We start from the raw sequence: 72089 nt of genomic DNA, 5'->3' as shown, positions 1-72089 counted from the left end.
GGAGCACGTGTGGCCTTGTTGAAGGAAGTGTGTCACTGGGGACAGGCTGTGAGGTCTCAGATGCTCAAGCCAGGCCCAATATGACGTTCTCTTCCTGCTGTCTGCTGATTCAGATGTAGAACTCTCAGCTCCTTCTCCAGCACCATGTCTGCCTGCATACTGCCATGCTTCCCACCATGATGACAACAGACTAAAACGTCTGAAACTGTAAGCCAGCCCCAATTAAATGTTTTCCTTTATAAGACTTGCCATGGTCATGATGTCTCTTCACAGAAATAGAAACCCTAACTAAGAAACCATCCAAGCTTCCAGGGACTCATCAGGCTATATAGGTACACAAATGTGTTTCCCTGCCTGGGCCTGGAAGTTAAGTGTAGTGCAAGTTGGCTAGGGTCCAGAGGACTCACCAAACTAGACAGTAATAGTATGTGGGCTAAGCCTGGAGGTTGAATATGGCATGAGCAGTCTAAGGTCTGGTGGATTCAGCAAGCTGGGCTATGTAGCCCTGTGGCCAAGTCTCGAGCTTGGGAATAGTATGAGCAGGACTCACTAGACTGGGCTGGTGCAGACAAGATATGAGAACTGGGGTAGGTCTGGGGATTGGGAGGGTGCAAGTGGACTAGGATCAGGAAGATTCATCAGGCTAGACCAGAGCTCAGGATGTATGGCTTAGGCTAGGCCTGAATATGGTGGGCAGGATAAATTTGAGTGGATTCAGTGGATTGGGCTGGCACAGAGGGTCAGGTAGATTCACCAGGCTGGACCAGAACACAGAATATACAACCAGGAATAGGGCCTGGAGATTGAATATAATCTAGATATTTCTTTTCTCTCTTCTTTACTACTACCCCAAACCTTTTTGTGGCTTTTAAATTGTCTTGCTTTGTTTTGAAGCTAAATCTGCAAAATTTTTTTGATGTAGGGTTTTTCTATGTGTTTTTCTATGTAGACTAGGATGTTCTGAACCCACTACATTGCTCAAGCTAACTTTGAACTTGCAGCAATCCTTATGTTTCGGTCTTCCTAGTGCTGGAATTACTGGCATGCACCACCACAACTATTATCTGCACTGAAAGCCATGAACGGCAGACAAGAAAACCAAGCCTCCCTGACTTGATATATTCAATAGGAGTCTTGTGTCGTCTTGTTCTGTGTGTAAAAGAAGACAAGTTCTGTCTTGTTTCAGCAACTGTTGTTTGCGAATCTCCCGTCTCTGCAGCAGTGACCAATCCTCACAGGCATGGGTAGTTATTCGCCTCATTTGTATAGGAAGAAACTGGGTTCTTGAAAGGTAGAGCATCTTGGCCAGAACCTAGGCTGTCTCATAGTAGAGCTAGTGTGCAGAACCACTGGACTACAGGTGCCTCCTAGCAAAGGCTAATGGGATGTGTTGGTATTAGGTATTGACATTAGGTATACACTAGGTGAAAGAGCCAGGCCCTGCCAATGTGGAGCCAGGAATGTGTGGGTTTGGCACCACACTTGGTATGTTGTCTGGAGCAATCACTCTGTGTTCTTCCCACATTCAAATTGTCTGGTCAGTGCTCCCAAAGCATTTGGGCAGGGGACCTAGCTTGTGGTTATTAAATTCCCAATATTATTTGTCTGCCCTCAGGGAGCCAGAAGACCAAGCAGAGGAAATGACTGAAGGTTTTGTAAGAGGGCTGTGATTACAGTCTCGTGGGAAACAGGATGCAGCCGCTAAAGTCCCCTGGAAGGAGATTAGGATCTTAAGGTGCAGAGATGTGCTTCGTTCAGCATCTCCCAACACGGACTCTGAAGCAATTCTCTCACAAATTAGTGTGAGGAGATGTTAGCAGGTGGTGTCTAGTGTGTGAGCAGCGGTCTAAGAAGCTTGAGGAAGAGCACTTAGCGCAGGACTTCTCAGAGCCTTGAAGATGCACACGGGAAGTTCCAAGAGGGAAATAAAACAAACAGCATTCTTTACCATTATTTGAATTTAGGGCCTTTTATTTGAAGAGCGTCTTACAGGGTGCCTTTGGCTTAAGAAACAAAACAAAACTAGGACATGGAAGGGGCCCTCGACCATGAGCACTTAGCTCAAATGTCTACTTTCTCCCAAGCTCCAGGCACTGACAAACAGGGAGACCCAGAGAAATTGACCTAAACTTTTGCCTTCCACCCTACTCCCAACACCAACAGGTAAGATGTTCCTAGACCCTGAGACTTCCAACACCTACTCGAGTACTCACAGTACCAACAGGTAAGCAATCACAGATGCTCAGTCTCTGGGTGGGGCTACCCTTCCACTCAACCAAATCCAGATGTGCAAGTTCCAGTGCAGAAACAAAACAACACAAAGATCCAAGACAATATGTCTCCTCCCAAAATTACTAATCCCATAATAGTGGACCCCAATGAGAATGACCTGAAAGAATGCCCAAAGAATTCAAACAAGTGACTTTAACTCTATCCAAACAGCTCAAAGAAGAAATGAATATACTCCAAGAGAGAAAAAAGAGATAAATGAAATAAGAAAGTTAATACAAGAAATAAAAACAAAATTCAACAAAGAGAATAATTGAAGAGAAGCCAAACTGAAATGATATTGGAAATGAAAATTCAATAAACCAAATTAAAAACTCAGTGGAAAGCCTCACCAACCTCACTGATAGAATGGATCATGTGGAAAACAGATGCAGAGCTGGAAGACAAGGTAGAGGAATTTGATCATACAATAAAGGTCAACAATAAATTCTTTAAAATATGGATGGAATATAGGAGAGCTCTGGGATACTATTATAAAGTGCAAGTCTTCAAATTATGGGCACAGAAGCAAGAGGATAATATTGCACCAAAGGCTTACAATATATTTTCAATAAAATCATAGAGGAAAAATTTCCACACCTAGAGAACGAGATGCCCATCCAGGTACGAGAAGCCTACAGAACATCAACTAGACAGGAGAAAAAAAAGAAAAAAAAATCCCATGACATAGTTAGAACATCATAAGCACAGAGGAAGGAAAGGATATTGAAAGTTTCAAGTTACCTATAAAGGCAGGCCCACTGGAATAAATAAAACTGATAATTTCAAGAACCTTAAGTTTTGAAAGACTGTATCTGTTAACCCACTCTATTCTACCCAGCAAAACTATCTAGTAAAATTGAAAGAGAAATAAAAACCTTCCATGATAAAAACAGAATAAAGGAACTTATGATCACTAAACCAGCTCTACAGAGAATACTGGAAGGAATGCTTCAATTTGAAGAGATATATACACCCAAGATATATACACCCAAGAGATCATAGGGAATAAATAAACAATACCAGGACAGTGGATCAAAAGAGGTCTAAAAAACATAAAGTCATAAAATCAAGAAAATAACAGGAATTAATACACACTTCAATAATAACCCCAATATTACTGATCTTAACTCCTCCAGTAAAAAGACAGCCTAGCAGATTGGATTAGAAAACACAATCCATGGCTGAAAGATGGTTCAGCAGTTAAGCACTAGCTGCTCTTCCAGAGAACCTGAGTTGGATTCCCAGCACCAACACAGTGGCTCACAATATCTGTAACTCCAGTCCCAAGGGACAGGACACACTATTCTGGCCTCTTTAGGCACCAGCCATGTACATGCTTCACAGACAGCATTAAATTAAATTAAACTTAAAAAAGAGCCATCTTTTTGATGCCTCCAAGAAAAACACCTCACCATCAATGGTAGGCAACACCTTAGGGTAAAAAGTTGGGAAAATATTCCAGGTAAACGAAACTATGAAACAAGCAGGTGTAGCCATTCTAATATCTGACAAAATAGCTTTCAAACCAAAACCAATCAAAAGAGACAAAGTGGGGCATTTCATACTCATGGAAGGAACAGGCTCTAAGAGGATATTATAGTTCTAAACATGTACACACCAAACACATGTGCACCCAATTTCATAAAATAAACCCTACAAGGTATAAAAATACAGATTAATCTCAACACAGTGATAGTCTGAGAATTTTAATATTACCAATAGCCAGGTCAGCTGGACAAAAACTAAGCAGAGAAATATTGGCAGAAAAGAAACCACAAGTCAAATGGATATCTTCAGAACATGCTACACAAACTCTAAAGAACACACGTTCTTCTCAGCAGCATATAGAAGTTTCTTCAAAATTGATCACATATTATGACACAAAAGAAGTCTGAACAAATCCATAAAAACTGAAATAACGTTCTGCATTCCCACCATGGAAAAAAGCTAGATATCAACAGCAATAAAAACTGGACGGTGGCGGGTTGGGGATTTAGCTCAGTGGTAGAGCGCTTGCTTAGCAAGCACAAGGCCCTGGGTTCGATCCTCAGCTCAAAAAAACAAAAAAACAACAACAAAAAAAAAACCCGGGCGGTGGTGGGACACGCCTTTAATCCCAGTACTGGGGAGGCAGAGGCAGGTGGATCTCTGCGAGTTCAAGGCCAGCCTGGGCTACAGAGTGAGTTCCAGGAAAGGTGCAAAGCTACACAGAGAAACCCTGTCTCGAAAAACAAAAGAAAAAAACAAAAACAAACAAACAAAAAACTACAGTGAGTAAATAAACTCTTGGAAGTTCAACAACACACTGTTGAATGGCTTTATGTATGTTGACCCTTCCCTAAATCTCTGTGAAGCTAAATCAAGGTAGATGAACTTTTTTTGTATGAGCATAAATTAGGTTTGCCGATATTTTACTGAGAGTTTTTGCTATGTTGATCGAGAAATTTGTAAATTTTCTTTTTTCTTTTTCTTTTTTCCCTTTGTCAGTTTTCCTTTGTCCGCCAGAGTAATACTGGCTTCATCAGAAAAGCCTGGAACCCTGCCTTCCTTCTTTATTTCGTGGACTAATTAGAGTAGTGGTGGTGTTAGCTCTTCTTTGAAGTTCTGGTGGAATTCTGCAGAGACTCCGTCTGGTCCTACTGTTCTGTTTGTTTGTTTTTGAGATTATTACTGCTTCACTCTCATTGCTGGCTGTGGATCTGTGTATCTCCTCTTGGTTTAATTTTGGTAAGTTGTATGCTTCTAGTAATTCACTCATTTTTTTTTTAGATTTTCCAGTTTCATAAAATAAAAGTTTGGTTTGAATGAGAAACGCCACACACAGGCTCATGTATTTGAATACTTGGCTCTGAGTTGGTGGTGCTGTCTGGGGGGCAGGGGTCATGGAGAGAGGCGCAGCCTTGCTAAAGGAGGTATGTTACTGGGGCCAGGCTTTGAGGGTTTACAGCCACGCCTCACTTCCAGTTCACGTTCTCTGCTTCATCTATGCTGTTGAGATGTGGACCTCTTAGCTTCTTCCTTCAGCTCTCTGCTACCATGTCTCCTCCACCACCCTCTGGGATCATAAGCCAAAATAAACTTTTTTCCTTAAGTTGCCTGTGGTCAAGGTGCTGGGAAACCTGTGTATGGACACACAGAAAAGTGAAACTGAATACTGCTTACCTCTCACCCTACACAAAACTCAACTCCAGACGAATGAAGGACCTCAACATAAGGTCTAATACCCTGAACCTGCTACTGATAAACGTAGGTTGCAACTTCAATTCTAGGCATAGGAAAGGACTTTCTAAATAGAACTCTGATACTTCAGGAAATAAGATCAACAATTGACAAATGAGGTTTCGTGGAATTAAAGGCCCTGTACAGCAAAGGAAATAGCCAGTCAAGTGAAGAGGCAGCCTTCGGAGAGGGAGAAAATCTTTGCCAGATATGCATGTAACACAGGATTAGCGCCTGGAATATACAAAGCATTCACAAAACTAAACACTAAGAAAACAAACTACTTAACTTAAAAACTGGGCCACAAAACTGAACAGAAAATTCTTAGAAGAAGAAATACAGTGGCTAATATACTCTTTTTTTTTTCTTTCTTTTTTTTTTTTTTCCGAATCAGGGTTTTTTTGTGTAGCTTTGCACCTTTCCTGGAACTCACTTGGTGGCCCAGGCTGGCCTCGAACTCACAGAGATCCGCCTGCCTCTGCCTCCCGAGTGCTGGGATTAAAGGCGTGCTCCACCACCGCCCGGCGGCTAGTGTACTCTTTAATGAGTGTTCAGCATCCACAGCCATCAGGGAAATGCAGATTACAACTATGCTAAGATTTTATCTCACCTCAGTCAAAATGGCCAACACCAGGGGTAGAAATGACACCAAAGGCAAGGCTGTGGGGAAAGGAATCTCAGCAAGTAAGAATCACTCAGATAAGTTTTACTAGGGTGCACAATTGGGGGACACAGTATTTCACCACAGTTGTATTGTAAGTATAATATACTTATTATAGAGAATAGTGGTTAGTTTAGAGACTCACAATGTTGAAAAAGCTAGGAATAAGTGAGTGTTCAGCCATATATGGAATATCTATACCACTTTACCCCACCCAAGACTCAGAGAACACTGCAGAAGTGGGAATGGAATGAATGTGAGGGCCAGAGGACAGGAGGACTGTGAAAGGCTGGCCTTTGGACATGACATGGATGTTATATGAACTCACAGTAGCTGTATTTATCTGAACAAGTTGTAATTAGCAAGATCAAAATAGTTAAATTACATAATGAAGGAAAGAGGGTCTCCTGATGTCCCTTCCCTATCTGGGAAGGAGGGATGGGGCAACTGATGGTGTGGAGAGAAGGTGAGTCATTTTTCTTTTCAGGAGTAGGGAGTGGCCATTGGTAGGTTGTACATATCCCAGTGGATGACCCCACATCCACATACATAGAGGCCGCACTAATTGGACTTAGTGGGTCATAACAATAAAAAGGCAAGAACTTGGGAGGGTGATGGGGGATATATTGAGAAGGCTGGGGAGAGCAGAAAGGAAGGAATGGATATGACCAAAATGAATTGTATATCTGTATTAAATATATAATATAACTATCAATAGAGGCCCTGTATGGGTAACTAATTACCACATGCCAAATCCTATAATATGAATTATATGTTCACTATCTCATTAATGCCCAGAAAAAAATCACCAAGTGGAATTGCTGCCATTTTCTAGAGGAATCATGTCAGAGAATAATATACTCAAGACATCAACACTATGAAGCAAAGAGTGGTAACCTAAACACCCACTCACTGGTTTCTGGATCTACCACACTACTAGCCCCAAAGAAGAGTGAGCCTGTCACTTCCCACACAGTTGCCAGGAGGCCTTGATGGATTTAGATTCAGGACTCTTGACTTCTCTTCCAGTTGCTTTTTCTCACTTTACTTCTAGACATGGCCATGTCAGATGGCAAGTGTCCTAGTCAGCGTGTCAACTTGATACAGCCTAGGGTCATCTGAGAAGAGCATCTCAATGGAGGGACTGCCTACATCAGATTAGCCTTTGGGTATGTCTTGATTATTATTACTGAATAATAATACTGAGTAATACTAATTATTGAATCTCCCATATGGGGGGGATTGTCTTGATAGTTAAGAGGGCCTAGGCCACTGTAGGCAGTACCATTCCCTAGGCAGATTTCTTAGGCTGTATATGAAAGCTAGCTAAGTAGGAGTCAATGAGCAAGCCAGCAAGCAGTGTTTAACTTCCTGTCCTGATTTCTCTCAACGAACCTACAAGTAAAACACGACAAACCCTTTCCTCCCTGAAGTTGTTTTCTGTCATGGCACTTGGCACTCCCACAGAAGGAAACTATACAGTGGCTGCCATCTACTTCCCTTGTCCCTACTCAGAACTGTAGCCAAGGAACCAGGTGGGCATGGAACAGATCTCAGGGCTTGGATCATCCTCCCTACTTTTTTGTTTTGTTTTGTTTTGTTTTTGTTTTTCAAGACAGGGTTTCCTCTGTGTAGCTTTGCGCCTTTCCTGGAACTCGCTTTGTAGACCAGGATGGCCTCGAACTCACAGAGATCCGCCTGGCTCTGCCTCCCGAGTGCTGGGATTAAAGGCGTGCACCACCACCACCCGGCCATCCTCCCCACTTTTAACAGGCACAGGCACCATCTTCATTCCTGTGAACCTGACATATCACTGACCTGGCCCCATCTCATGCAGATCACATCATTATGTAGATCACAGGCTCTGCTCACAAAAGTATTTATTTATTTATTTTTCATTTATTTATTTATTTCATTTATTTATTTAGACCAGTTTTCACTTATGTAGCCCTGGCTGGCCTGGAACTCACCCTGTAGACCAGGCTCTGGCCTCAAACTCACACAGATCCACCTGGCTCTGCCTCCCAAGTGTTGGGATTAAGGCAGGTGTGGTTCTAAGCAGCTGAAGTAAGAGTAACTGACACTCTGGAGAAAATACGAAATTCCAATTTCAGTGTTCATAAGTAAAAGCCACTCACTTGTGTGCACATTCTCAGTGGCAGCTGTGCATCGCAACAGTAGAGCCAAAACACTCCAACGGACCCTGTGGCCAACGAAGCCTAAACTTTTACTGTTTGGCCTCTGGTAAGTTTGCTGATCCCTGATCCAGATGAGAGAAATTAAACTGCAATATCACTATTGACCCCTGGTAATATCCTAAGACGTTTCATCCCCGTGTCTCTGGGGCTGGCTGGACTGAAGCCAGGCAGAGAATGGGCGAGGGCTCATAGGCTCTCGGTGGTTCCCGCCCCACCGCCACAATCTGCCCTGCTGGCTCCCAAGCAAGTTCTTTCCTTGAGACTGTGGAATAATAAATAGACTCTGACTACACAGGGTCTCTCTCATTCATCTGCTTAACACTTACAGGCTACTGTCTACTATGCGCCTTACCGGGCATTCTTTAAGGACATGCACATATTTTAAAATTTTTTTATTTAGAGAATATAACTACATTACATAATTACATTATTTCCCCCTCCATTTCCTCCCTTCAAACCCTCCCAGAAGCCTCTCCTTGCTTTCTTTCAAATTCATGGTCTGTTTTTTTGATACATTGTTGTTACATACATACATATGTATATATGTATGCATGTGTACATATAAATTCTTAAACTCACACACACAACTTGCTCAGTCTGTATAATGTTACTTGTATGTACATGTTTTCAGGGATGACCATTTGGTATTAGATAATCAACTGGTGTGCTCTTTCCTGAAGACGACTATTTCTATCACTCTCAGCGAAGGGACTCTAGCCAGCTCCAGCATGGCAAACATTGTGTGGCAAGCCGGGCCCTTCCCCCATCCATTAGATGACATTCCTAAAGCTAGCCACCACGGTCTATTTCCTTATTTGGCCACTTCCTCCTCCTGAGGCTGACTACCAAGGTCCCGCTTTGGAAGTATTGAAGTCCAGCAATCAAAAGCCCCCTTAGGCTGACCAAATTAACATGTCCAATTAAAATTAAACACATCAATCTGGAGAGATGGCTCAGGGGTTAAGAGCTGTTCTTCCTGAGGTCCTGAGTTCAATTCCTAGCAACCACGTGGTGGCTCATAACCATCTGTAATGAGATCTGGTGCCCTCTTCTGGCGTGCAGGTGTACACTGTATACGTAATAAATAAATCTTAAAAAAAAAATTAAACACTTCATTCTAACATAGAATTTCTCCTTTTACCTTTATAAGCCACCATTTTCTATGAGTCGCATCTGTCTCCTCTTTAGCCAGAGGCAGTCCTTTGTCTCCCGCCTCCAGGACAAATACCCCTGCCCCCTCTCCCTTCTTCCCTTCCCCTTCTCCCTGTCCTCTATCTCCTGTCTTTGTCTCTTATTCCCTCCCTCTGTCCCTCTGGGGCAAATAAATCTCCTTTGTGCTGAGACTGATCTTGGGGTGTCCTGAGTGGATACCGTTCACTCCACTCAGCATTTCTTAGTTGTCTGTTCTTGTGTAAGGAGCTTTCTTGCATCAGTGTTGTTAGCACATCTGCCGTTGTCCTTGTTCAGTTCATGTTTAGGCAGTCATGTTGGTGAGGCTTTACGGGTGTGGATTCTGACATTCCTTCAAGACACAATATTACAGCAAACTCCTTGTTCTCTGGCTCTTACAATCTTTCCGCCCCTTCTTCCACAATGATCTGAGTCTTAGGCTCAAAAAACTGTGTTGTAGGCCTATCAGCTGGGACTGTGCTCCATATATATATCTATATATATCTATATCTATATCTATATATATATTTATAGCTATATCTTGATGACATATACATATATGTATAAATTATAGATATGTACATTATATAGTACACTGTGGTAGTGATGTACTTTAAGAAAAATGAAGCATGTTAAAGAGTCAGTGATGGCGGGGACATGTTTCTTTAAATAAGTCAGGAAGGGTCTCAGGTGACATGAACAGACCTCCTATATGAAGCAGGAATACCAATGTATTGAAGGTAGAGGGAACTGTAGTGTAAAGGCTCAGGATAGAAAAGTTCTATATGCTGAGGGACAGCAGGAAAGCCAAGATGACTTACTTGGAAGCAGAGACAGAGAGGATGCTGGGTGGCAAGGCTCGAGAAGTAAGCAGGAGAACTAAGGGCTCCTGTGTGGCCTGCTCTGTTGACTTAGAAGGAAATTGTGTGGATACTGACCACGATGGGTCTCAATGACATAGGAGCTCCTTTGGAACCTCAGGCATGGATATGATGATAGGAAGACCTCATGCAAGGCTTCAAGTTGGAAGGCCAGAAGGGAGACCTGGGCCGTTGAGACTGCAGACTAAGCAGGGTCTGGAGTGGGATTCTGGCTAAGCAGTAGGGTGGACAGGGCAGTCACCCAGGCTTTGTCTCCTCCATGCCCCCCAGATGTTCCAGAGCCTCATTTCTGTCTCCCTCTGGCCCAGCCTGCCAGACCAATGTGCCTATATAGTCTCCCAATTTCTTCCTCTGGAACAGAAGCTCCTGAACAGCAGTGAGTAGGCTGGAAGCAAATATTTATCAACCACTATGCCAGAGGCTGAAGCTGAAGAGCAGATAGAATTGGGTAGGGGCAGGATTAGTGAGGTTCTGGGTAACTCCTTCCACTAACAGGAGCATGACTTAGTTGGGTGTGATAGTCAGTGGTGTCAACTTGACAGAATCTAGAATCACCTAGAAGATGAGCCTCTGGGAATACCTGTGAGGGATTATTTATGTTGGCAGATGGAGGAAGACCCATCTTAATTGTGGGTGGGGCCATTCTCTGTGCAGAAGACTGTGTGGAGAAACAGAGCTGAGTACCAGCATGTATGCATTCACTGTCTCTGCTCCTGACTGTGGGTGTGATGTGATCATGTGCCTCGATCTCTGGCCACCCTGACGTTCTCACTCCGTGAACGTCCTCCTTTTAAGTTTCTTTTCTCAGGGTATTTTATCATAGCAACAGAAAAGAAACTGAGACACAAATTGGTACCAAGTGGGGCCAATGCTGTGGCAAACCTGACCCGGTGGTTCTCAGGCCTTTGAGACTGTTTTATGGGACAAAAGTGGAAGAATTGGAGACTTTGGACTAGAAAGCTCTCAAGTACTAAAAGCAAAATGGGCTGTTCTGATGGGAGCTTAGAAGACCAAAATCCCAAGAAATGCAGATATTGGCCAATCTCATGAGTTCTGAGGGGACAAACGACTCTATCTGGAACTAGGCTAGGTGCCTTTCATGTGATATTTTGGCCAAGAGTCTGGCTTCGTTCTGTCCATATCCTAAGAAGCTGAAGGAAGCTCAATGTAAAGACTATGTGCTCATTTGTTTGGCAGAGGAAAGGTGTGTGAGCAAGCTTTAAGTTTCGGGTAAAGAATATGTAGACAGCAAAATGCTGTAATTGTCAGAGAGAAGAGCCATTAACAGAAACCTGTGCTGCACTGGAACCATAGTAAAGGTGTCCCCATCCGAGGCTCCAAACCAAGCGGCTGGCAGTATTGTCAACTGTTTTGTTTTTTTCCTTCAAGATTTATTTATTATGTATACAGTGTTCTGTTTGCATGTATCCCTGCAGGCCAGAACAGGGAGAGATCTCATTACAGATGGTTGTGAGCCACCATGTAGGTGCTGGGAATTGAACTCAGGACCTCTGGAAGAACAGCCAGTGTTCTTAACCTCTGAGCCATCTCTCCAGCCCTGTCAACTGGTTTTGAAGGCATGAAAAACAAGACTGAAGGAGTCACTGAGAGCAGCTGAGGCCAGGTAATCTCTGACAGGGTCAGAATCCCTGGAAAGAGGTCCTGAGAGGCCATTTGTGTGCAATTATGAAAGCGAAGCAATGAAGACCCCCCAGGATACTGGAGATGGACTGTGGGATGTTAGCCAAGGCAAGTTGTAAAAATGAATTGGGACCAATTGGAGAGGCCACAGAGCTGAAGGGGTGTGGCTACCCGTATCTTGGGAGATCAGCCAATTTTATCACAGCCTTGGACACTAGTAGAGAGCTTCAGAGTTCGGTATTTGCTGGACTGGGTTTAGGTCTTGCTTTGGCATGACCATTTGCTGTTATGCCCAGATTCTTCCCTTATGGGAGAAAAAATATTTATTCTAATGCCATTCTAAGTTGGTCACTTAAGACTTTAGACTTTTAAAGCACTGAAATTGTTAAAAGACTATGTGTGTGTGGGGTGTTATGAGGTGGCTTAGTATGTCTTTACCTGTTCTATGTGTGCCCTGACAGGCATATGTACATGTGTGTACCCTCACATGCGTACACAATCACAGAAGATCTTTAAAGACTATGGAGACTTTTCAAGTTGGACTGAATGCATTTTACAGTTTAGTGTTGTGTCAAGTTGACAAGGGGTAGAGTTGGGGTCAGTGTAGACTTGCATCCCTGTGAGGGATTTTCTTGGTTAACAGATGTGGAAAGACTCTGCAGACTAGTGATCCTGGACTTAAGTGGAGAAAACCAGAGTTTTTGCATGCATACATCCATTGTTCCTTTTTCCCTTTGTAGATTCCCTCAGCTGCTTGAAGTTCTTGCATCTTGACTTTCAACCTTTCAAGTTTAAACTAAGTCAGAATAGCCTTTCCCCCTTCAGTTGTGCCCGGCCCCATCCCCTAAGTAGCCCTGGCTAGCCTGGAACTTGTTATGTATATCAGGCTGGATGAAACCCAGAGATCCTGCCTGTCTCCTGCTGCGGTGAAAGGTGTGCACCCCCACACCCTGCTAAAAGGTGTGCACCCCCACACCCTGCTAAGTTGCTTCTGTTTGGGTTATTTAACAAAGTGCCAAACAAGTAGTTTAGATCTCTCCCCCAAAGGTCTAAACGACACACCTCTAGTCCTCGGAGCACAGTGCTTTCCTACTTTGTTCCAGGTGTCTAATGCTTCATGTTAGCCATGCCCACACATGTGCCACAACCTCCTCTTTCCTTTTTAAATACTGCCCGAACTCCAGTGTCAAGGATACAAGATTGGGAAAGAATGCTCATGGAAGAGAAAGGGCATCATGTTTTTCCTGTAAAAAAGGCTTTCTCAGTCCTTTTAGTCATCTTATTACATGGTTCTTTACTACTTTGTGGGTGAGAAAGTGAAGTCAGAGAGAAGTGACCTGAGGTTAAAGGGCTAGTAAACAGCAGGCTCATCTGTATCCCTTGAATCCTGCCAGGTGAGTCAGAATCTAAAGAAACCTCTGGCTATTCTCCCTCCCTTTCACTGTACAATGGAGCAGGCATCTACATTTCACACCTACTCAACTAACTACAAGGGGATATGGCAAAATGCATTTATTGGAAGTTTACAAATACTATATATCCTCTTGGAAGGTTAGACAAAAGCCAGGTCTAGTGGTGCATGCCTCTTAAAAAAAATCTTAACACTCATATACATAAAATAAAAATAAATCTTAGGACACACACACAGAAACACAAACATAACCCACTAAACTTGTGGGTTACCTTCAAGTGCCAACTACTACCAGGCTCAAGGAGAGAAGACTCCTTTGCTTTGTCCCTGTATCCAAGGTCTGGAACGGAGTTTACACCGTCCAAGTTTGTATCAGAAGTCTTTCCCTCTAACATGTATCCCGGTGTCCTGATTCTTTCCTTTTGTGTTTTCCCTTTGTTTTTGTTGTTTCTTCCAGGACTCACAGATCTCCTTGGGAAAGACCCACAATGGTAAGCTGTATGTCAAACATTAATCTTTATTAGACAGGTGAGCTTCAACAGTGCTGCACAGTGCCAGCTCAGCTTTCCAGACTCCACTAGAAGCCCAAAGCTGACTCTTAAGGGAAAGGAACTACAGTGTTGAGGACGAATGCCATGCTGGCCCAGTGTCAAGCTCTTGTTTTGTCTTTGCTTGCTGAAGGTAGCCATCAGTACTTCCACATCACGTGGAAAGACAGGTGCATCAAGACTCTTATTTGTCCCAGCTGGCAAGCTTTTCATTATTACTTTAATTGGTCTGTTGAGGGCAGGTCAGCAAGTCTAGCTCGCCCAAGGTGCCACAGGGCTCTAACCCTAACCCCAATAACAATGCTGTGGCCTTTCCACTCATCCAAACCAGTAGCAACAAAATCACAAAACACTCATTTGCAAATAGCATATGGCTTTTAGACCCCATCAAATAACTTTATTCACACAAACGTCCCTTAATTTACAAAGCTTCAGTCATTCATACACAATAGGGGGATCCACAGTGTTCAAAGAACTTAAATATAATGTATCATACCAACCCAAGTAAGCCAAGTACAAAAAATATTCATATAAAGTTGTTCACACATAGGTCCTATATTACCAGCTTCTGTGCAAAAAAAAAAAAAAAAGGAAAATTAGATTAACTAGTATTGAAACTAACCTTGTGCCTGGCTTTAAATCTCCCTCAAAACCAATTCTGACCCACATGAGCATTAAGAATAACTGAAATATCCTCCGGTTTTGATGGTAAGTAGCCTTTGGGATGCTTTTTTTTTTTTTTTTTTAAATACCCCCTAAGTAGGTTTCCTTCTTCCTATGATCTCACTTGGATTTAAAAAAAAAAAAAAAAAAGGCTCACTCCTGGTACTCCCCTCAATCCTAGGGGCCCCTAGGCAACCAATGGCAGTAGATGCGTCCCTCAGAGATGGCTGTGGATGCTGACATCAGCCAATGCTATAGAACACCTACTGGGCTCCCCTCCCAGAGCATGTTTCCAGACAAGGCTCCTTTCCCTCAAAGTCAACCCTATGCTGACCTGAAGGCTGTATGACAAACTCAGAATCAGCAAAGGCAGAGGCATCAGCTTCCAGAGTCTGCTGGCCTGGAGAGCTGAATAACCAAGCTTAGCCAATTCTGAGGTAGACTCCCAGCAGCTGTCTGGAGCTGCCAGACGGGGAGAAAGAACCCAGTCAAGGGTAGGGATAACCCAAAGACCCACCTAGAGTTGAGCCACTAGTGCCCCCAGATGTGGAGGGCGGGGCAAATGAGCAAGAGACAGGTGGGAAGAGCTCACGTGAGGTGAGCAGGGTTGGGGGGGACAACGGAATAAGGCAGGGCAGTAACGTTCCCTCCTTGGAGGATAGCAGTTAGACTCTTGCTCTTCCCAAGCTTGCAAATGATACCTAAAGGTTAAAACCCACATACAATCCATCCTTTTATGCTGTCTTCGAACACAGTAAACAGCTAATAGCATAAAGATTCCCACAATGTTCTTTTCCTGTTCTTGGAAAAAGATTCACACAAAAACAATATAACCTTATTGCTGCAAACACTGGTTTTCTAAAATAGTGATATGTTAGAGAGCTGAAAATCTTGGAGGAAGGAATGATGGGGGTGGGACTGTTGGGGCAAGAAGGCTCTGAGGAGGAAAGGGAGTGGTCTTAGCACCACGGGGTTAGGAAGCCAGGGAGTCAAGGGCCTCTGGGCTCACTCCAGGCATCGATCCGCCTTCACTACCACTGGAGTCACCACTGGCAGTGCCACAGGGAGGCCAGGCCCTATCCAGAGTCAGATCTTCACCTAGAGTGGGCGCACTTTTCCTCCAGCTGTAAACAGGGTATTTCTTTAAGTAAACATTAAAACATCCCTCAGGCAGCCAAAGGGCAAAGCATACAAGGTGGGACTAGAGTTCCTACACCCGCCCAATGCCCTAGAGCTAGGTGAGGCTGAAGCTTGACCCTTAGTCTCCTATGACCAGAAGGGGGTTAGCTGGAGCCAGTTTCCATGGTGCAGTCGGTGTCTTCCTGGCTAGAGGTATGAACAGGGAGGGACAAAGGCAGTGTGCATATGTGGGCAGCAGCATTTGGTCCTGGTCTAGAGCTGCTGGAAGGGCCACAGAGGCAAGAGGGAGGTGTGTCTGGCTACAGCCCACAGGAGGTGGGTGGGGGCTCAGAGTTTTCCGTCCCCTGTGGCTATATACAGGTGGGAGAGTATGAGTACAAGTGACGAATGGACACAGAGAAGACAGCCACCTGCTTCTGGCAGAGTCTGGACAGAGGAGGACAATGGAATAAGGCACTATGATCTGTCCTTCACTCACAGGGAGCTGAGCTCTGAGCACAGAGAACTCAGGCCAGGCCAGTCTCCCAACAGGCAATCCTCACACCCAAGAAAAGGGACAAATGTTAGAAGTTCTGCAACTTCTAGAATGTGGACAGATCTAACAAACCTGGAGGCACGTGAGATGATGCCCCACAGAGCTACTGGCAGGCCTGCAACCCATATAGGGGCAGAGGGGAAATAACAGAGGACAAGGATGCTGATCCCTAAGGGAGACAGAGAGCCAGGCTTTGGGAAGACTACAGAGCCCACCGGGGGCTGACTCACTGGCCATAGCACAGCAAGCGTGTCACCTACCCGTGATAGCATAGAGTGCAAGGGGGGGGGGGGACAAAAAACAACAACAAAACGACAACAACAACAAAACCAGGAACAGGCACTTGGGGCTCAAGACCTGGCTCTCATCTGAGCCAGCGATAGAGGTGCAACCATCAGGCCAGAACCAGCTGGGAGCATGGAAGATAAGGTGCAGGGAAGCAGGCTACCCCTCACCAGGCTACCCACCCGCAACCTATGGGGGCTACTTTGACACCAAGAAAAGTACGGTGGGAAAGCACTGTAACCCAAGTCTTGATTGTAGAGAGCTAAGAGACTGGGAAGAGAAAGAGAAAGGTAGGTAGACTAGTGATTTGCTAGGAACCCAGAGCAGGACTACGGCAGGAAGTGTGGGGTCCTGAGCTCAGAGACTGCTTTTCCCATCTGCTCAGGCACAAAGAGACAGCAGCACCCAGGGGAAGGGAGGGGCGTGGAACAGAAATGGAATGGACTTTGCAATTAAGGGATGCTGCTGCTCCCACCCTCCCAGGTGCTACTCTGATTAGGCTCAGGAGGCTGCTTACAAAGTCACTCAAGGAGACAAGATGCTACCACAGTACAGCACAAGGTAAGGGCCTATATTACCACCTGCAGCCATGTACCCACAGGAACAGCAGCTGACCTCTGGCCAAGAAGAGGAAGAAACTTCGGTGCTGAGTTGCCTGAGAGAAGGCTGGAAAATGCAAGTGGACAGAGCTGATCAGGGTTCGGTGTTGTGAGGGCCTTCCCCACACTGCAGGACCGAGACAGCTGCTGGAAGAAAAGCTCTCCTTGGCCTCTCACGTCCCTAACCGTCCTATGCTAGTTTAGGAAGATAAACAAGAACGAACAGATAGATACCTTCCTTCCTTGTCCAGAGACCCCATCTCATGTGACCAGAACAGAGTGAACAATCTGGAAAAGTTTTGGAGCAACCGAAGGTGCGTCCAAGTCGAGGGATGCACCAGAGAGAATGACAGGGTCCGTGAAGCAGCTGGAGGGAAGGTATCTTCCCTTAGGAGGCTGTAAGAACACTGCAGGGAGTGGAGAGTGAAAGGCTATGCAAACAGACAGCAGAGTCATGGGGATCTAGGTTGGGATGCTTTAAGACGGCTAGCTGCTCTATGGGCCCTCTAATAGCCACATGGGCATTCCTGTCTGCCTCATACCTCCCTATTCAAGGCAGGTCCTTTCTCTTCTCATTAGACAACAGTTACAAAGAGGGTGATCACCTAACACAAAGTCCCTGGGGGTAAGAGAGATGGCGCTTGACAGTATCACCCAGTGGTGAGTGACACCATGGATCCTGATACACAGGGCACACCTTTCACTGTGAGGAAATGATGGCAGGAGCCAGTTGAGGGTACTCTGCAATGGTCAAAACTGGGGCTAGGTAGTCTCTATGACAGGCTGGACTTGCAGCACACTGGGAAGATAATCCAGGAGGCAAAATCCAGGGAAAAAGGTATTGGCCTCAGAGCAGTGGCCAGAGGCCAAGGAAGACCAAGTGACGAGGGTCGACACAACAGTCCTAATAGAAGTTAGGCTTGTGCAAGTGGGGTGGGGTGGGGTCTTTATCCCCAAGTGATGGGATGATCACTCTCGGTCTCCTTCCTCAGGGCCCCGCTTGGAAAGGGCAGAAGGAAGCAATTCCAACTACAGTGAGTCCTGGTGTGGCCTGGGGCTCCCAAGAACTTAAAGAGAACCAAACCCATGGTTTAGGTCTTCTTTAGAGTCCTTCTGGCCAAACCCTGGTCTTCCTCTTCTGAGAGCTTCTTCATCTCTGATCCTGACTGAGGCCTGAGGGCTGGCCAGGACCAGCCCATCCAAGGAGTCCAAGAGCTCCCACGTCTGGTAGGGAGGGAACTTGGAGGCTGCTTCCTTGTATCTTCGTATCCCTTTCCAGGAGAAAACACCGAAACTCGGGGTAGATAGAACTTCTTTGGGAAGTGGGATGCTAGAGCAAAACTGAAAGATGTGTAAGAAAGAAAACAGAACATGAAAGATAAAACTAAAATTGTTTCCTAACTTAAGAAATTAACGGATTAACGGTGAATATATGCATAAGCTTTGCCCACATTCAATGTTCTTAAAAACAAAACAAAAACTCAAACAATACAAAGGTGCCTGTCCAGAGTGTAGCCTTCTGCTCTTCAGAAGTCTTGATGGTTTAATGTTTAAAATAATAATTATTATTATAACAAAGGAAAAAGAAAAGGGTAGCGTGGGAAACCCAAGCAAAAGCTTCACATTGTGGGAGGTCCAGCTGTCAGGAGATCGCCACCACCTGTACCCTCTGCCATCCTGTCCGAGACATGATGAGGCTGTGGGTCCCGAAGGATCGACCTGGAAGACAGAAGGTAGGCAAAAGTGGACATTGGATCAGTGGGTGAGGGTACAGGGCCAGCACCCAAACCAAACTGACCCTGAAGCTGTGTGAGCCGGGTTTTCTAAGTACTTGATGTGGAGTAAGCTGAGCCACTAACTCTTGCCATCTGTAAAGACACACTCTCATTTCTCGGGTAAGGAAACTGATGTGGTCAAGGTCACAATGACTAAGGGCGGACCCTGGAAGAGGGAACTTAGGCATGCTGGCTCCATCAGCAATCTGATCACAAATCCTCTACCTTCTTCCCACTCCAGCATCCCTGTACTCTACAGGACCTATTCCAGATAGAAGTTCCCAACAGACCCTGATGGTCTTGGTTCTATTTTGCCTTTCTTCTCCACTCTCATCCCTAACTACTGGCATAAGCCTCACAGCAACCCTTGTAAGATTTCGCTGTCCTTTACAAACGGGAAAATGGTACTCAGCATTGAGAACCTACACTAAGTTAGCCAGCAAGTTTTAAAGAGACCACATTTACCCTCTCCTCCCAGGTCAGTTGGACTCAGAAAGGTCTCCCAGAAGCAAGTGATAGGACCCATTCTGCCCACAGCATCATCTACTGGGGCTATGACTGAGTATTCTGAGACAAAAGTCTTAGTAAACATGCTCTCAGCTGGCTGTGTGCAAATTCAAGCCCTTTGTTCTTTGGTCTCATAATCTACACCTATGTCATAAGATGTTTTGAAGATTACATAAATTCAGTTATGCATGGCTTAATGATATAAGAAATGGAGAGCCGCTTGAACATGACAGTATTTATGGGACCACCATTGTATATTGTCTGCTGTTGCCTGAAACATCATTTGTGTCACTGTATTACTTAGGAGAATGCCTGGTCTTGTTGTGAGCACTGGCTGCTATTTGGGAACTATTTTGGTGCCAGGCCTCGGGAATAAGACAAGAAGCTGCCCTTCAAGGAAACCTAGCACATAAAAGCCAATAGAGATTAGTCTTGGGTCAGTTCCATATTCTGAGCCACTTAATCACATAGCTAAGTATAGCTTTGTCTTAGGCAAGGCAGGTCATCCGGGCAGCGATGTTCTACTAAAGTTTTCAAGGTGCACAGTTTCACCCTATGAGTGGCCCAAACAAGCCTTTCCCTGTATGCTTGCAACCCTTCAGTGGCTTCCTTGCTCCATGGACACACCGAGCTCATTGTCTGCAGCTTGACAAGTATGCTCTGGTCCCAGCCCAGTGTGTACCCTCTCCACTGGAGCTGTGGTCAGTACAGCCAGACGACAATGGCCCCTAAGACTCATGTATTACAGGTGGCCTAGCTCAATCACAAAAGTGACACCAGAGTGGGCCTGTCTGCCTCTGTCTCTTCCTCTAAAGTCTTCCATCTCTTTTGGGCTCTGAGTAGAATGAGTATAAAGTATAGGGCCTACAGAAGCTTCGGACATATCCAATGTGCGCATTTCCTTTGCCTGTGTCTCCAGCTAGACTCTGAATGTACCTTCAGCCATTCAGCCATCACAAGCAATTATAGGCACCACGGGAAAGGCATCTCCCACTGTTGGAGGATGGGAAGCAGCTGGGAAAGATGCTTTCAGAACGTCAGGTCTGCTGAGAGCTAGAGCCTGATGGCTCACTTCTAGAAACCTAGCTATCACCTCTAACTCTAAACATGAGAAAGAATTCACAAACAAAGATGTTCAATTATGGGAAATTACTTCCAATGTCCCAAACTAGAGACTAAATAAATGTTATAGTGAAGAATGAGAGATGGGTGGCATTTGTGCATCAGTGGGAAGCCTGTTAATGAGTCAAGTGGAATACACAAGTTACAAAGCTGTGTGGTAGAAAGCAGGAATATGGTTTATCTCTATAGCTCAGGGTGGAGGTTAAAGTCCTTAGAAGGTAACAGGTGAAAACTTGGGGTGTTTGGATGGATGAGGCCTTTGGGAGCTAATTAGGATTACATAAGTCATTTGGGTGGGATCCCATGATTAAGCTCTGATGTTCTTTTAAGAGGGAGATCCTAGGGGCTGGAGAGATGACTCAGTGGTTAAGAACATTGATTGCTCTTCCAGAGGACGTGGGTTTGAGTACCAGTACACACAAGCAACTATAATTCCAAGCAACTATAATTCCAGTTTCATAGGATCCTATGCTCTTTTCTGACCGCCATGGAAACTAGGCATGCACATGATGCACATACATACATGCAGGCAAAGCAGTCATACACATGAAATAAAATGAGTAAATCTTAAAAAAAAAAAAAAAAAAAAAGAGGGAAAGCCTACACACATACTAAAATACAGACAGACAGACACACACACACACACACACAGACTACAGACTTCTGGATACATGATGCCCTGTGTTGCCTCAAAAGACAGCCAGCAAGAAGGGCCATCCTTAGATGTGGACCTTTGGCTTAGGACCAAAACCAAGAATCACCTTTTTTCCTTACGTTTAACTATTATTAAAAAAACAAACGAGAAACAAAAACAAAACTTATACATAAAAACCAGAATGCACCAAAATTAACCAGACCCAACATCTCTACATAAAAGCATGTACTCTGCAAAGAGGTTAGGTGTAGAGTAAAGGAAGCAACTCCCAAGGAAGGAGAAATAGAATACATAGTTACGGACAGATTGGGGGAGAGGGGTGGAATGGGAGGATTAAACTGAAGGGAGGAGGGAAGGGAAGAGAGGAATACGGAAGGAAATATGGGAGGGACAACTAACACTGAGGACCACTGGAGGGGGTCATATGGAAACTGACTACTGTAGAAGCATCTTATAATATATACATATAAGAAAGAAATCTAAATGGAGTCAAACAATGGAGGAGAAATGCCCTCCCTATGTAGTTTTCTCCACCAAGCAAAACTTCCGGTGCCAGGAATGGGTTAAAGGGGCCCCATGGAAAGCCCCCAACAACTCAGGATACTGTGAAGGATACTGGTTGTTTTCTACCAGCTGATGGTACAGCCCTATTGCTGCAAACAACACTTATATATCTCCTTGAACACGGGGAAGCCAACCTGGTACCTAAGCAGAGCCTTCACCCCTATTGACAAGTGTTCATGGTACTGGAAGGTACCGTACACCCAGCTACAAATCCTGTGATCTACCATAGTAACCTGCCTGCAATCGGAACAAACACTGTGGGAATAACCAACCACTATCTGAATGGATTAAAGACCCACTCCATGAGATGGAACCCATGCCTGACACTGCTTGGGTGGCTAAGAACCTGAGACTAGAGAAGCAGGTCACAGGCCTAGAGGAAAACCAAATACCAAATTTTTCTGCTAAAGTAACAGCAATAAAATGACTCCTAACAACTTTCTGCTACGCCTATAGACTGGTGTCTTGCTCAGCCATCAGAGAAGCTTTCTCTTACAGTAGATGGGAACCACCAAAGGGACCTACAATTGGGCTGTGCACAGACAATGAGAGATCTCATTCTTTGTGGACGAGGAGGTGGAAAGATTTTAAGAGCCAGCAGACATGGATGACACCAAGGAAACAAGGCCTTCCGACACAACAGAGCTGATGCACATATGAACTCGCAGAGTGTGTTAACATGCCCAAGTCCAAGCTAGATGGGGCCAGCACTGAGAGGGGGAACCAGAGAGAGCTTCCATCCCTAACCAAGAAGCTAGCTTCAATTGGCAAAGGCTTGCCCAAGGAAACCTAGTTTTCTCCAATGGAGTTCGAGTATATAAACTACACCTAGGGGCACCCCCGCCTCCCATGCCCAGCAGTAGATGGCCAACACCAAACAAACTCAATAGTATTTTTGGAGATTTTTTTTTTTCTTTTTACCTTACTGGTCTTTTGCACATTATGGTTTCCGATTTTGTGTTTTTATGTGTTTTGTGTGTTGAGTGTCTCTCTGTATGTATGAGTTTCTCCTGATTTTTTGTTTTGGATTAAATTCTGGTTTGTTTGTTTTTTTAAATTTGTCTGTTTCCTCCTAAAGAGAGAAAGAAAAAATGAGTGGAGTTCAGTGGGTGAAGAGGTGGGGAGGATCTGGAAGAAGCTGGGAAAGGGGAGACCATGATCAGAATATATTAAATGGGAAAAAAATGTTTTCAATTAAAAATCAAAAACAAACAAAACCAGCATGCACCAAAATCAACCAGACCCGAAGTCTACACATAAGGAACATGAACTCTGGAGAAAAAACTCAGATCTCTGAGACCTACTGCTTCACTGGATGCTTCTGCTCCCCTACTAGTAACAGGATTAAAGATTCCCCCAAAGGTCCGCTTGAGGACTTCTTCCCAGTTTTGAACTTGGCTTCTCATACTCCCTGATGACCTGGCAGCCATTCCAGCCTCAGGCGGCTTTTCCCTGTTGCTTTCTGCCTGTGTTTTTAGTAGATGAGCAGATGAAACATAAGACAGACAGGCACTCTTTTCCAGGGAAGCCACAGCACATGCTTACAGGAGGATGGAGGAGGCACTTTTTACTGCCTCAACAAGAACAGTAAAGACGATCTAGTTTGGAGTCAGAGCAGCCAGCCCATTACTAATGCTTGTTAGACGATGACATTAGAGCCTTGGTGGGCTCTGGCCAGCCTCCACCTCCTAGTCACAATCATGACCCTTGCCTCCCTCCCTTCCCGCTTTTTGGAAATGCAGACAGCGCGATTTACACTTTGAGGTCTGTTGTGAGGAGTGGGAACTCCAGTAAACTGCCAGCAGTCCATCTGGTTCACTCATACTCACCCATTCACTACTCGGCTGGCAGAGTGGACACTCCAACTGCCATACTGTCCAATGGTCATTTTGGCTGAGGGCATCAGACCTAGAACTTAACTTTTTTTGTTTTATTGAAACAGGATCTCATTCTGGCTTAGACTCAGGTTGGTCTCTAAGTCAAGGCAATCTGCCCACCTTAGCCTCCCTGAGTGCTGGGATTACAAGCATGACTAGCCTGGAGTTCACTTCTCAAGGCTTAATTCAGGACTATCTTCTATCTTCCATCCGGGGTGAGAGAATGAACAGTGGTGGACAGCAGCCCTGAGCTCTGTTCAGAGGGCATAAATCTGCCATAATGGTCCCAAAGACAAGCCTCTCGCCTCAGCCTCTCAAGTACTTACTAGGACTACAGGCATCTGCTACCATGTCCAGCGTCCCAACAGTCGTTTTGTGAGAGCAAACTTACAACTTGGTCTCTCTCTAGTGAGCCTTCTCTTGGGGTGACAGCCTCCTTGTCTTAGGCTTTAGCACCCACTCTTCAGCTTCTTTCCTCATCTGGCTGTCACCTAGCCTTCCAGGTCCCCCTCCGGACCTCCTCCCACAAGGCATGTCCAAAGAACAGTCTTCGCAAGGCCTCTGCTTTGTGGTGAGCGGCCAGGCCCGACAGCCTCTACTCCTCACGCTGCCGGCCTCAACCTCACTATCTATCACTAGACTAGTCTGCTGAGTCTCTCAGGGCTATCACATACCACGTGGTGCTGCAGGCTACAATGAGCTAGCTCATAGACTGAATGACTGACAGAAACTCTCAAATTAGTATGCACGGCAACATAAAACTAACTTATGAACTCCTCAGATACATCCAACAGGACAGCATTTTAAGGGAAAAATATGGTTGTAAGAACTTCTGTGACTAAGCTCCTAGCCTACCGCCCAGTACTTACACACACCCACAGCGAGCATGAGCAGCCAGTACATGGAGGAAGAAAGTTCATTCACACCTATGGAGGTTGGGCCACTTCTCCACACTCTGACATCTGGTGAGGGACAGAGCTGGGACTGTGCCCGCCCCTGACGCCTGGGCTACTTTGGAACCAAGCTGAATCATTCCTCAGCTCTCTCACCATCAGAGCTGGCCAGGAGAAATGACGCATATGGAGACCATGAATTTTTCTGACATTTAGAAAGTCTCCTGGTTATAGAAAGAGGCTCCCGGCTCTACCTTTTCTTCCCAACTTCTCAGCAGGAGAAATTCCCTCCAAGGGAAAGCAGATTCCACACAATGCTCATGTTGAGAGGGCTCCTGAAACCCAGGTGTGACAAAGCCAAGAGACAGTTGGCTCCAGACTGTCCCTGGAGTTACATCACCCATAGTACATGGCTCATGTCAAGAGCAGAGTTAGAACCTGGCAACTATCTATCTATACGATGGCAAGTAAATAAATAGTAATTAGGTTTTTTAAGTGGCTTTACTCCTCGAAGGTGGCAAGCAGCTCAGGAGGTAATAATGGAGTTCTGGCAGTGCTAGAGGACTCAGACTCCACACTCCTAATTCACAATGTCAGAAGGGGTGGCTGTGGACAGACAGCAGCTCTCAAAGGAAACAAGCAGTATCCACTAGGACCCAGGAGGCTCACACTCCCGTCTTCTACATCCCACGCACCCACTTCGTGCAGAGGAATCTGCCCTCATGGCTTCTCTGAAAGGCACGATACCTCTGGGCTGTAAGAGCACAGGCAAGTCTTAAGCAGATTCCCAGGTGGAGGCCTCGCCAGACGCAGCAGGAAGAACTCCATCTCTACATGGTGGAAGAGGAGAGGAGGCCTAGCTGCGGGTACTGCAGATTTTTCCTTTAGAGACTTCACTTGTTCCCCAAGTGCTCAATGAAGAAGAACTTGACAACAGAGAAGGGATTGTTAATCCAACGCTCTTCTACTCTCAGGAATGCAGCATGGGGTCTAAATCCCTGAAAGGCCTCAAATTCTCACAGTGTACGTCATCTACAGTTTTCTGGTAGACTATCTCACCACTCAGATTCTGAGATGCATCCATGACACAATGTCCAGTGAAAGCCAGGAGCCTGACTTAAGCAGGCAAAAACTAACCAGAGGGAGCCTATGAATGCCAAGAGGAACTGCCCAGGGCTCTGGAGGTAGGCACAGCTAAACAGTGTGTGTGGCTGAGATGGCAGGGTAGCAGGTCAATGAGAAAGGGCGAGCAGCCCCACCTCAGTATACCACAGCCTTGGCTTTTCTCTGCAGTCTTCAAACAGAACCTGGGACCCTTCTTAATGGGCACACCACCATGGAGAGACATGGGCTCTATCTCCTTTCACCTGAAGCTGGAGCCACAGCTAACACACCCATAAGAAACACATTTCTGAAGCACCGCTGCCAGGCCCAATGGCCGTCAGGGGAACTCGGTGAGAGAAAGGACAGGAGCAGAATTTAAAGCCAGGGTGGCATGCTGTTGAAAACACAGCAGCAGCTTTTCCTGTTCTCTGACAGAAAGCTCCGAGGGGCAGTGAGTGAGCGGATGGCAACTGCACTCAGGAAGCTCTTGTACCTGGAGACCTGCTCATAAGAACGCAGCGGTCACTTCACCGCATTACTGACAATGCTACTTCAAGCCATCTGACTGCTTAAAGTGTGCTGCCGAAATTAATAGTATTAAAAAGTTCACCAAATGGACACCAAGAAGAATCCCTGGCCAAGATGGAAGAGTCTAGATTTAAAAGGCTCCATGGTGACCTGATAGGCAGAGCTGCCCGCTGAGTCATCCTGAATGTGCTGGAAAACTTGGACCCATTGAGATCTCTGATCTGACCTTGACTAAGTCAATAGGTCTTGGGGCTGGGGCTGGGGCTGGGGCTGGGGCTGGGGCTTTTCCTTGGGCACTTTAGCTAGTGAGCAGGTCCTGGATGAAGTAAGATGGAAAGAGACAGGTTTTGTTCCTAGAAACAGCTCTGATAAAATCAGCATTAGGTAGGTAGATACCATGACAAATACCCTGCCTCAAGCTTTTGAGGGGAGGGGCTGGAATAAAAGCTGCCAATTGCCTCAGTTAGGCCCACAGAACCAGGTTCAACTGAGCTGCTATGATTAGCAGAGAAAAGGCTCCAGGGAAAAGTCAGGGATCCTGGGACTTCCCCAAAGGACACTTTCCCACCAGGAGGAAGTCATCTAAGTCCTTGTTACTAAAGGCGAGGTCCCTCTTCCATGTGGTGACAGGACAATTTGTGGTTATAAAGGAAAGCCTCAAGGCCAGAATGGTACAGGCAAAAAGATTGCATGGTCTTCTGGTCCAGCTCAAAGCTGAGCATGCCAAGGGAAATCCTTGGGGGTCTTTCTAAGGAGTCTGTGGCTTTCTCAGGGGAAAGAAGGGCTCCTCTATACATAAGGGAGAGAGAAGAAAATGATACTCATGGTCAGCTTATGAAGGTTTGGCAAAAAGAAAATACCACGATTTTGGTAAAATGTGGCATTGCCACTGCTGAATTCTTTGCTTGCTGAACTCAGTGGAGACCACTGTGAGCACCATCCTGCATTTCACACAGGGAAACAGCCCAGAGAAAAGAGGAGCTGCCCAGAGCCACTGACACAGTAAGTGGAGTGTGGCTTAAATGAAGATGCCATAGCGAGTCCCTCAATGTCACTACTGTGGAAGCTTCGCTATGGTCAGGGAACTGCGTAGTTCATGCTCTCTACAGAGGCACCTGCCAGGTGTGCTTCTGTAGCTCCCTCCCAGGTCTGACCCACCCTTCTAAAGCCTACAGGCACTGTTCCACCCACTCTCCAGCCCCACCTTCTTTGCAAGATCAAGTTCATCTTCGGCTGACGAAGCCCCCAGCAGCAGCTCAGAGATAGCTGACCTTTGCATGAGGCAGCCCAGGTTAAGCTCTTCTCACATATTCCTGTGCTGACAATGCTCACTTTGAGTTCTGCTCAGGCTGCCCTTCTCCAAGTGCATCTAGACATGGGAGTCCCAAACATTGCTGTTACTTATCTCAACAAGACTCTTTTCTCTGAGCTGCTACTGGCCTTAAGACGCCCTGGACCCCCCAGGGTTGCCTACATGGCCTCTTTGGGGCTCAATGGAGGAGGGCCTGGGCTGGGGCTCCAGCCCTTGAGCTAGTGCTTGTCACTCACATAGCTAAATCACTTCCTCTCTGGGAAGGAAGTGAGAACATGGAGAAGGGGCAGCAATATCAACGGCACAGGATTTAACAAGATAAACAGCACTGAGTACTGAGTCTGGCAAGCTCAGCAAGTTGAGGAAGTAGGGTTCCCTTTCACATCCCACTTATGCTTCCCAATGATGACGACGAAGCCAGCTTGTCCCAGGCCTGCATATGCTCACATGTGCAAAGAGAAAGGACCTAGGGGTTCCTGGGTTCTACTGCCAAGACCTGCCTTTCCTTTGTTTTTTTTTTTTTTTTTTTTTTTTTTTTTTAAGATTTATTTATTTATTATGTATACAGTGTTCTGTCTGCACATATCCCTGCAGGCCAGAAGAGGGCACCAGATCTCATTACAGATGGTTGTGAGCCACCATATGGTTGCTGGGAATTGAACTCAGGACCTCTGGAAGAACAGCCAGTGCTCTTAACCGCTGAGCCATCTCTCCAGCCCCCTGCCTTTCCTTTGTACCACGGATCGTTCAAACCAAGGTGTGAAAGGGTACTGAAAGACAGAAGCCTCTTCTCCACCAGCCAGAGGTCCAGTTAAGGCTATGGAGGCACCCCTAAGCTTTTGATAATTGTCCTCAGGTCCTAAAGACAGCTGAGAGGACTGTGACAGTGGCTTGAAGCTCTCTAGCTGATCAATCAGAATTATAATCTAGTTAGTAGGAAACTCCTTGCTATGGCTGTCTTCAGTTCTTGCCACTGCTAAATTAGGAATCACCTTCCAACACAGCCCCACTCACCCAAGGTCAAAGAATGGGGTTGCAGAAGACTTCCGTTAGTCTTCCTGCAGCATCAACCCCCAGCTCTACGAGCAGGTGGGCAAGTGGAGTTCTGGTTTTCTGTAATGGAGATGGAGCTGTGTGTTCTCCAAAAGCTTTTTATACCACAGTAGAATGAACCTAGGCCCTGAGATGGTCCAGAGAGGGAGGAGGACGTCTGGACTGTGTCAGTGGTGACAGCCGTACTTCACGTTAGGTACTTGGCTTAAACCCCAGAACAAGTTTCATAAAGGTAAAAAGTCACCCTGTTGTTGTCTGGGTGTGGTATTTTCACACCCATTTCTGCTGCCCCATGCAAACTGAGAGTTCCTTCCAAACATTCACCAGATCCAAACAGGCAATCTGGTTACTAACAACAAATGAGTGCTTACTTGGGACTTCCAGTTTTCTTTATGTCTGGTACAAGGGGCTGGGTCCCGCTGGCAGTGTCTGAGCAATCTGCCAAGATCTCAGCATACTCCTACTCCACGCCTGAGATTTGTCCTAGACTCCAGCCTTCTAGAAGGGCATGTCTTTGGCATGTCCAAAAAAAAAAAAAAAAAAAAAAAAAAAAAGGGAGAAAAGGAAAAGCAAAGGGGTGCTGTATCTGCTGTATCTGTCTGGTTGCTAAGGGTGTACCTTTCCCAGAGAATGGACAGAGATACAGAATCAACCAGCTGCCTCACATCGTTTTGGTAATTTTACTCACTGGACAACATGATAAACACTAAAATCCAACATGATATAGCCAGTCTGTTTCCCTCATCACTGCTATAGCACCAGGCTTCTGAATTCAGAAAACAAACTAAAAAATCCAGCCATCATTCACAAGACTCCTTCCCCAGCATCAAATCAAGATTTGTTTTGTAGCTGGAAAACAAGCATTTCTATCTTCCTTACTATGCCTTACGGGGTACCTGGGTGGCTCTAATACATTCTTCTCAAGTCCCTAGACATCATTTTCTTTAACAAAGAAACAAAATACAGAATTCTTTCTGACCTGTTTATGTTGCAGGCTGAGTTACAGCTTTCCCCTGGTACCTCTTACTGAAAGTGAAATTCCGTTAAAGTTGGGAAATTCACTGCAGTGTTTTATAGTATTGATTTATTTTAAACTTGCTTGGCATTTTTAAGACCTGCCATGCCTCTGAGCCCTAGAAATGCTGAAAGGGATCTCTATTTCCTCTGATTCGGAGTATCATGAGGTATCAGGTGAATGAAGAGAGGCAGGTAACTTATCTGCTCTTCCCACTTTGTCAAGACAAATCTTAGGTGCTCTCCTCAGGCCTGAATCCATGCATCAGCACTTGGGAATCCCACCCTTCCTCTCACAACAGAGTAGTCCTGAGTGAACAAGGCCTCCTCCGCACATACCCAGTGATCTCCTCGCAGCTCAACTATGATAAGATATTCCCAAACTCCCTCAAGAACCAGCCCTAAATATTTCTCCACAAAGGCTTCCCTGCTCTCCAGAGCCATCATCTGTAACTAAACTGCAAGCTCTCAGGAGACAACGCTGACTTCCAAATGACCAATGTCACCAATGGGTACCTGCTTGCCAGGTTCTAAGATGGCTCCCCTACCAAACCTGACTTGGCCCCAGAATTTTCCAACACAGGGTCCCAGGCAGCCCCACCCACGAGAGCAGACAAAATGATGGCATCCAAAGCTTTAGTCAGGATCTGAGAAAGTTGGGAGGATCTGCAACTGCAAATTATGGCAACATTCCTCTTCTGCTTTGGGTCCTCATCTACCTGAAATTTCTGGCTGACTTTTGGGAACAGGCTTCAGCCAGGACTCTTCTTTTCTCAAGCTGCTGCTGCTGCACTACTTAAATGAGAACACCCCTTGGTTATGGGGTGTCTCTATCCGAGCCTGCCTCCCCTGCCAAAGGGCAGTGTCAGAGTAACCCAAAGAAATCTGGACACAGGCAGACATCACCCAACACAATGGCTGTCGTCCTGCTGTGGTATGCACCGCCAAGAGAAGAGGAGCTGTGTCTGTGGAGGACACCCACAGGAACTATGTATGCAGGCCTATGAGGGCAGAGCTTTCTGGAAGGGAACTCATGGCCTGCTTTCAAAGCATGAACCACACAAATGTGGTTTTCAAGAGACTGCAGAAGGCAGACTGGAAGGGATGGAAGCTCTGACCACATACACATTGTATCAAACTCTGATTCTTCATGCACTGCTGCTCTCTGGTACAGAATGAGGACAAACACATAACTAGACAGATGATGTAGAACAGTAAGTATATAACAACATGAAGTCCATGAATAAGTTAACTCAGGGATAGAGATGAAGAGGAGCAAGGGCCACTGGCCCCAACTTACAGGCCTCCCAAAGCAGGCTTCTTTGATAACACGAAGTTATTCTTTGGTCAGTGGGAGTGTCTTCATGTCCCTAGGGTCCCAAGAGATGAGAGTCGGAAGAAAGCTAAACCTTTAGGCAGCTTTGCTGGCAGCTGGATGATTATCAGAGTCCCTCAGATTTACCCAAGGGATGCGATCTCTGCTGGGTGGCATCAAGGATGCCAGAGAGAGCTGAGAGTATGAGCAGCAACTGGGCCTTGCTACCAACAGCCCTAGGGCAGGCCTGTTCCTTCCAGATGTTTGCATATCCATCCAGCTTGCAGGAACAGAGGACCCCTGGGTGGGTACACAACCCATTACAGAACTGACAAGTCAGCTTCCTAAAGTCTGAGAGCAGGAGCCATCAAGAGGTGGCAACAAGGATGCCCCAGGAAGCTGCCTGGACCTGATAACCAGCTTTCCCCATTTGTGAAGGAAAACTCCATCCAAAACACCTAGAAAGATAAGGCCCTAAGGAGATGTGTGTGTACTGGTCCCTAAGCCAAAGTCATCACAGTCAAAGGCAAGTTCTATTTCCTGGGACAAGAAAGAACCAAATATGGCATCTTCCCCCAAAGTTCTCTCTTGGCACAGCTCTGTGAAGTGCTAGTGAGACCCGGTTAAGATACAGCACTGACCCCTGCTCTAGAGACAGGGACTCAAAAGAAGTTAAGACAGAAAAGACAAGTTCTAAGTCTGCCTGAACCACCCTCCCAAAATTGTGAATCCATAGATCCCCTGTAGCCAAGAGATCATTCTACTAAATGCCTCATTCATATTATGGATGCAATAATCTACTTCAGGCCACAGAGTAGCAAGTTCCTCCTCCTGCCCCCACCCCACAGGCTGTGTGCGTGTGTCCCTGTCCAATTCAATGCTCCAGAGACTAAGGCTAAAATCAGCTTCTGGGACAGAAATCAAAGGCCTTGGCCCTTTAGCAGCCACACCTTTCCTTGAGGCCTGGCTTGGACCAGGATATTAAATCTCATAGAAGAAACTACCTCCCATGGGAAACCTACTAAGTTCTCTTACTCTTGCCTGTACTTCAGAATACTTAGAGCTAGACAGCCAAAGTCAGGCTGGACCATGCTAAATTATTCACCGGATTCAATTATGACTATCTCTTAAGACTTGAGTTAAAATCTAGAGTCCACACCTTATTAGATCTATGACCTTCAACAACAACAAAAACCAGGTTTAGTTCTTTGATGTTAAGCAACTACCAAGACCTCATATGGAGTGAAGAATATTTTCTATGACCTCATCCCTCCACAGATACCTCAGGTCATATCAACATCTGATTTCCTTCCAAATGTGTCACCCAAGAGCTTGGCTTCAAACACCCTAATAATAGAAATCTGTGTATTGGACCACAAGCTTGGGTATTAATACAAGGCCCTCGTATCACAACACCCTCTCTGGGAAAGCATGGGTTATATGGCACCAGAAACATCAGTTTGGCTGGCTTCCTGCTTGGGATAAGGCTGTGGCTGATAGGATTCACTAAAATTCCTCTCTTCTAAAAGTGACAAACAAGAAAAGATAGGCCTTATTGAGTACTTGTGAAATACAGATATGCCTTTCTAGAACAATCAACAGGACAAGCTGGCTTTGTTTAAAGGCAAATCACCCAATGTTCTTAGAGAAGAAAGCTACTAAGCACGTGCCTCCACCTCGGCTAAGCACACACCTAAAGCCTAACTGAAACAATTAGTTTGAGGCACTTCTACAACCCCTATAAAATATGCATGGTTAATTCCATTTTGTGAGTAATAAAACCAAGGCCCAAAGTGGTGAAATACTCTGCCTGCTGATCACATAGCCAATAAACCACAGAAATAAGACTCAATCCCTACACTGTTTATAGCCCATTATCTCTCCATACGAATTCTACCTTTCCAGCCCCAAGTGCAATTTCTCCCTCTTCTCATTGTTACAAAACAGCAACAATAACTACTCATTCAGTACTTACCTAAATGTTATTCAATTGAGTTTTTCATGTTGGTATTAGGACCAGGTATGCTCAAATTCCCCAGCCATGACAAGTCTAACAGAAAGGTACCTAGAAGTCAGGGAATTTAAGCTCTGCCCCTTCATTTGGGACAATCTTCAAAGGAATCCCTGTCTCTGTAGGGTTCTGACTACCACACGGTTCTCGGATCCTCTTCACAGCAAATTCCTCAGAAAGAGTCGTCCGTATTACTGCTTCTCAACCCGCCATCTAGTTTGGGAATTTAGGAAGCTCTACTTTTCCTAACGACAATAGGACACATTTGAATTTCCCTTTCCATTCTCCCTTAGAATACAATGGAGTTTTCCAGAACTTACAAGATGAGTTGTCTGTACCATGTTATAATGCAGAACCAATGAGATGATTAAGGTAAGAATTAAACAGACTTGCAAAAACAATGCTAGTTACCTTTAGTTTTTGAAGAGAGTTATTTTTTCATAAAATATAATTAAGACAATATTTAACTGGTATATTGTAATTAACCCAATCATTCATCTGAAGAGAGCACTAAAAAATGTTTCTTGGGGCTGGAGAGCTCAGTAGTTAAGTGGCTTGCTGCTCTTCCCAAGGACCTGAGTTTGGGTCCTAGGACCTAGGTCAGGTGGCTCACATAGCTTCAAGGGCCCAGCACCTTCTTCTGGATTACAAAATGCTTAACTAATCCACTCGATGATTCCTTGTTTTCTTTTCGTACATACATCCTCCTCTCCTAGCTCACTATTTATTTTTCAGATCAGTATAATACTTGTTCCCCCACTCCAAAGTCTTCAAGATGCCTTCCCTCAACTATTAGCATGTGCTCAGAGGGCACTGTGTGTGTGTGTGTGGGGGGGCACCCTGATCTTGTCTGTCTAAAAGACCCTACCTACATACAACACTTAGCCTTTCCTAACAGAAGATCTGTGTTCACAGCCTCTTTTCACAATGAAATAGAAACTTTGAAAGTGCAAAGTTTTGGTTTTGCCCACTATTGTATCATTTATGTTTAAAACGGTATCTAGCAAAATGTTTCCCAATAATACTGAAATTAGTCTGGCAATGGGAAGGGAAACTAGGTCGAAGGCCCTTTCTAATCTCGCCTCTGACTCTCTAGCTGGGCAGCTCCAGCTCATCTGACCACGTCCTGACGCCTGAGGCTGCAGTCACTCTACAAAGTGCTCTGCTGGGACAGGGCGAAACAGGCCAGGCAAATGAGTCGTCACAACAACAAACGGAACCGACCAAAGAGCTTGGGACATGCACCCCAAAACAAGTCCCTAACCTTTCCCCCTCCTCTCAAGGGCACTTATTTCTTTTAGATGAAGTCGCTTCTCTTTAGCCATAACTTTGCCCTGGAAATCAGCACAAATCTCATGTGCTGATCCAAATAAGGGCCCAGATCTCAGTTAATTGAGACAATCCCATAATCCTATCCTAAATCCAGGTCCTCTTCCCAGTGACAACCTTTCTCTTATACAAGGAAAATCTGAATCCTAAGAGGTCTTTTTGAAATGCAGAGGCGAAGATGGAAATGGAAAGCCACAGTAGAAATACAATTAAAGCACTAGCCAGCCCACTCCACGGAGAACAAGACAGGTGCAGGCTGCTCAGCTCGGTACAAGTCATCTCCTGCAGAGGCACGGAGCTACAGAGAAGCCAGGCCCCGTGCCTGCTGGCCCATCGCTGTGACCATGAAACCAGCACTACCCCACCACTGCATCTCAAGACATCAGCAAACTCTAAGTACAGCTTATTTCTACCTGTCATCTCAGTAATCCAGGAAAAGGGGGCAGGTGAATTCAGGTAAGCTATACATGCCCTTAATTTAATGGGAAATGGAATAAATGACTTAACAGTATGTGTAATATCTAGCATATATGGTGGCCAATTTCCAATATCCTGTCTTGTCCACACCTCAGACTAACTCAGATCTAGTCTTAACTGTTCTGGGTAGAAAAATCAAACATCTCTGGATACTGTGTCCCTGTGTTCCAGCTGGTCCCTGTCCTCTCTATATTATCTATATTCCACACTAAACCAAATTGGTCTATTCTCTCCAAGTCCTCCAGCATCAGGTTTCATGTGGATAGAACTGGATACATGATCAGCAAAAACACAGTTTGGACAAAGTTCCTTCTCTGAAAACTGTATTCCTTTCAGCACCATTTTACAGGGAGAATTTATTACTTGATAATAAGAAAAGGTGTTTCTAAAAATCTTGGGAGATTCCACCTTATATAATTTCCTCTTAAAGATTTCACTTCTCATTTTGTACTTAAATAATCTGACCTATCTCCACTCACCAAGACTTAGGGGCCAGTCTGCATCAACAAGACTTTACTTCTTCCTGGCCCTGCATTTTCTCTGCAACTCCAGAGTCCAACCCAGTACAGGACACACAGCCAGCCCAGCGAGTGTGTATGCACAATAACAAGAAAGCACTCACCTAGTTTAAAAACACCCAAGACGTTCAGCCCTGGAGTTTAAGCAGCACATGTGACCTGGTCCATTCGGGTTTCAAGTTCAAAAGCATCAGGTCGGTCCTGTGGGTTAGCAGCTAACATGTCTTTCAAGAGCTGCTTCACCCCCTCAGACATGGAAGTCCTACGTTTCTGGGGGATATGCAACTCCATCTTTGGGTTTTCTAGCAGCGCCTCACCAACAGGGACGATCTCAGTCCCTTGTTTAATGTAGGTCCCCAGGAGCTCCTTCTTGGTTTCAGAGTCAATAAAAGTAATTCTTTCTATCATTGCCCAGATGATAATGCCCAGGGCAAAGATGTCCGCCTTGGCTGTATAGTGTCCCTCCCAGACTTCGGGAGCCATGTAGAAGTCTGAGCCACAAGCTGAGGACAGCCAGTATTTATTCACATTCACATTTTTGTTATCTTGATTGCCCTCTTTGCCTCGAGGTGCCAGCCCTGCACAGACCTTGCTCAGTCCAAAGTCTGCCACCTTGAGGATGGGGGTGCCAGACCGCTCTGTGATGAGGATGTTGTCTGGCTTTAGGTCCCTGTGCACGATGTGGTTTTTGTGCAGGAAGGCAATGGCGCTTGTAAGCTGTAGCATGAAGCTTTTGTTGGTGGCGGGGTCTGGTCTCCGGGACAGGACATACTGATTGAGGTCTCCACCTTCACAGTACTCCATGACAAACCAGAGATAGCAGGGCTCCTCAGCATAGCCCAGGATCCTTTCTCCTAAACCAAAGGACAGGAGAGAGCTTGAGTGGACAGTCACATCACTAGATCAAAGAGAGACGACGGTGATAAAGGACTGTGCCAAGAGTACCTACACAACTGGCACCAAGCAAATGCTATGCACACAGTCCACTTCTACCCATAGAGAACAAGTCAAGGTATGGCAAAGGCATTAGGGCCTGGTGTCAAGCACCTAGGGTTTGAATTTAAGAACCTAAGCTTACTGCCATCTAGTTGGCTTGGAGGCCATTTTGTTTATTTATATTTTTTGAACTGGTGTACAAGTCTATCCATTCTTTGTAGGGCTGCTGGAATGATGAGCATAAAAAGCATACAAAAAAGCTTTGTAAAGTGTGTGTTGTTTCTGCTATTCCCATTTAGTTACTGGCCCAGCTTCCACAACTGACTTCTAATACAGGCACATGTTCTTTGCTCTCCTCTTTCCTGATGGGCTTAAGCAGTCTTATGAACATAAACACAATGGCATTACAATTTTATTTCAGATGTACACTCCAATCCATGCTAGTTCACCACATGCCTAGTCCAAGAGAGGTCTGCTTCATGCCTCTGGCTCTATGAAGCTTGGTAGCACAGGTCTCTGACAGCAATTATCGTAAGTGGAATGTTGGCAATAAGGTCACCTTCTATGGTGGATCAGCACACATGCAACAACTCCAGACAGAGATGAAAAAGACGATGGGCACCGGGACAAGTGGACCAGGAAGGTTTAGATAAATGGGAGACAGAGGTAGGAAAACTTCCATGTCAATCAAAGCAACTGATGAAACACCAAGTCCCTATGGGAGAGCTATTGGGTGATAAATGCCCTATCAGCTAAGTCCAAGAAGGCAGATGTCTTATTTTGAGAAATAGAAAGATAGATACTGTGTGTGTAGACTCACACCTTTTATCCCAGCACTTGGGAGGCAGAAGCAGGCAGCTCTCTAGGAGTCTGAAGCCAGCCTGGCCTACATAGGAAGTTCCAGGACAGCCAAGAGACCTTGTCTCAAAACAAAACAAAAAAGGAGGAAGGAAGAAACACAGACTACAGACTGACTGGCCATTTGTTAAGTGAGTCAAGACCTGAAAACTGGTCCCTTGGCTCAGAGTATGCTATGTCCCAAAAGACAAGGCTAACACTTCCTCAGCCTCTGGAAGGAGGTTCTTTTTCCTAGCTATTTACCACAGTATCATACTACAGTGATTCAATAAGCCAGGAGTCTCTGCTTCCCCAATGGCCCTAAATTACTAAGGTACAAATAAAGTCTACCAAAGCCAGAGATAGGAGGAGATATGGCAAAAGTTTTTGGTTTTAACCACAATCTGACAGACCTCACTTCCCTTATAATTGTACAGTTTGTTTGTTTATATTAGTCACAATCAAAGTTAACACTGACAGAACCAGTTCAGGGCATATGGCTTCTTTTTACGATCAGTGTTGCACTGTTCTCTCAACCCCACTCCCTGCTCTATAATTCTCTTTTGGTCACTAGCAAGCAGGCTGAGTCTACCTAAAAAAAAAACACACACACACACACACACACACACACACACACACACAAAAACCAGAAAAATGAAGCCACAACCTGAAGCCCAAACCCATCTAGATGGTAAGAGACAGAAAAGGGACAGCAAGAACTGTTCCCTGACAGTACAGCCAGGGAAGAAAGTCATCAAATTCCTTCTGTAAAGACGACATCAGATAGCAACTAAACTTCTAATAGCAGACATGGGTAGGGAAATTATTATTTTATACACAAAACTGGTAACTATGGTAACTAAGGGGAATAAAAGAAAACAAGTTGGCCAAAGGAACTATAACACAGATCTAGGTTGTAAGAATCCAAGGAAAGGAGCCAGGCAGTGGTGTCACATGCCTTTAGTCCCAGGACTCGGGAGGCAGAGGCAGGTGGATCTCTGTGAGTTCGAGGACAGCCTGGTCTACACAGTGAGTTCCAGGACAAAAGAAAGAATTCAGGAAAGAAAAGTTAGGTAAAAAGTGCCCTAAGCTAGTCTACGGGTGGGGCAGATAGAGCCTGAAGATGCTAGAGGAGCTCTCTGACAGAAATGCTGAGCAGAAGCAGCCTTCTCAGAACCTGTGCAACATCACTGACCAAACCACATGGAAAAACTGCGGGATTACTTCTCCGAGCAGGCAAGGGTCTGGGCCTCCTTCAGGAGAAGCATGCTTTCCTGGAGCATCTTTTCATGCAGGAGTCCCAGCTGCCCACCCAGAACACAGAAGAGACCTATCCAGTCCTTCCTTCAAGCAGACTACCTGCCTGGGCCTCTGCTAACTCATGACCAAGACCAAGGGAGAAGACACAAACAATGTCTGGTACTGAGTGAATTTCTATGGAGAAGCAAGTCAAAATGAAGGAAACGGGATGAACACAGACCAGGAAATAGAGTCTGAATGACTGCAGACCCCAACTTTACCCTCTAGTCTAATGTACAGCTCATTGGCACAAATGGAAGTTAACCAGAACCTTGGGAAAATCCCTGAACTCTGAGCTTCAGAATTCTTACCCATCAAATTTGAGAATTTAACATTACCCGGCAAGGTTCCAGTGAATTAAGTCACAGGTGTGCAACAAATTTTGCAGATCATAAGATACTTTTGGAGAATTATCTACTGACCATCACTAACATCCTCATTACAACCCAAGCCCAGGTCCCTCAAAAATCAATGGGAAGGGGGGGGGGGTTGTTATGCAACTGCAAAAGCCAGAAGAGGGCATCATCATATCCCCTGGAGCTGGAGTTACAGGCAGCTGTAAGCCACCTACTGTGGATGTTGGGAACCGAACTAAAGTCCTCTGGAAGATCCTCTTAACCTCTGCACCATCTCTCCAGACCCTGATGTTTTTGTTCGTTTGTTTTGTTTTGTTTTTTGTTTTTAAGACAGAGTCTTGATATGTAGCCTAGGCTATCCCCAGGACTGGAGTTACAGGTATGCCACCACACTCAGCTTGGAAATCCTTGAGTTCTCAGTACTATAATATCACCTATAGAATATGTTACATGTTAGGCAAAATAGGAACTTTAGAACCAAAAAGAAAGGTAGATTGCTCCATTGACAACATCACATTTCTTGGGCTGTGATAGCTGAAGCTGACTTTCTAGCTAGACCAGAGAGGTTAAGTTGTGCAAGGGCATCATATCTTAGACAATGGATGACCAAGTTCCCTCTGAAGGCTGGGAGGTGGGGAAGACAGATGAGCAGCTAAGAAGTCATCAGGAGACTATAAACTGGGTGAGGACAGTCATGGGAAGGGAGCTGGAAAGGGACAGGGGAAAGATTTGAAGGCTTACATAAGAATTTAGTAACTAATCTCCTGTGACAATCAAAGAATTCAAAGCATTCTCTCCAACTGTCTCTGCTCCAAACTGCAATCCTGACAACTACACCCTTAATCCTAATAATTATACCCTATTTTCAGGTGAGAAGACTGAGGCTCAAAAGATTAACTATTTGTCTGTAGTCTTGAAGCTAATTGGGGGCAAGATTCAGAAGTCCTCACTCAAAGCTCTATTGTTTCATCGTGCTAACAGCAATTTCACACTTGAATATTCTATTTTCCTTGTTACACAAGCTCCTTACATGCTGGCTCTTGCATACACCAAGCAACTTAAGCTTCATCAAGTCCCTAGTATTGGATTATCCAACTACAGAAAATACAGATTCCTTTTTATGGTACAGGATTTTGATTGACTTAAATGTGCTTTGTGAGAGCTACTCATCAGGATGCAGCTAAATAAGGATCGAGAATCTGAGTCACTCAGGAGGATTCCTAGCCCTAAGGATAGGACTGAAGAGCAAATTCAAGGTGAACTGATACTCTATGAGGGAAGTGAAGCTCTCCCTGAGAGTTTACCCTAGAAAAAAAAGCCTTACCCAATGCAACCCCAATTAATCAATGTTCTCAATTAAGACAGGGTGGCTTCTATCTCCTGGGGCTGGTTCGTAAAATCCCTACACATAGAAGGAAAACAGGCAGTAGCAAGAGAAAAGTCTGTACAATTGCCCCAAGGCATCCAAGAACAGGTCAGAAAGCAGGTGCAGTGTCTTTGGCTGCTGAGATACTCGGAAGGCCCCAACAGAAAGCCGTGCAATAAGCACGGATAACACTGAATTCAACAAACAGCAGTCTGTATTAGTGTGTATTAATACATTAGTACTAAATCCTGCCGGTAAAGTATAATTACACACATTTCACAACCAAAACAACAACAAAACACAATTCTGAACTTGAAGCCGTGTTCTCCAGCATACCCCCTTAGCAGTTATTCAGCTATTTTACACTATACAACTTCATGCACTTTACTAGTTTTGGATACATCACCTGCAAAAAAGACACTCACAGTATCCATTTCAAGAGATGCTCAGGACGGCTGAATGAGCTATGGTACAAGCCTTTACAACAGCATTTGACACTTATCAGCAAAGTTTTGTTTCCGAGACAGGGTCTCACTCTCAGCCCAAACTGACTTAGGACTCACTCTGTAGTCCTGGCTGACCTTGAACTCAAAGCAATCTTCCTAGCTCATCCTCCAAGTGCTGGGTTTACAGATGAGAGCCACCACAACTGGCTTCATCCAGCAAATTTTAGTAAAATTGGGAATAAAACCTTTGGACCCTAAATCCATTGTCCTATTGTATCCCATTAATTGTGAAAGTCCCCCATGCCACTTCTATCTATGCCAAAACAGCCAAAGACCATCCAATTCTGTCTACCTGGAGGGTCTCTACATTCCAAGGTCAAGCCACAGAAGCAGAGAATTCAGAGTTGCTTTGCTGAAGCCTGGGCAAAAGAGGACTACCTTGCTCAGAGCCCCTTAGGCTGGTTTCCTTAGGCACTCAGGAAGTTTGCAGTTAATTCATTTCCAGACTAGGTCCCCTACACTAGGTCCCATGTCAGTTACTTCTGTCCCTGCTTTGCTAGGCCACTAACGAAACTCTCAACAAGACCCTGTTTATTAGGATGCCACCACTTGTGACCTTGCAGCGTAATCTCTAAGGCGTACAGGTCTTATAAAGGGAAGCCTGCAAAGCCTCTTACACAGCAACCTGGTTTACAGCAGCATTGGTATGCGGCAAAGACTGCTGTGCACATGCCTGGGTCAAACCCATCTTGAGAACCAAAGAATTTTGAGTAGACATCAGAGCTTATCAAATAACAAGTAAGCTGGCCTCCCAGCTCTTCTAAATTTCCATTTTTATGAGAATTAGTGCAGAATTTTTATGTGTTTAGGGTACATGGGGTCAATCTTTACCTGCTTGTCAGAAGGATTTAGACTGGGACAACAACTTTGAGTGTGAAAAGGAGTAAGGCTTGCTTGCTATTTTCTAAGTGGCAATGACCTTAAGCTTTGTTTTAAGAACACGCAGGACAGGGGTTTCTAGGGATGGAAAACTAGGTAATAAAAGCAACTGTTGAAGCCTTAATTCCCCTTTTCACTGAAGGACTTCAAAGCGGAAGACACAATTGCTAACCTATCAATCACATTTATAGAGCTGGTAATCATTTTTTAAAGCCCTAGAGCTAGTTAGTGTTGCGCCATCATTTCATTTTAGACAAGTCCTGTCCTCCTCTCAGAGCACCTATTTCTTTCTTTGTGAAACAGGCTAAGGGCTAGGGAGAGAACACCACTGGGACAGGGCTTACCCAGCATGCACGAAGCCCTAGGTTTAATCCTCAACAGCACATAAAAGGTATGATGGTGCATGCCTTTAGCCCTAGTATTGAAGGCAGAGAATCCTTAGTTCAAAGTCATCTTTGGACATAGTAAATTCGAGGCCTGCCTGAGCTACATGGAATCCTATCCCCCATAATGTGTTCTCCCACAAAAGGCCCAAAGAGGTGTAAGATATTCTGGCCACACTGTACTTGTAGGTAGGACTTATTTGGTCCATCTCAGAAAGATTTAATGCACAGACGCTAAAAGAGTGGGATATGACCAAGAACACAGTTTTTCTTTCTAATTTTTAAAAATTTATTGTGGATACTTATTTGTACATCAAGTTATTTCTGTAAACTGTAAAACTGTTTTCTGTGTATTCACTAGAAGCTGAGGTAAGAGGGGGAAATAACTAGTCTATTGTTCTAATACTCTGCCACTTAAAACCTGGGCACTAGCCTTTCAAGATCACTTTTTCTGCTAACTCTTCGTTCTTTTTCTCTTAATTCTCTCTACAACACTCTCTAAAAAGCCTTGGTTAATGAGCTAACCCTGATCTCTATTTATGCATTCAAACTTTTCAAATATCCATAAAGGCTATAAAATGTGTTTTGTTTTCTTGTTTCCCTTCCAGTGCTACCAGAGGTATGCAGTTAAAAAAGTATGTTTGAAAGATGCCATTTTGGGCTATCTCAAAAAAATTCTAAATTACAAGAAACAGGGCAAAGAATGGTCACAAAGAACTTCTGGGTTTAAGGAAAGTTATCCCTGGCTATCTAGTACTCTCTTCAGCTCTGATATCACTGGACAACATGCTAAAAACCCAGGGCCATAGGACAGATACTTCCAGTGTCAGCAAGCAGGATCTGGCCAGGTGCTATTTTCTTTGCTAAGTTGACCTATGACATGTAAGCTTGACTGTCATTTTCGTAAGTAGAGACAATGTATATTAGGACCCCAGATTGAAACAAATAATAGTGAGTATCAGCCCAAAGGAAAAAAACGAATTTCTCTAGTTTTAGTTCACAAAGGGAGGTTGGAAAAACTAGTACTGCTTTCAACCTACTCTTCTGACCACACAGGAAATGTGTTCCATAGTCAAAGTCTGGGAAACTTCAGTAAGCACCCCAATCTCTAAGAGGATGAAGATGGAAGAAATTCAGAAAGTAGTCTGAACTTAAAGTGGCAGTGAATTCCTTATGGAATATTACTGACATCCCCAGCAAGCACAACCACCTCATGACAGAGATACCCCATCTTAAAGACACTCTCCTCATGGGTTTTCAACTTGTCCAATGTCATGTATCAGTTCAGAACAAGCCAGGACTGCATGCATGTAAGCCCCAAACTCCAGGGTATTGAAATATGAAAACACCAACCATTCATTAAGTATGTTTCATTCATTTGTACACCATCGAGAAACTGATGTAGAAAAGGGCTAAGAAAATAAGTGGTAAGAACGCAGGCAAGGTAGAAACCGCACCCTAAGAAGTCTTTAAGAAAGAAAAAGCATCCACCCTCCTGGAAATGAAGGCCTTTTCAGAATGGACAAGCAGTATGGGAAAGGGTCCCTGGAGAAATAGATCACACCATCTAATCCATTGTCAAGTTACTTCAAAACTCTACAAGGGGTTCTCCTGGGGTCTTACAGCAAAATCTGACAGATGCTCCAAAAAGATTTTAGGAAATCACCCTATCTAGTCCCACCCATTCTTATAAGTTCAACCTTAGGTAGGGAAGGCAGTATTACATCTGCGAAGATCTCCGAGTACAGACAAGTCTGGGTTCAAAACATTTCTGCTTCAAGGACACAAGAACTTGAAGCCAGGAGTCTCGCCCCTTCAAGCTGATTAACCTTAATCAAGTTGTGCTTGTTCCCCTCTAAGCCGTAGTTTCTCTATTTATAGAACGGAGATAGAATTTACTTTCACAGATATTAACTACAATTGTTTAGAGCTCAGATTATAGCTGGGATTCGGATTAGTCTTTTTTCCCATGGACTCTTTGGCCATAGGAAGCCTCAGACTTATCTAGTCCACTGCCTCTCACCTTCTGTAGTTCACCCGGGAATGCAAGCCCCTTTGGCCTCCAGAAGCCCCATTTTCTACAAAACCACTTCTCAGTCATCCCTAGAGGTTATGAAAACTACTGAGATTGTAAATTGGCAGGAAAAGATGTAACGTGTGTTTTGTTATCCGAAGCTCTTGGCCCACCTGTGGGGGTTATTACTCTGTGAGTTATTAACCTGCATGCCTCCGGGACTAAGTGAGAACCAACTGAATGACTGTCTGCCCTGGGGTGAAGGGTTGCAGTTCTCAGAGGAAACCACACCTGGAAGCAAGAGTTTGGGAATGGAGCTGGAAGACATCAGGAAACTAAAAGCCAGGAGAGCATGGGTGGGTGGGTGGGTCCACTAAGTTTTTTCCTCAATGTTTTGAAGAGAAAAGGCATGAGGGGGCTCTGCAGTTCGTCGATAACTTTTGAATCCTACTCTTCATCTATCTTTAAAAGGCTAGACTTGTAATTATGGCTCACACCTACTGAGTGAATACTTAGAGGGATCATGGCTGGCACTTAGTGAGCTTGTTACAGAATGCCAGGTAATGTTTGGGGAACAGACTCATTTTTGCAGCATTCAGGGAAGAGAAGGTCCCAAAGCCTGGGCAAGGGCCTGAGTGAGCCAGAGACAGGCTGAGCGGTACTGAGAACAAGGGGGTCCAGGAGAGGGCAGGGCAGCCTGCAGTAGTCTACCTTTGAGTGAAGTCTCCACCAGGCGCAGGTACAGCTGTGAGTTCTTGTTGCCGTGACTCATGCGCTGGGCCAACCCGTTGCGCTGCAGGACGCACTCCTCAAACTGCACGATATTCTGGTGACGGCGCTTGAGGCTGGTCAGGGCCCAGAATTCAGCTAGCGCCAATTCCACGTTCTCGGGGGCGTCGCAGCGGATCTTCTTGACTGCCACCCTGGCCCCACTGCGCCCAGCCACAGCCTCATAAACCACGCCGTAGCTGCCGCGCCCGATCTCTGCCAACAGGCTGTAGCGCGGCCGAGCAGGGCTACCGCCGCCGCCGCCGCCGCCCTCTGGCCGCCGCCGGGCCAGGAAGGCCTCGCCCGGGGCCTCGGCCAAAGCGGGATCCATGGCCTGGGCCGCCGGCCTCAGCTTCGCGCAGATCACCCGCTGCACTGGGCTTCGCCTTTTCCGCTCCGGGCTTTTTGTCCCTCTGCGGGCTCCGTTCTCTTGCCCCGTTTCCATGGCTGCGGGAGGCGGGGGGAGCAGCAACGGCGCCGCCCGGGCCCCCCCTGCCTCATCCCTCCGTCTAGCCCCGAGATGCGGAGGAGCGGTACCTTGGATTGTGATCTGAGGGCGAAAGAATCAATTAAAACCACTAGGCCGAGAAGGGCAGACCAGGAGCTGAAAGTGTCCAGCGTCCCACCTCCGCCGCCCGCCGCGGCCCCTTTAAGAGGGAGCCACCGCGTCGGATTGAACGGGGGAGGGGAAAGGAAAGCGGGAAAGACGGAACCACCGGGAAGTACAGAGGGAGGACCGGAAACCCAACACAAACCGTCCCCTTTCTCCATTGATTTATCCGTCAAGAGTAGGGGAAAAAAGGCAGTAGGGACCTTCACCACCTAAGACAACCGTCTTCAGAGGCGGTTTGGCCGGCTCAAACTTTCCTGCTGCTTAACCCGCTCCCAACAGCCCCTCCCCGCGTCCTGCCCGGACTTCTCCCGGTGTAAACAGTCCTTTGAATTAAACCCTACCGAGCCCAGCGGGTCGACCCAAGCCCCTGGGGACAGCGGGTGGAGACGGGCAAAAAGTTGGGCTTCCGAGAACAAACCGAGACCCCCACGGCCCTCCCCGAGTGCTGTGGGGTGTGGGTCTCCCGCTTCGGCCTCTCCTCCTCCACTCGCTCTTACCTGCCCGGCGCTGTTCCACTTCCGGGCGGACCGGTTCCCCCCTGGAGCCCGCGCCGGAGGATGGTCCGTTCCGAGCCGAGGTTGTCTGCCGAGCCGAGTAGGGCGCGAGGCGGTGACCCGGGCGAGACGTGCAGCCGGTCGCGGCGCTGCTCCTGCAGTGACAGCAACGCTCCCGGGGGAGGCCTGGGCTTCCAGATCCCCGTGGCTGTCCTCGAGTTCGCGCCAGCTGAGCACTTTACGTAACCTCTTTATGTAAGCTGCACCTCCCGCCGCTGCTCTGGTCAGTGGAGATTCCTGGTGGCCCATCCCCCAGGAGGCCAGCCCAGGGCCGTGCCGCCTCTGTACAACCGAGATCGACCCAGCAGCCGCGACAGTCCGGAACCAATCACCAGCAAGAACACCCAGCCAACAAAAAGAGCGCGCCAAAATCCCGCGACTTGTACAGAGGGCCCTCGCGAGTCGTCTGCGCTCTGCAAACCCCTCTCCGCGTCTGACCTGCATAGTAGCTCCACGCCGGCACTTTATGCTGATTGGGTGAATGGCTTAGGTTTGATTGATTCACAGCTCAGGCCTGGGTTAGAATGCTGATCCTCACGCCCACTAATGACCCCAGTGATCTCAGCCGCACGTAATCCTCAATATCCTTCTCTGCCAAACAGGGTGGTCCTCACTCCCGAGGTTGCAAAGAACCAAATGAAATACGATGGCTGACTAATTGAGTGCCCCGATATAAGCTGCTTTGGGGTTGGATTTGGATCCCCTCCACCCCGGCCGCCAGTTGTAGGGGGAGGGAGCACACAATGCCTATGTAGTTAAATGATCTTGAACTTTTCTTCCTGCCTTCTTGTCCTGAGTAATGAGATTAAAGGCGTGCAGCTCCACACCCAGTTTATACATAGCTAGGAATCAAACTCAGGGCTTTGTGCATGCTAGGCAAGCACTTTACCAACTGAACTACATACACCCCCAGCCCTTATGCGTGGATTTTTAAATATTTCGTGCCCTGCTCTGTACCCTAATGCCTAGATGTCCAATATTTGTTAGCTGAATCTCTAGATATTGAAGGGCATAATTAGAGTTTCTGCTACATGCTATTTTAAGTCTGGGGAAAAAGCAGTGGGCATGACATTCTTTGCCCTAATTGTGGTTCTTTGCCACTGGAGGAGACAATCAACCTTGTGTCTTCATAGAGTTTACAGAGTTAAAGTACTGAGACCAGAACGGACTTTTGCAAAATAAATGGTAGACATTGTAGTCAAACAAGATAGATGAAATGTACTGTAAAAGAATGCACTAGTTCTGGAATCTGGGGCTACACCACTTAAGATAGCACACGCACCAAAAGCCCCTGACGTTTGTGTCTGTCAAGTGTCAAGTGCACAAACACAGAGTAAGACTAGTAGAGAAGTCTCACCCTTTTTGTCAAAATTACATTGTTTGCTATATTTTCATGTTCTATGAACATATGTACATGCATATGTATACATTTTGTATATGTGTATATCCTTTTATAAATCCTTTTAAATTTAGATGTCATACTCCTTTATCTCTATATACTTTATTTCTGGGGACAAAGATTTTCTTGCACAATCTCAATATAATGATCAAAATCAGGACCGTTAACAATACCATGTTTTTGTTTATATGCTTTTCCTTTCTCTTTTAGTCCAATATGATACCAGTCATCAGTCCCCATCCTATGGGATTAGGGTTCCAACAGCCTCATTTTTAACTTAAACTTCTTTTCTTCGTTGTTGGTTTTGCCTTTTTTGAGACAGGGTTTCTCTGTGTGTCCCTAGCTGTCCTGGAACTTGATCTGTAGACCAGGCTGGCCCTGAACTCAGGGATCTGCCTGTCTCTGCCTCCCAAGCGTTGGGATTAAAGGTGTGCGCCACCACACTTGATAATTTAAACTTCTTTGAAGGTGTTATCTCCAAATATGGTTAACAACCTATTGGAGGTTATAACTTCACATGATTTTGAGATAGGGGTGTAATTCATTTGGTAGCAGTCTCTGGAAAATGACACTGGTCTGCGTGATAAATGGCAAGAAGCTAGTCCTGCCGTCACTAGTGGTGGGGGCATTGCGGGGAGAAGCAGCAGCAAGCCCAAAAGGGATGCTGTAAGGACAAGACTGGTGCTAAACCTTAGTCAGTTACAGAGACTGTTAGAATGTGAAACAGCCTGGGTGATGGCTCAGTGGTAGAGCCTCTTGCCAAGTGAACCCGTTGACCAGATTTCAATTCCTGGAGCCAACAGAGAGGTGGAAAGAGAACCACAAAGTTGTCCTCTGGCCTCTCCCTTGGTGCCCACAATCACACAAAGATTTAGGGTGAAACTGGGAGGTTGAAAGATAAGAATCTTCTGCAGCTGTTGAATCACCTAGTGAATCCTGGATTCAAATTTTATTCTTTATTTTGGACTTGCTTAAATTTCTAAAGTAACCTTCACTCACTGCTATGCTTGATGGGTAACATTTATGAGCATTTTCTATCTTCCGAGCACAGAGATTGGCCAAAGAGTCTGTGACGCCTTGAGAAACACACGCACACTAATAAATAAAAATGTAAAAGTCAGTTTCTTTCCACGTTAACTGTGTGCCTGCCTGTGGCCCAGCTAATGCCATGTCTAGGTATTCAGCGAGATAAATGAAAACTTAGATTCACAAATAGACTTTTTGTATCGAGCTATTCATAGTGGCTCTTCCTATGAGAGTCCAGAAACTGGAAGACACTCCTATGTTCACCAATAAATAAATAGACAAATTGTGTCATCTCCATACAATGGGAACAAAAGTGGAATTGAGACTCGACAGCATGGATGAATCAAAATACTGCTGAGTGGAAGAATCCAGGCACAAAAGAACACGTGCTGGGTGACTCTTACACAGTTCTGGAAAGAAATATGACCTAATTTATACAGGAGAGTGGGTGATGGAAAATAGAAGAAAAACCTCTTTAGGATGAAAAATATATTCATTATTTTATGTGGTGGTGGTTTTAATAGGAAATGCTAGAATACCTCAAATTGTGCCTTTTCATGGGTTAGGTCTATGTTCATCCACCTTTTAGCTTCACCTCTAAAAATAGGGGGGTACTACATAACTGTGTGATTCTATTAATATAAAGTGTAGTCACTAGCCTTTGGGAACAGTGGGGGGGAATACTACATACTGTGTGATTCTATTAATATAAAGCGTAGTCACTAGCCTTTGGGAGCAGGAATTTCAGTTGTTGACTTTCGGGGAGGAATGAACTGCTGAGCGGCACAAAGGTGATCGAATTTGTGAATTATACCACAATAAAGCTTAATTAAAAGTTGAAAAACAACAATGCTGGCTGGTGGTGGTACACACCTTTAATCCCAGCAATCAGGAGGCAGAGGCAGGTGGTTGGATCTCTGAGTTCAAGGCCAGCCTGGTCTACAGAGTGAGTTCCAGGACAGCCAGGGTGACACAGAAACCCTATCCTAAAAAACAAACAAAAAAGTTGAAAAACAAAGTCCAAGTCCCACAGCCATGAAGATTTGTGTTTTAAAGGAGAAGTTTCTGAGACCAGAGTGCCATGTGACACAGCCTGCCTCCACTCCTCTCTCCTTTGACTGTCCTGCCCTGAGTTTGGAGAGGTTGGGCATGCAGGTCTTGGGAGGACTATGGGTGTGAGTCTTCTGCAGCTGACAGATTGCCTAGTACAGTTTACAGACAACGAAGATGAAGGTGAAAATCTTTTTTTGGTTTTTTGAGACAGGGTTTCTCTGTGTAGTTTTGGAGCCTGTCCTAGATCTTGCTCTGTAGACCAGGCTGGCCTCAAACTCAGAGATCCGCCTAGCTCTGCCTTCTGAATGCTGGGATTAAAGGCATGCGCCGCCTGGGTGAAGGTGAAAATTCTTAACTAGGTTTGGAACCAAAGCCCCAGGCTCTTAATACCCTCCCTGGATTTAGCAAGGTGGTGCTAGGGGTGGGGCAAGGTATCATTTTAGAATGGATGGTTTGGAAAATAGGGGGCCATTGAGCAAAGACTTGATTTCTGTAAAAGAACAACCAAATGTACCTCTACTATGGAAGTATTCCATGTCAGATGGGAGAGCAAATGCAAAGTCCCTGAGGTGAAAGAACCCCAAGAAGCCAGTGGGTCAGGAACTCAGAGAGTGGGACAGGTAAAAGCAATAGGAAACAAGTGTGTGGGGACCCACAACGAGGCAGGAGCAGAGACTACGGTAAGGGTTTAGGGCTTACTGAGATGATAGGCTACTACTACACACAGCCACACCTTTCTGGTAAGAGAAATGAAGCTCACTCATATTAAGAACTGCCCCCAGGGGGCGGTGTGGCGCACACTTTTGATCCCAGCCCTCGGGAGGCAGAGCCAGGCGGATCTCTGTGAGTTCAAGGCCAGCTTGGTCTGGAGAGCGAGATCCAGGACAGGCACCAAAACTACACAGAGAAACCCTGTCTCAAAAAAAAAAAAAAAAAAAAAAAAGGACTGCCCCCAGTGTGAGCAGGCTGAAGATTGAAGCTGGAACTGGGAATCCAGCCCCCCTTGCCATGCTCACACTCCAAGGGATTAAGAACACACACAAGGGGTTGGGGATTTAGCTCAGTGGTAGAGTGCTTGCCTAGCAAGCCCTGGGTTCGGTCCTCAGCTCTGGGAAAAAAAAGGAAAAAAAAAACACACACACACACACACACACAAAACACCAGGCCTGGCTCGGGTTCCATGAGAAGGTGGGGGGTTCTGGTTTGTAGAGAAAGATTTGGGGAGGAGAAGAGTGAAGAAGGAATAAGTAAAGAGCTGATAGCTCCAGAGGCTGGGGGAAAGTTGGAGGAGGGGTAGAGGGCTGCTCTGGACCACACTGTGTGGAATGGTGATTATTATAGGGTGAACTGAGGGTGAGTGCACTATGCTCATCTACTATCTACCATCCTTGGTAGATGATAGTACCAGGATACAGGAGGACTTCCGAGATGAAGGAATAGTGGAGACAGTCACTTGAAGTGGGGACCTCAATGGAGTGATGCTTGAACAAGGGACACTGGGGAGGGCCTGGGGATCAAGCAGCTAGTTTGTGAAGCTCCCCCTGAGTAACAAAACTGTAACTCCATAGACTCTATATTATCTATTTTCTCATATCTGATGAAAGGACCAAGCAGACACCATAACAGCCTGCTCAGTCTTCTCTCAGAGATCAGGCCTCAATTTCAGTTTCCTGAGACTTGAACAAGCAGTTTCTGGGAGGGCCATGAACAAAAGACATAGTCCTTGCAGTAGCTCCCTTTCTGCATGTACTCTGACCGCTCAAGCTTCAGCCAGTTGTTTACTGTCTGGGACCCCTCACCCACTTAGATCTACAGATCAAGGACAGAGCCTGGGCCACTGAGTCAGCCCCCACAGTCAGTACGTGCTACACCTGCCAGCCTCCATGGCAGCTCAAGGACAAAGCCTGGGACTTGTCCAGGCCTGCCCAAAAATGGTAACTATAACCCCCAACTAACCCTAGCCAATTAAAAGTTACTAACATGATTGCCACTCGAATAAACCAATCCTGAGTCTGTTCCTATGTAGTCTGTAGACCCCAAGGTCCCTTGCTTTAAAAACCCTGCCCCATTGCTACTCGGGGTCTCTCCTGCTCTGCTGCTGCGTCAGATGGATGGAGAGTCCCAAGTTAACTTTTAACAATACAAAGACTCTTTGCTTTTGCATCGGATTGGGTCTCTTAGTGGTCTTTGGGGGACTCTGGGTACAACACTGAGACCAAAAATATGACAAAAAGCAAATTAAGGGAGGAAAGATTTATTGTTCTGGCTTACAGTTCAGAGGAATGAAGTCCTCCCTGACAAGGAAGACACAGCATTAGAAGTGGCTTGGTCCAAGGTGTTGACCAGGAAGCAGAGAAAGGAGGATGGCCCTTAGCAGTGGCTTCTTTCCTTCTTTCTTTTATTCTACCTGGAAACTCATGAGGTAGTGCCACTCACGTACAGGATGGATCTTCATTTCTCAGTTAAAACTCTGTGAAAGACACAGACATTCTGAAGGATGTGCCTCATTAATGCACTGTGAATTTCCTCTCTCTCTCTTTCCCTGTCTCTCTCTGTCTGTGTCTGTCTGTCTCTCTCTCTCTCTCTCTCTCTCTCTCTCTCTCTCTCTCTCTCTCTCTCTCTCTCTCTCTTTCTCTCTCTCTCTCTCCTGTCTTTCTTTGTTTTTAAGACAGGGTTTCTCTGTGTAGCCCTGGTTGTCCTAGAACTCACTCTGTAGACCAGGCTGGCCTCCAACTCACAGAGATCCACCTGCCTCTGCCTCCTGAGTGCTAAGATTAAGCCAATGACCAGCGCAATAGGCATTTCTTAATCCAATCAAGATTAATGAGACTAGTCTCCAGGAGAAAGTTGGAGCTCCCTGTAATGCTTAATACCATGCCACTCACAAAAGCTAGATGAAGAGACTGTGTTTCCATTTTATGGAGAAGACTGGGGCTTGCAAGTTGAGTGCCTATGAGAATCCCTCAGTGGCAGGACGGTGGTGGCACACACCTTTAATCCCCATCACTCAGGAGGCGGAAGCAGGCAGATCTCTTAAATTCAAGGCCAGCCTGGTCTACAGAGTGGGTTCCAAGACAGCCAGGACTGTTACATAGAGAAACCCTGTCTCGAAAAGCAAGCAAACAAAAAATCCTTCAATGTTGTTTAAACCCAGATTTTTAGGTCCTCCAAAGAACCACTCATTCAGAAAGTCTGGGGCAGGATGTATACTGGTGGTTTTTGTCAACTTGACATTAAACCTAGACATCTCTGGAAAGAGGGACTCTCAAGTGAGAAATTGCCTCTATCAGATTAGCCTGTAGGCAAGTTTGTATGGCATTTTCTTGATTAACGATCGATGTGGGAGTTGCCAGCCAACCTGGTGGTCCTGGTTGGTGTAAGAACACAGGCTGAGCCGGGCGGTGGTGGCGCACGCCTTTAATCCCAGCAGAAGCAGGCGGATCTCTGTGAGTTTGAGGCCAGCCTGGTCTACAAAGCGAGTTCCAGGAAAGGCGCAAAGCTACACAGAGAAACAAACAAACAAACAAACAAAGAACACAGGCTGAGGAAGCCTCCTGAAGCAATCTAGTAAGCATTGTTCTTCCATGGCTTCTGTTTCAATTCCTGCCTCCAGCTTCCTCTCTTGGCTTCACCCAATGATGGACCATAACCAGTAAGTCTATTGTTAAAATTCTTTTCCAGGGGGAGGTGTAAGCAATGTCCACTACCCCTTCTCCTAAGGTCCCAATGACAAATCAAGACAGTATTCCACCAAAGTTCATGCTGGGCAATCAATGAGTTTATTACGTTTCCTTACAGAGCATGGGTGAGGGGTTACTTACAGGAGTGTGGGTGCTCCTTCCCCTCAATAGGCCGGGCCTGGAAAGCCTTTACCCAGCAGGGTTGAAGGCTTCCCAGTAGCCACACAGACGGAGCCCCTCAGCCTGTATTTTCTAGCTCCCCGCCCTCCAGGCCACATGCAATTAAGGCAACATTGCATATGTACAACATATGATAGAGGATGGATACTCAGGTGATGGTCACGTGACTACCCCCCAGCTGTCCATGAGGGATAGTGAACAAGTCAGCAAACCCAGCTGGGGTAATCTGAACTCTCCAAGATGGTGGTTGCTTAGCCAAATAGAGCTTTTCTCCCTCAAATTGCTTTTGGTCAATGTGTTTATCACAGTAATAGAAGCTTCACTAAGACGGTGTGATGACTTGCAATTCTTTCCAGTTCCAGTGATGTCAGAGGTTGATCTGCTAGTCTCTTGGGATCACACTTTAAGAATGAATGCCTTACATTTCCCTAATCCTAGACAGAGTGTAAATCTGAGGTAACTGCTGGGGTCTGAGATCTGGCAACAAGTGTGGGTCTGACTTGGAACTCATATAAGCCACTAAGCAAATAAGACCTGAGGTGATTATTCAAATCAAGAAAAAAAGCTGCTAGCAGCACCTGGGAGGCAGAGGCAGGTGGGTCTCTGTGAGTTCGAGGCCAGCCTGGGCTACATAGTGAGTTCCAGGACATCCAGGGCTACACAGAGAAACCCTGTCTTGAAAAAAAAAAATAAGACATTTAGAAGTGACACTTGCCAGCCATTGTGATGAGCACCTGTAATTCTAGAGCTCAGGAGACTGTGACAGGAAGCTTGTAAGTTGGAGAGCACCCTATCTGAGAAGAAAATTTAAAAATAGGTGGGCAAGAAAGAGGGAGAAAAAAGAAAGGAGAGAGATCTATGTCACGGTAATCAGGTAAGGGACAGCAACTGTAGAGCTAAAGTTACTATCTCTAGGTTGATACAGAATATTATTTTAAGATGCGTCACATTTGTTTATGCTCTGGAACATTTGCTTAATGGTGCAAAGATGTGTTGCATTCCTTTATGTTGCATTTGTTTAACTTGGTGAAGCTGTGTTACTGTGCCTGTCTAAAACACCTGATGGTCTATTAAAGAACTGAACGGCCAATAGCAAGGCAGGAGAAAGGATAAGCAGGGCTGGCAGGCAAAGGGAATAAATAGAAGGAGAAATCTGGAGGAAAAAAAAAGAAGGAATGAGAGAAGAGAGATCGAAAAAAGAGTAAGAGAACAAGGAGAGGAGAATGGTAGGGGCCAGCCTCCCAGCCACCCAGCCAACCATGGAGTGAGAGTAAGATTTACAGAAGTAAGAAAAGGAAAAAGTCCAGAGGCGAAAGGTAGACGGGATAATTTAAGTTAAGAAAAGCTGGCTAGCCACAAGCCAAGCTAAGGCCTGGCATTCATAAGAAAGAATAAGCCTCCGTGTGTGATTTATTTGGGAGCTGGGTGGAGAGCAAAAACAACCAACAGCAGGTTGGGATTGGCAACAAGACAGGATTGTTCATACTAGCTTTGGAGTAATGATGACATCATGGTTAAGTTATTTATGGTTGCAGGATTCCTTTTCTCTGTCAGTTTAATGAGTAAAAGGGCAGGGAAAGCAAGGTCTCAGGACTCAAGTTTTAGTGAAAGTAGAAGCACATACTGCTGGAGAGATCACTCAGTAGTTAAGAGCACTGGTTGCTCTAGCAGAGGACCAGGGTTCAGTTCCCAGTACACATGTGTTGGCTCACAACTCTCTGTAACTCCGGTTCCAAGGGATCCAATGCTCTTTTCTAACCTCCATGGGCACCACACACACACATGGTGCACATACATGTATGTAGGAAAGATACTCATACTTACAAAATACAATAAACCTTTAAAAAATTTAAAGAAACACACACACACACACACACACACACACACACACACACTCACCAAAGCACACAAAGAGACAGGTTCCCCTAATGGGGAAGGAACCCAAAGATGGTGTCTAAGTTTGTCTAGCAAAGCCAAAACTTTTTTGGGGGATGGAGTGAGTGAATCCCTTACTTTTCTCAGAATTGGATTGTTTGGGTTATTCCACCATAATGAATAATCCAAAAATAAAGAAACTGATTGCCTCTTTCAACAGGATCCAGGAAGTTTGAAAGTCCCATTGAATAATACCTTTTGGATTTGGGGGAAAAAAAACCTCTCAAGTCTTTGTCTTGGAGAAGGAGAAGAAGTAGGAATTCAGCCATTTTAAAGGTTTAAGTGATCAACCTAGAGCCTTTCCCATCCTAGTCCCTTGGTAGTATCCAAATCATAGTGACATCTAACTCTTAAATGTTATGCGTTTATCTTTTGAGTTAAAATAGCTATTAAAATAAAAGTAGGAGACTGGAGGGACAGCTCAGTGGTCAAAAGCACTTGCTGCTACTCTAGAGGACTCCAGTTTAATTCCCTGTATCTTTATCAGGAGGCTCACAACTGCTTTTAAGTCCACTTAAAGGGGATCTGATACCCTCTTTTGGCCTCTTCCAGTACCTGCACAGTTGTGGTATACACACACACACACACTGTGTTTGGTTTTTTTTTTTTTTTTTGTCTGTTTTGAGACAGGATTTCTCTGTGTAGCCTTTCCTGGAACTCACTCTGTAGACCAGGCTGGCCTCAAACTCACAGAGATCTGCCTGCCTCTGCCTCCTGAGTGCTGGGATTAAAGGCGTGTGCCACCACCACCGCCCAACAGACACACACACATTTTTAAGAAGAGTGTACAGGCCTTAACTACCAGTCTTCCCACTTGGTGATGCTGATCAGCTTCTGGCCAAGAGGCACAGTTGTTTCACCTACCTTCATGTGGGGACTGCCAGCCAAGCCTTACCACACACTGGGCTAAAGAGATTACTAGTAAGACTCCATAGAGAAGGCTTCTTGTCCATTAAATGAGTATGCCTGTCACAGAAAACAGGAAGATGTAGGTGCGGCCACTGTTCTCCCAAACTTGGATGATTTTAATTCCAAACATTCTTCCATATTAGCCATCAGAAAGGCCATGAAACACCAGCATTTCATCCCTTCCAATCTGGTAGTAGCACAAACATTTTCTACAGTCCATGTGTCTGAATATTTGTTGCCGAATGGTGTTTGATAAATCCTTGGTTGCTTATATATTGCAAGAAGATAAAGAACTAAAATGTAGAACTAGCAAGGTGTAGTCCTTAGCTTTGGAACTACTGGGACGTTTGAGGTAAGTTAATTGAGTTAAACTATAGTCTGGCCAAAATATATACAATCAAAATGCAACAAACTATGTTAGCTGGTCCAAGTGGAAAGTCATAGACCACTTTAGAAGGACAATTGGGGGTAGAGAGATGCCCCATTGGGTAAAAGCACTGGCTGCTCTTGCAAAGGACCCAGGTTCAGTTTCTAGTATCCACGTGGTAGCTCACAACACTGTAACTCTAGTTCCAAAGGATCTCACATCCACCCCTGATCTCAGGCACCAGGCACACATGAGGTACACAGATATAAATGTAGATAAATATTTATGCACATAAAATAAATCTTTTAAAAATGTTTTAAAAGACAACTTGACAATTTTTAAATAAAATATTTTAATTCCTTTAATTCATGTACTGTGATTCATGAATTCCATTTCTAGGAATGTGTATCAAATACTCAAATACCTCACACTCGCCACACACAAACACACACAAAATTAAGAGTAAAAATTAAAACTTGGGGAGGAGAAGTGTGATGGCTCACAGGTAGACGCTCTTGTCACTCAAAGCTGACAATCTGAGTTTGATTCCCAGAACCCACCCAGGGTGGAAGGAAAGAATGGGTTCTAGGAAGTTATCCTCTGCCCTTGTGCCCACGCTTGCACCCGACCTATAAAAATCTTTATATGCAGCAGAATTGTGGTTATTTATAGTGATAAAATATTAGGAACACTTGTGCAGGGTGTTGCTTATATAGAACTATATATTAGAATGCAATATAGCCATCGAAAGAATGACTTGTTCTGCATGTATGAATACATATTTTAAATATATACATATATTTAATATTGTGACATTTTGTTACATAGAAAAACAAATGCCAGGCATGATGGAATACTTGGGAGGCAGAGGCAGTCAGATCTTTGTGAGTTCGATGCCAGCTGAGTCTACATAGAGAGTTCTAGAACAGCCAGAGTTACGTGAGACCCTGTCTCAAAAAAGAAAGAAAAGAAAAAAGAAAACATGAGAGATATATACAGTATGAGCTCATATTTTATTTAAAAATACATATATAGGGGTTGAAGAGATGGTTCAATGGGTAAGAGCACTTGTTGTTCTTGCCAAAGACCCAAATTTTATCCCAGCACCCACATGGGGGCTCATAACCAGCTGTAGGTACAATCCCAGGGGATCCCACGCCCTCTTCTGGCCTTAATGAGCATTGCATGCATGTGGAGCCCAGATAAACATGCAAGCAAAACATCCATACATGTAAAATAAGAATAAATAAATCATTAAAAATATATGCATATACAATTGTGAAGATTGAGTTATGTATGTATTAAGACCATTCTAAGTGGTAACTAATTTATTATTCTAATAAATCTTGGGGTATATTTTATCATTATCTTAATTTCCCTAAGGAATGTGAGCAAAAAAAAAAAAAAAAAAAAAAGAGGTTAAGTGACTTTCTCAAGGCCACAGCACTAAATGATGGATGGATTCAAACTTAGGCATATCTGATTCCAAAACTCCTGATCTTGAGCAATTACATGGCATGTGTACCTTTGTAGTTATAATTAGTTTTGCATACATAAAGGAAATATTTGGATAAATCATGCTCTAAAAGCCAAGGAAAAAATTTTCAGTTGGCTCCTTCACATTCAATGTAATGTTATATGACTTGAACATTTTCTGTATGTATTTGGGGCATTAACTTTAAATGATCTTTTCAGTTATGAAAAACAATAAAATTCAATTAGTAGCAAATAATATCTAATAATATGGAATGTTCCTTATTTGTACAATGAGTACTCATTAAACCCCTTTTTGCTTTGTTTTTTCAGCCTGGGGACAGATGAACAAAACCAGCTCTCATCTTGCAGGAACTCATGGTCTTAGTGAAGACATAAAGAGAGATTGTTCATTCAGTGGTCTATTCCAGACTGATGGATGGTTTTTCTTTTAAGGATCTCAGTATCTTTGCTGTCCAGCATCATCCAGGTCACTCTCTAGATTGCGTACTTTTTCATCCTATTTACACTGTGATCTAGCGCCTTTTTAGCATTTAGATCCTACTGCTTCCAAATTACTTCAGCTAGCTTTCTTAGCCTGAAGACCTTTTTTTTTTCTTTCTTCCATTTCCCCCTCTAGGTTTCTATTCCTGGCCACAGAATCCTAATATTCAATGTAGCTTTTCTCCCTTAATATATTTTTAAAACCTTTTCCCATAAAACTTGCAAAAGATTTGCATAAAATCTGGGTGTAGGGCGGGCGTAATAGCTCAGTCAGTAGCACGCTTGGCTCAGGACAGTTGTGAGAATTTTCTCCCTGAGGAAATGTAAACATTTCCTCTCTTCTTCCAAAGTATGATTCCATCAAGGTTCACTCTGGGGAACCAATGAACTTACTAGGCTTACTGAACAGAGCGTGGGTGAGGAGTTATGGGCCAGACAGAGTGTGGGTGACCCTGAAGCAGCCCGAGTGCAGACAGAGTGTGGATGACCCTGAAGCAGCCCGAGTGGAAGGTCTGTTATAGAGCATGGATGATGGCTTCCCAATGGCCACATAGACGGAGCCCTTTCCCACTGCTTTCCACAGCCTGTGTACTCCAGCACTTTCCTGAGGCCCTGAGGCCATGTGCAATTAAAGCTGAATTATGTATACATGGCTGAGAGGAATGGTTGGACACTCAGGTGAAGGTCCAGTGATCTACCCCACCCCCTACCTTTCAGTCAACAAGCCCAGCTATGGTGGTCTGTCACAGCTTAGCCTTGTAACAACAATGGTTCTTTTGATTGGAGGATAGTGCTCTGGTAACATGAAACAGTCTGATTTCCCAGAACCACATTTAAAAAAAGGCAGACAAAATGGCACATGCTTGTGGTTCCAGGACTGAAGAGGCAGCAGCAGGTAGATTTCTGGGGCTAACTGGTCAACCTGCCTTGTCTATTAGATAAGCCCCAAGCCAGTGAGAGACTTTATCTCAAAAATCAAGGTAGTCAGGACCTAAGGAGGAATGGCCAAGGATGTTCTCTAGCCTCTACATGAATGTTAGGACACTAGCACACAAATGTGTGCATGCAACTGCACATGTATGAACACATGCATGAAGAGTTGACAGTGAGGACAGCGCTCAATATAATGACTTACAGCTATGGCAAAAATTGTTTTCCTATTCACTTTCTCTAAGTGGCGTCTATGTGGTCTTCTCCAAACTATATTTCATCATTTAGAAGAAGGTAATTAGGAGCTGTAGTGTGACATTTCCTGGGGCTATGTGAACAAACATTGATTCATTCCTGATGGGGCATCAGTAACAGTAAAGAAACAATTCTACCCATCAGAACTGTAAATGAAATGTGCTACTTCTTCTGTCAAAGAGTTAAACAAGACAAAGAAAGCTCTGTCTTTAAAGAAATTTGTCATTTCTGAAGTTGCCACCTAGCAAAAATCCCTCCCTTTTCTTTAAAACAGATTTGGGTCCTGGATGGGATCAAAAGGTGAGACGGGAGCTAGACAGCAGCTGTCTTCCCCGTCTGCAGATTCCTGACCTCCTGCCTCAAGTGCTTACTGCTAGGACTTCCTCGCCATGATGGAGTTTACCCTCCAGCTAAGAGCCGAGATAAAGCCTGTCTCCCTCGAGTTACTTTTCTTGAGATTTTTTGTTTTGTGTTATTTCCTTTGAGATAGAATTTCTCTGTGTAGCCCTGGCTGTCCTGGAACTCCTTCTGTAGACCAGGCTGGCCTCAAGCTCAGAGATCCACCTGCTTCTGCCTCCTGAATGCTAGGATTAAAGGTGTGTGCCACCACCACCCAGCTTTTCTTAGGATATTTTATCTCAGCCAACAAAGCTGAGTTCCCACCCTCAGAGGGCGGGGTTTCACTGAGGCAGGGGCTAAGCTTGGCCAGCCTGATTGGTATTTCTCCACAAGACCTTCTCACAGTTCAGTGCAGAGGATTGTTCTAAGATGGCACCTTCATCTGTGCCCGAGCTGGATTAAGATTTGGTTAATATGTTAGATAATGGGCTGGAGAGATGGCTCAGAGGTTAAGAACACTGGCTGTTCTTCCAGAGGTTCTGAGTTCAGTTCCCAGCACCCATATGGTGGCTCACAACTATCTGTAATGAGATCAGGCTCCCTCTTCTGGCCTGCAGGGATACGTGCAAACAGAACACTGTATACATAATAAACAAATAAATCTTAAAAAAAAATTATTAAAAAAAAGAGAACTAATAACAAACTCATAATCAAACTGCACCCCCAAAATTCTTTTCCTTCTCCTAGAGCTGCTGTGGATTCAGTGAATTGAGCTTGGCCACTAATGGATCCTTGGGGAACATTCCAAGGAATCAGAAGTATGAGAGAGATGCACATCAGGAGAGAGCCATTTATGATGTTTCTACAGAACTTGCTAAGTCCCTTTTCTTCGTGCATGTTCTGAATGGCGTGGTGAGGCCTTAAGAGCAAGGCTGAAAACAGTTGGGGAGACCTTTCTCAAAAGGCCACTCAGTCTCCATACCCTGTTTTTTATGCCCTAGGAGCCTCTCAGAACAACGTTTGTTCCCTGGACCACACTAGATCAGAACATTCTGACCTTTATTCTGACTCAGAGCTAGAAGTCTACAGTAATAAACTGTCAGCCAGATTGACAGTCTCTCTCTCTCTCTCTCTCTCTCTCTCTCTCTCTCTCTCTCTCTCTCTCTCTCTCTCTCTCTCTCTTCCCCCTGTCCCTCTCCCTCTCCCTCTCCCCCCTTTTCCCTCCCTCCCTCCCTCTCTCTGTCCTTGGCAAACAAGTCATTAACATTTCATTGGTTCATCAAATGTTTATTCGGTATCTGCCTAGCACCAAGAATTATATAAGGCATTTGGAATAGAAAAAATGAAAGCACACTGTTCCGCCTCACTAGCTGTCCATGCAGGAGCAAATGTGGACTAAAGGTCACAATAATGTGGGCTTTCCAAAGTGTGTATGCTGAAGATTTTGGGGGTCCTGAGGCTGTTTGAAGGGGTCTGTGAGATTGAAAACTTTTTTCATAGTAACAATAAGGCATTGTTTACCTTTCATTCTATCCCAGAACTACATACTCAGTATATGCACCCCCAGAGAACCTTTCAGGCTGCTCGGCATGGCTATCATATTTTGTGGAAGCAAATATAAGGATCCAGTTTTATGTGAAGTCAGACATTAAATAGACTTACAAAACTATAGAACAATGCCAAATATAATTATAGTTCATAAAAATGTTTAAATTAATATGTTTATTATTAATTAAAAATAAGTTACTAAGTTTCCTTTCTTTTCTTTTGAGACAGGGTATCTCTGAGTAGTTCTGGCTATCCTGGGACTTACTCTGTAGACCAGGCTGGACTCAAATTCAGAGATCCACCTGCCTCTGCCTGCCAAGTGCTGGTATTAAAGGCCTGTGCTACCACTGCCCAGCCTAATTTCTAATATAGTAAATATCATTGCAGTTCTCAAAACATTTTTTAAAACATCTTTTTAATTTTGAGACCACTGTACACTGGCATGTAATTGTAAGAAACGATACCACTACCACAAAATTGGTGTGGATGTAATCCACCTACCTTCTCCAGGTTCATGTTTAACGTGTGTGTGTGTGTGTGTGTGCGCGCGCGCGCGCGCGCGCTTGCAGTGTGTGGTGTGCTTGCTTATATTCAACAACTCACCAGCAACTCATCTTCCTTGTTGACTGTATTATGAACACACATGTAATACCGTGAGAAAATGCCTTACTCTAGCTGGCTGAGCCATTTAACATCCCCAGCAGTTTACAAGAGAGGCGTTCTCATTTGTCTCCCTATTCTCTACATCTCACCAACGTTCTGAGTTCTCTCTCTCTTTGAAAAAGTCCTGGTAGCTATAGGAGACTCCTCACTGAATTTAATTTGCATTGCCCTAATGGGTAATGATGCTGAAAATATTTTCACACGCTTACTTGGCAACTAGATATTTTCCAGTGCAGTAACTTCTTAGAGCCTTTGTCCATTTTCTGATTTGATTGCCTTTATTTTAATTTTGAGAATTCTTTGTATTGATGGGATTTCAGCACATTGTCAGATACATGGTTTGCAAGCACGCCCTTTGTTTCTAACCCTTTCACAGGATCTTTTTCAGAACAAAAGGTTTTCACTTGGAACGGTCAATTTTCATCATTTTTTTCTTTAGTGGACTACGCTTTGGGGGTCATCTAGCAACTTCCATCCAGTCCTACCTCCTGAAGATCTTCTCCCATTGTTTTCTAAGTATAGTGACAAATTTACATCTAATCTTTGACCCAATTTGTGTTAATTTTTGTAAGGTTTGAAGTTTAAATTGAGGATCATATTTATCTATGAACATTGCTATGGTTTGGATATGTCCCTCAAATTTCATGTGTTCAAAATCTCTAGAAGTCTGACATCCCCACACAAACATGTGCAGACAAAACACCAATGCACATAAAAATAAATAATTTTTTTTTTTTGAGCTGAGGACCGAACCCAGGGCCTTGCACTTGCTAGGCAAGCAAGCGCTCTACCACTGAGCTAAATCCCCAACGCCAAAATAAATAATTTTTTAAAAGGAAGAAAAAGTGAGCTAAATACTTGCATGCATACAAGCATTCATTAATTCATTGCTCTATGCTCTTGGCTGTGGATGTAACTTAACTAGCTACTTCAAGTTCTTGCCATGTGACTTCCCCATAATGATGGAGTATAACATGGAATTGTAAGTCAAATAAACCTTTTTTTCCATAAGGTTTGTGGTCAGAGTATTTTATCATAGCAACAGGAAGAGAAACCAAGACAGTAGGCTTGGGGAAAAACCCAATAATTCACTTTTCTGATAAGTTCCCATGTGATGGTACTGATGGTTTAGGAGTCATATTGGTGGTTAATTTTGGCTACATTAGATTGAGAGATGTCTAAGCACCCCCTGGGTGTGTCCATGAGGGCACAGAGAGGGTTAACTAAGGCGGAAAACATGCTCTGAATATGGAGAGATGCGATCCCATAGGTCAGGGGTTCGAGGGAAGGGGGGATAACAAGGCAGAACACAGGATATCTGTTCCCTGCCGCCAGGAGCGGCTCTACCCTGCCACACCCTCCCTGTCACAATGGATTAGAACCTCTCAGACAATGAGTCAAATCACTTTCCTCCTTCATGATGTTGTACTTGAGTCTTTTGTCACAGTGACTTAACACAATCACATTTTGAGAAGTTCCACTTTTGATGGTTCTTGTAATAATTTGAATAAATTGTGTGGACGGGATTAAAATGTTCTAACTCTCTGTGACGGGTGGTCTTAACAACTTGATTGGTTAGCGTCACAGACCAGAAAAACTCCTGGGTATGTTCATGGAGGTGTTTTCAGAGAACTTCAGCTGAAGTGGGAAAACCTGTCCTGAGTGTGGGAGGCACCTCCGTGGGCTGACATCCTAAGCTGAATAAAAAGGAGAGGGCAAGTACAGCGTCAGCAGTCATCTGTCTTTGATTCCTGTCTGGGGACCCAGTGTGACCAGCTGTCTCACATTTCTGCCACTGTCACTTCCCCATCATGCTAGACGGTACCTCTTCTTAAACTGCCAGTTAAAATAAGCCCTTTCTTATCCTCATTTTTTGGTTTTTCAAGATAGAGTTTCTCTGTGTAACAGCTCTGGCTGTTCTGGAACTCATTCTGTAGACCAGGCTGGCCTCGAACTCACAGAGATCTACCTGCCTCTGTCTCCTGAATGCTGGGATTAAAGGCATGTGCCACCAATTCCCAGCTAAACTCTTTGTTCCTTTTTTCTTAATTTAAGGAATTTTTATTTATTATTTTACATACCAACCATAGATCCTCTCCTCATCCCTCCTCCTGCTACCCCTCAGTACCCCCCTGCCATCCCCTAACCCCTCCTCCAAAAGATTAAGGCCTCCCATGGGGAGTCAGCAAAGCCTGGTATATTCAGTTGAGGCAGGACCAAGCCCCTCCCCCTGCATCAAAGATGAGCAAGGTGTCCCACCATAGGTAATGGGCTCCAAAAAGCCAGCTCATGCACCAGGGATATGTGGGAGCCCGTTTTCAGGTTCCTTGTGGCTTTACCCAGCAGGTCCACATAGAGGATGATTAGGACCACGGGCCTGAGTGCAGGTGTCTGAGATGGTCTGCACTTGGCTGTGCTGGGGGAGGAGGTCTTTTGCTCCACCCTTTGGCTTCTCTATAAAAACCCTGGGGTAGAGACAGTCAGCCCATTGGAAAAGGTTCCAGGCCCTCTCGAGGCTTATCCTTTATTTTCTCTTTATCTTGGCAAGATTCTCCGCAATAAATCCTAATATTTCCTGCTGCTCACACTCAAGAAAACTCTGGGGAGCTGTGGAGTTGGTGGATAAACACCCCACAGAATGGCACCATGAACAGGGACTAAAGAAAAGAGAAAAAAAGGGACTAAAGAAAAAAAGGGGGGACTAAAGACAAAAAAGGGGGACTAAGATAAAGTGATAGGGACTAAAGATAAAGGAAAATAATAGTTTTATTAGAGTTTTTGGTGAAAGTGCTGAGTCAGCCCTGCCAGTGGAAAGGCATGCCGGTGTTATGGAAAAAAAAAGAAAATATATATATATTATTGAGGGGCAGGGGTTTTATCCTCAAGAGAAAAGGAAAGTGGACTGGAAGGATGTCCGATGCTGCAGCGCAAAATTCTCTTCTGTCAAAATTTTCTATCTTCTATCCCTCTCTCAATTTCTATCTGTGAAAAATAAGTATAAGGTATAGGGTAGTAATATAGTGTAGGAAAAACTTAGAAGTGTAAGATCATGTAGAAAAAAAATAAGGCAACTAGACAGAAAAACTCTTCAATTTTCTAACTTTGGGGGCTATGAACACAAACTGGGGAAAAAAATCTTTCTTTGGGCTTTACGGGTAGTAAAAAAGCTTCTGAGCTTATGGGGAAGAAAAAGTTTCCTATGGAAGCTTTTGTCCTGGGGACAGCTGAAATGCTAAGTTCAAGCAGCAGGAGAAAGTGTTTTCTCCCTGAGGCAAAAATGGGGGTGTAAAAAGCCAAAAAGTTTAAAGTTGCCAAGATTTGGGGAAAGTTGGTCTTTCTCTCTTGGGGAAAAAAATCTTTCTCAAACTAAAAAGTTTTTCTTGGAAAATTTGGGGGAAAAAATCTCTCTAAAAAGCTTTAATCTTTCTCAAAAGCTCTCTCAAAAAACTTAAACTAAAGCCTTTAACTTTCTCTCAGAAGGACAAAAATTAGAATCACCTGAAGATATTAGTATGGGGACCGCCTGTGATTAGTTCTAAGGGAAAACAACAAACTTAAGACAGCAAAACCTCTCCAAGTTCTTTCAAGCTTTAAAAATCCTCCCTGCAATGCAGGAGGCAGGGACAAGTTCCTAAAAACCTCTTCTAAGCTCTGCCTCTTCAAGCTACTAAAAGACAGTGGGTCAGAGTACCCTGAGGAAAATGCTTGGGACAGTGTGGGTAAAGAGCTACAGAGCCCAAAAGGGCAGGAAACTTTACCTCAGAAAAGCAAAAAAGCCAAGCTTTTCAGTTACAGCCGAGCTGAGGCATCAAGGGTTTTGTTTCTGAGTGAGTGTTTCAGAATAAAAAGGTGCTCCTAATCGTCCTAATGCAAAGACCCCCTGAAGCATGCAAACTGTTAGCATTGTATCCTCAAGCAAAAACCCAAAGGCGACTGGCCAGTATCTCTGAGTTGGAGTGCATTTCGGGGATACTAGGGTTCCTGCAGTTGCAAACTTCCTGGAGCGCACAGCTGAGGCAGGAAGGTGCAGGACCCAGGGGAAGATTGCTAATGAACAAACAAAGCTAAAGCCGGTGGGAATGGCACAGATGCCCGCTTTCCTACAAGTCTCAGTTGATAGGTCCACAGCTGCAAAAAGAAATCTGAGAAAAAGCTTTCCTATCAGAGTAAGGACCTTTCTGGGAAAACAGTAAAGCTGAACTGTGTCTAAAGCAGTCGTGCTGCTGAGTCAGAACGCTGTCTGGGGAAAGAGCCCAGCCAGGGCAGAACAGAACTATCCAGGAGTAAAGCTTTCTTTTCTGTCAGAGAAAGCATCTTTTTGAGAAAAGCTTTGTTTCAACTGACTCCCGTGAGAGTCACCCTAAGGGGTGATTGCCTCTGGCATAAGCTCTGTCCGTGAGCACCCAGACAAACCCAACCCAACCCAACCCACTGGGGGACTGGGACAGGTGAAGGCCTGATAAGACAAAACACCTGTCCTAATTGGAGTTTAGAAATGGCAAAAACCTCCCTTGTTAGATTTTCAGTCTGTACAAAAACCACACAGACCCCGAAAACAGAAACGGACAAAAAGCCCTACCTTCAGTAGCAGGGAAAGCCGCCACTGTAGTGTCGGAAACTGTTTCTGGGGTAGAGGGGATAAACTGAGACCAAACTGGGAACTGTCAGGGAGAAAGACTCTGGAGAAACAGAAGGGACATAATCCTCCCCAGAAAATGCATGACCTGTGAAAGCTGCTAAGAGTTTGAGGCAGATTGGGTGTGTGTGGAGGAGGAGAAGCCCCTACCTCCAAAGGCAGCTAGCAGAGGTACAGAGCCTCAGACAGATACCTGAAGCTCTGCATCTTCGGGGGAAGGAACAAGCAAAATGAGATCAGTGGGAGAAAATCTCTGAAGGAGCTATGGAAAAACTCTGTTGTAAATGTTTTTCACTGACTGGCTAAGGCAAGCACAAGCCCCAAGGAAAGTTGCTATCAGAAATTGCCTACCTCAATGCGCACTAACGAGGCAGGTGCGGTTCTGATCCGGGGCCAGTGTCTGATGAAGGAGAAACACCTGTGAAAGCCAGCTGAGGCGAGACCAGGAATCTCCCAATGTCCCATAGTTGAAAATGTAAAATGCTTGTTCAAATCTCCAGTTGCAAAAGCAAAAAACTTTGTTCAAACCTCCCGGGCAAGAATTTGTAAGCAAGTCTGGTAAAAAAGAACTTAGAAGTTGACTCTCAGACCCAAAAAGAACTATGGGAAATGAAGTCCAAAAGCTAGCTTGCAATAAGGGACTGATATAAGGGAAATGCATTTGGGGAAATGTAATTATTTCAGCTAAAGATGGTGATACTGTCCAAAAACTTTTCAGCTCAGAATGAAGTTCTTCTCAAAGCAATGCTAGAAAGCTTAATCTTACCTCTTGAGAACTCAGATCAGACAAAAAGCTACCTATAAGCCGGGCGGTGGTGGCGCACGCCTTTAATCCCAGCACTCGGGAGGCAGAGCCAGGCGGATCTCTGTGAGTTCGAGGCCAGCCTGGACTACCAAGTGAGTTCCAGTAAAGGCGCAAAGCTACACAGAGAAACCCTGTCTCGAAAAACCAAAAAACAAAACAAAACAACAAAAAAAAAGCTACCTATAAGAGCAAACAAGCCACTTTAAAATCCTTACAACAAGGGAAAGCAGTTTATGCAGTGAACGTTGTCTTAGATATGAAAAAACTTATGTTGAAATTAAAAATTCTTTGCCTTGAACGAACAGCCTGCAATGAGTAATTCCTTTGCAAATCTAATAAGGAGACAAGGAAACAGGCATTCAAAAAAGAAATGACTGCTTTATAGATGGGAACAAACTTCAGAAAAATCTAGCTGTCTTACAAGAGTTGCTTTACCTGAAAGTTCCTTATAAGAAATCAATGCTAAATATCACAGCTGCTAATAACATCAGGAGTTAAAGCTAATGAAATGAAATTACTAAATCCTGAAAATGCTTTTTCTCAAAGTAAGCTAATGAAGGATACGTTTCATGAAAGAACATCTATGTTCTTGACTCCTTTGAATAGTAACAGTTTTGGTGAAAATATTGGAACTAACAGCAATCAAGTCAAAATGTTTCAACAAATTTAAGACGCTATTCTACAAGAGAAAGCTGCCATGCTTTGTGGGCCATATTAGAGCTCACTCCAATCTTCCTGGTCCTTTAGCTGAGGGTAATGCAATGGCTAATAAGTTAACGAATATAGTAGCATTATCCCAAGTGGAAATGGCTCAACAGTCACATGCTCTTCATCATCAAAACAGCATAAGCTTAAGAAAGCAATTAAATTTTACCGAAGCGGCTCGTCAAATAGTTAAATGATGTGGGGTATGTCCAAAATATTTTCCTATCCCTCACTTAGGGGTAAACCCTCGAGATCTTCTTCCTAATCATCTATGGCAAATGGATGTTACGCATATTGCAGAATTTGGCAAATTAAGATATGTACATGTGACCATTGACACTTATTCAGGATTTTTAATGGCTAGTGCACAACCTGGGGAAGCTACAAAACATGTAATTATGCACTGCTTGAAGTGTTTTTCGTATATGAGTATACCAAAAATTATTAAAACTGATAATTGTTCTGGATATAGTAGTAAGGCCTTTCAACAATTTTGTCCCAATGGGAAATCGTACATAAAACAAGTATTCCTTATAATTCTCAGGGACAAGGTATTGTAGAAAGGGCTCATAGCAGTCTTAAAATACAACTTCAAAAAATAAAAATAAAAAAGGAAGAAATTTACCTTCAATCACCACATAATGCATTAAATCATGTTCTTTTTGTTCTGAACTTTTTGAATATGGATGTCAGTGAGTAGTCCGAGGCAGATAGGTTTTGGCACAGTGGCGCCCAAGCGACTTTTGCTCAAGTGAAATGGAAAGATCCCTGCTTGGGATTATGGAAGGGTCCCGATCCTGTGTTAATATGAGGTCGAGGACATGTTTGTGTTTTTTCACAAGAGGAGAATGAAGCTCGGTGGTTACCGGAGCATCTGGTAAGGAGCATGGAACTGAGGAAGAGTCGGCTCCAATGACGTTCCTATAAAGGAACCAGAATGAAAGTGGCTCGATTAGTGTTTCTGAGGTTTTGTCACTGGTTAATGCAAACAGTGAGGAAATAGAGTTCGGAGCTGTGCTGCTTTTGGCTTTACTAGCTCCTTTAGAAAAATACTTTATATCACCTAATAGCTGTGCAGTGTTTGGCGAAGAGCTTTACAGCAGCTAAATACGGTAATTTCACCTTCAGCATGAAGAGAAGTTTTTTGGTAGAGCAAACTGGTGATTCATGAATTGTTTTGTGAAACTGTTTATGTAAAAATGGAATTACTTATGGAACTGGTTTTGTGTTACAAATGGAACTGTTTTAACAGAAGTTTGGGTTTTATAACTAGGCTTGAGATTTTGCTTAAAAAATATAAAAGGGAGAGTTAATATTCCTTAGTCTATTTAACTTAAAAAATATTTTCTTTGAGTGGATTAATGTCATGTTTTGTTAGTAAGAAATGCAAATGGGGTATACTAAGAGACTACTTTTAAAGTGTGTAAAGAGTTTTATTAAGAAACTGCTTTTGGATGTTTTGCTAAAAGTTTTCAAAGTGTTAATGATTAGATTGAAAATATTGCTTTTCAATATGGGTTTGTAGGAATTGTATAAGTTTGGGTTCCTCTAACTAGGTTTGAGATTTTGTTTAAAAAATTATAAAGAAGAGGAGTTATGAGATTGAATTATGTTCGCAGAAACCTATTGATATTAATGCACCCTGGTTTTGTGGAGTTAAGGAAATGTTTAAGTTTGATGTGAATACATCAAAGTTTTTCCTATGTTTTGTTAGCAAAGAAAATTCAAATGATTGAGTTAAAGTTGTAAGATGGAAAAATTGTTAACTATATATAGCACCATATATGCTAATTCAAATGGTTCTGTTAAGAGTTTGCTTTGAGTTGTAAGATTGAGAGAATTGTGACTATGTGTAGCAATATTTATGTTAACCTGTTAATGGTAATGATGAAGCTAAGGGATTCTTTAAGTTTGTAGTCGCCTTAAGAGTTTTTGGTTTAGAAAGGGCTTGAGGCAGCTAAGATTGCTGTAGTCACCTTGGACCTAATTCAAAAGAGAAATGCCATCTATATCATCCTCTACTCCCATATTGGAAGGTGTAACAGCTATGGAGATTGCTGTAAGCCGTTAATAATTAGTTTTTTTATATATATATTAAGAAAGGGGGACCTGTGGGAGCCCGTTTTCGGGTTCCTCGTGGCTTTACCCAGCAGGTCCACATAGAAGATGATTAGGACCATGGGCCTGAGTGCAGGTGTCTGAGATAGTCTGCACTTGGCTGTGCTGGGGGCAGGGGAGGTCTTTTGCTCCACCCCTTGGCATCTCTATAAATACCCTGGGGCAGAGACAGTCAGGGCCCGTTGGAAAAGGTTCCAGGCCCTCTCGAAGCTATCCTTTATTTTCTATCTGTTTATTTCCGCAATATTCTCCACAATAAATCCTTCTATCTAATATTTCCTGCTGCTCACACTCAAGAAAACTCTGGGGAGCTGTGGGGTTGGTGGGTAAACGCCCCACAGGGATAGATCCTGATCCCACTGCCAGGGGCCCCCCAAATAGACCAAGCTACACAACTGTCCCCCATTTGCAGAGGGCCTAGTCCAGTTCCATGCAGGTTCCGCAGCTGTCATTCTATAGTTTATGAGCTCCTATGAGCATGGTGCAGCTGTCTCTGTAGATTTCCCCATCATGATCTTGACCCCCTTGCTCTTACAATCCCTCCTCCCTCTCCTCGATTGAACTCCTGGAGCTCAACCTGGTGCTTGGCTGTGGATCTCTGCATCTGCTTCCATCAGTTACTGGATGAAGGCTCTATGATGACAGTTAGGGCATTCACCAATCTGATTACCAGAGTAGGCCAGTTTAGGCACCCTCTCCACTATTGCTAGTAGTCTAAGCTGGGATCACTCTTGGGATTCCTGGGAATTTCCCTAGTACCAGGTTTCTCCTTAACCCCGGAATGCCTCCCTCTATCAAGATATCTCTTTCATGCTCTCCCACTCCGTCCCTCCCCCAGCCTGACCATCCTGTTCCCTCATGTTTTCATTCCCCATCTCCTATTCTCTATTGCTCCTCCTTGCCGCCAGTTGACTCTGGAGATCTCATCTATTTCCCCTTCCCAGGACAATCTATGCATCCCTCTTTGGGTCCTCCTTGTTTCCTAGTTTCTCTGGAGCTGTGGGTTATAATCTGGTTATCCTTTGCTTTACATCTAGTATCCACTTATGAGTGAGTACATACCATATTTGTCTTTTTGAGTCTGGGTTACCTCACTCAGGATGATATTTTCTAGATTCATCCATTTGCCTACAAATTTCATGATGTCACTTTTTTTATTAAGAAAAAATTTTCATTCATTTTACAAACCAAAGATCCCCCTTTCTCCTCCTCCTGTGCTCCCAGTGTTGTCATTGTTTTTTACAGCTGAGTAATACTTCACTGTGTATATATACCATATTTTCTTTATTCATTCTTCAGTTGAGGGGCATCTAGTTTTTTTCCAGGTTCTGGCTATTACGAATAATGCTGCTCTGAACATAGTTAAACAAGTGTCCTTGTGGTATGATTGAGCACGCCTTGGGTATATGCCCAAGAGTGGTATTATTGGGTCTGAAGGTAGATTGATTCCCAATTTCTGAGAAGTTGCTATACAAGTTTGCACTCCCACCCACATTGGAGGAGTGTTCCCCTTGCTCCACATCCTCTCCAACATAAGCTGTCTTCAGTGTTTTTGATCTTAGCCATTCTGACAGGTGTAAGATGGTATCAGAGTTGTTTTGATTTGCATTTCCCTGATGACTAAAGATGTTGAGCAGTTCCTTAGATGTCTTTCAGCCATTTGAGATTCTTCTGTTGAGAATTCTGTTTAGATCTGTAGCCCATTTTTTAGTTGGATTGTTTAGTATTTTGATGTCTAGTTTCTTGAGTTCTTTATATACTTTGGAAATCAGCCCTC

General features: G+C 44.5%; 1 protein-coding gene across 3 annotated transcripts; it reads right to left on the bottom strand.

The window, feature by feature from the left end:
• Positions 1-18719: 18719 nt before the first annotated feature.
• On the bottom strand, positions 18720-46051 carry Stk35 (serine/threonine kinase 35). 3 transcript variants are annotated; one of them, XM_059261407.1, is made up of 4 exons: positions 45731-46051; positions 44564-45170; positions 35381-36130; positions 18720-18941 (listed from the first exon to the last, which is right to left on the bottom strand). In XM_059261407.1, exons 1-3 carry the CDS (start codon positions 46034-46036, stop codon positions 35418-35420), a joined length of 1626 nt encoding a protein of 541 aa, XP_059117390.1. In that variant the 5' UTR covers positions 46037-46051; the 3' UTR covers positions 18720-18941; positions 35381-35417. The 3 variants fall into 3 exon arrangements, with proteins under 3 accessions (XP_059117390.1, XP_059117391.1, XP_059117392.1); XM_059261408.1 differs by lacking the exon at positions 45731-46051 and adding an exon at positions 45575-45724; XM_059261409.1 differs by lacking the exon at positions 35381-36130.
• Between the last annotated feature and the right edge of the window lie 26038 nt (positions 46052-72089).

The sequence above is a fragment of the Peromyscus eremicus genome, chromosome 4 (assembly GCF_949786415.1).
Source record: "Peromyscus eremicus chromosome 4, PerEre_H2_v1, whole genome shotgun sequence".
Classification (NCBI taxonomy): Eukaryota; Metazoa; Chordata; class Mammalia; order Rodentia; family Cricetidae; genus Peromyscus; species Peromyscus eremicus.
This window is presented reverse-complemented; position numbering and strand designations above follow the sequence as displayed.

Excerpts from the sequence above, each read along its gene's own strand:
- Stk35 (XM_059261407.1), bottom strand. The coding sequence starts at position 46,036 with ATGGGCCACCAGGAATCTCCACTGACCAGAGCAGCGGCGGGAGGTGCA. Across the intron at positions 45,171-45,730 it reads AGTGGAACAGCGCCGGGCAG|ATCACAATCCAAGGTACCGC; the intron begins GTAAGAGCGAGT and ends TTTCGCCCTCAG. Across the intron at positions 36,131-44,563 it reads GGTGGAGACTTCACTCAAAG|GAGAAAGGATCCTGGGCTAT; the intron begins GTAGACTACTGC and ends CCTTTGGTTTAG.